This window comes from Panicum virgatum, chromosome 3N (assembly GCF_016808335.1).
Source record: "Panicum virgatum strain AP13 chromosome 3N, P.virgatum_v5, whole genome shotgun sequence".
NCBI classification, from domain to species: Eukaryota; Viridiplantae; Streptophyta; class Magnoliopsida; order Poales; family Poaceae; genus Panicum; species Panicum virgatum.
This window is the reverse complement of record NC_053147.1, coordinates 49418367-49490455: the sequence shown is the minus strand read 5'-3', so window position 1 is coordinate 49490455 and position 72089 is coordinate 49418367. Positions and strand designations below refer to the sequence as shown.

At 45.8% G+C, this 72089-nt stretch overlaps 1 protein-coding gene and 1 long non-coding RNA gene across 2 annotated transcripts; both read left to right on the top strand.

The window, feature by feature from the left end:
* The first annotated feature begins 37762 nt into the window (after positions 1–37762).
* LOC120666087 lies at positions 37763–39024 on the top strand. The gene is made up of 2 exons (XR_005671547.1): positions 37763–38095; positions 38541–39024. It is a non-coding gene; the product is annotated as an uncharacterized LOC120666087 (long non-coding RNA).
* Positions 39025–42068: 3044 nt separating this feature from the next.
* LOC120666086 (beta-galactosidase 15-like) lies at positions 42069–60124 on the top strand. The gene is made up of 19 exons (XM_039945872.1): positions 42069–42494; positions 42913–43008; positions 43101–43213; positions 44238–44304; positions 44394–44486; positions 45404–45547; positions 45645–45733; positions 46476–46581; positions 47077–47164; positions 47245–47369; positions 49160–49357; positions 50290–50519; positions 52076–52191; positions 52430–52527; positions 53266–53376; positions 53831–53941; positions 54157–54365; positions 59217–59559; positions 59757–60124. Exons 1-19 carry the CDS (start codon positions 42210–42212, stop codon positions 59898–59900), a joined length of 2766 nt encoding a protein of 921 aa, XP_039801806.1. The 5' UTR covers positions 42069–42209; the 3' UTR covers positions 59901–60124.
* The last annotated feature ends 11965 nt before the right edge of the window (positions 60125–72089 follow it).

Below are 72089 nucleotides of genomic sequence, written 5' to 3'. Positions count from 1 at the left end.
TTAGTGTAGCGAAAATGGTCTCTCATGCCATATTTCAATATAATATTTTGGCGATTGATGACACACACAACACTTGCACTAATATGATTGTTAAGATGACTATTCTCAGGCTTTTAGGTTTAAGTGATGACAAAAGAGAAGAGAGGCGTAGCAAGGCCCGAAGGAGACTGTGGTTCCAAAGGACAAGAATCGAAGAGACTGTGAAGAAATTCAATACACCGGTTGAACTGATGTTAAGGAAAAGCCACATGCCGGTGTAATTGTCCAGAAGCTGGAAACTGAAGATACACTCACCGGTTGAACCGATGCTGAAGAATTGCATACGTCGGTGCATTGACTTGGAACACCGGTTGAACCGACGCTAAAGAAGTTGCATACGTCGGTGCATTGACAGATGAAGACAGAGGAAATTCTATACACCGGATGAACCGACGATTGGGTCTTGGTGAACGTCGGTACAGTTGTCCAGAGAGTTGTTTTTCAGAGTTCAAAAGGGCAACTACATTCACCGGTTAAACCGACGTAGCATCGGTTGATTGCCTCTACATGTAACGGCTAGTTTTTGAGGCAGGCAGTTTTAGTATCACCGGTTAAACCGACGATGGCTTTGGAGGTACGTCGGATTAACCGGCGTTAAGTGTTTTTCTGGCAGCTTTTCTCCAACGGCTATATTTGCTTGGGCTGCCTATATATACCCCCAAGGCCGGGTCATTTGAGAGTGCTGGAGACCATACAAGCATACAAGAGTCAAAGATCATCTCCAACCATCTTAGAGCTTCATTGTACATCATATAGGCTTAAGCACACTTGTGAGAGTGCTTAGTGCTTGTTTAGGCTTAGTTCTTGAGAGAACTAGCTTGAGAGAAAGTCTTGTTGCGGCAAGCAACTTGTGTACTCGTCGTGTGACCCTCCGACTTGGTGTGGAGCGGCAACGACACTTTGTGCGGGGAAGGAGACCCCTCTTGGTGAGAAGCTCCAATAGTGAAGACGGTGCCGTGGTGACACTTCGAGAGAGACGGTGGCGGTGGCCTTGTCTTAGTGACTTGGAGTCACTTAGCCTTTGCTTGCCGAGAGCCTTGGTGGCGAACGCAAGACGGTGATCAAGCGAAGAGACTTGGCATCACACTTGTTTGTGTTGGACAAGTGGCCGTGGACGTAGGGAGGGACTTGGTGTCCTAACCGAACCACGTTAAATCGTGTGTCTTGGTGTCTTCACGGGAGTTTGCATATCCTCCCCCTTACCTCTTTACTTACCGTATTACGTTTCCTCATTTACTCTATCTTTGCGTGCCTTTACTTTCCTAGTTTGTTTGATTAGGATTGGCTATAGGTTGCAAGTCTTTTAGGGGTAAGTAGAGAGTAGCATAGATAAACCTTAGTCATAACTAGCATGTATAGGACGTGTTAGGTTTATCTTATGCAAATAGATTGAGCCCTAGGTTAAAAAGCGATTAGCGACCCTATTCACCCCCTCCCCCCCTAGGGTCGGACACCCCGGTGATCCTTACACTTAGTTGTGCTTGTTTTGCTTGTTTCTTGTATGCGTGCCCGATGCTTGTCGTGGGTAGAAGGAACGCAGTTCGAGAGCTATGAAGATGAAGAGTTTCAGGAGCAAGTGTGGAAGACTCTGAGTAGTTCTTATATGGATTTAAGGCAAGTATATTCCTTGATCATGTTTTTGCCCCAACAACATTTATTATAATCTTGCATGCATTAACTTGAATGGGTATCTACTATCATTTTTGTTCATCCATGTCCTTGAACAGCCGGGTTATTTCAAATAAACTTTTGGGTAGTTTGCTTAGTCGCGGAACAATGGTTATGGGTGGTTTACAACAATGATACTTGAGACACGATTCTATACTTTATATCTTTTGGAACAATGAGATGAGTTTGTTAATGATAACTAAAATCAACCATGGAGAATCACCCGGAAAAACAGCACAACCACAAGGACTATATGGCTCTGGTCTTGGCTGATTAATTAGATTTCTCTAGCTTGTTAGTAGCTTACCGAAAGGCGCAAGAGGGGGGACTAGGTTCAAGAGGGGTACTCGGCCTGCCAGAGGGGTTTTGGTACGCCTACGGGGTACGCTCGCTCTGGGGGAGGGTGCACTCGCTTAGCGGCTGAAACCTTAGCGGGCTACTACTTGTTAGGGAGTCTTTGTAAAAGCCTCGTAGTGTGCCCATGCAGCCGTACCTAAGGAAGTGTGGTGAGTGTGCCTGATCAGCACCGCGTGACGGGTAACACGACTTTGTGGGTAAGGTGTGCAACCTCTGCAGAGTGAAAACTGGTATATCAGCCGTGCTCACGGTCAAGAGCGGCTCGGACCCTCACATGTCTACTTAATTGAAATCATTATTTAATTCAGATGCTTAAATGTTCCAAGGCTATTTATTTCAGTTATCAATATTTTTTTCATAAATGTTGGATGGTTTCATACATGATTAGTAAATAGAATATTAATGTTCAACTGTTATTAAAATGCTTACCCCTTATTCAGCCAGCCTTTATCCTTGATTAAGCCTTGCATGTCATTTATTTTCTAATATACTTGTTGAGTACGATATGTGCTCACCCTTGCTATAACCACATTGCTCAGAAAAGAGAAAACTGCTTGAAGTTTGCTGAAGATATTGCTGAGTTCTAGGCGCGTGCAACCCCCGGTCGATTGCCTGTGAAGTGTGGAGCCGTCGTTTCCAGTTGAAGCTGTGTATCTCTAATAGACCCTTTAATCGTTGTAAGTCTCTTTTACGTGACATTGTTGCTCATTATGCCATTATGACATCACTAAATGTATGAAACTTGATCCTGACATACATATAGTTATGCATTCGGTTTTCTTTTAAAAACCGGATGTGACATCATACAGAATGGTAGGATAATGAGACTGGTTTGTTAGGATGGTGAGTACATTGAAGGTAGACCCAATCGGAGGTGGTAGTTTAAATATTTCTTTGAATGAGATGCATTGTGTTTGCTTATTAGCTAGAACTACAACTGGAATCAATGCTAGCTTGAATCAATGAACCTGTCCAAACCTTGATTCAAATAGATTTGCTCTTCACCAGTGCAGCGAGGTGAGCACAAGAACCTCTCACAAGACAAATAGGAGCTCCTTTACAATCTTCTTGACGGGTCCAGGGACCCGGTGTCCCCGGCGGACACTCCTCTCGCTAGCATTTCCAACTAGCTCGAGGCAACATCTAGAGCAAAGGTCCATCATTGTGGGCCGCGACTTCGCCCAAGCCATTCTAGCCCATGACCCCAACCGTACGTCCAATCGGACGGGAAAAGCATGGCCCATGCTTCTAAACAAGGAGACGGTCGGAGATTGGGTTCATACCGTGACTCTGACTGGGCTCCCCGACCGGGCTCCACCTTGCATGTGTCATCAAACCCGACCAGTGAGGCTGGGTACGATCAGACCGTGGCACACTAGTAGGCCCCGGGAGTAGGTGCGGTTGATAAGGATGCATGACTTAGGGGCTATAGCATGCCTCACTACCAAGTAGGGGACCAGCATTGAGTTGAGTACTATACTAACGCGCCAGGAATTGGCGCGTGCTCATGCGTCGCGGTCCCACGTGGGCCCGGGGGTACTGTTCATCATTTAAAAAATAATAAAATGTACTGTTCATGTGGGGGCCGGGGTACTGTTCATAATAAAAAATAATAAAAAATACTGTTCATGTGTGCCCCACAGGGTACTGTTCATAATAAAAAAATATAATTCAAAATTAAAAATAAAAAAATTAAAAAGTGGCCCCATGTGTTTAAATGTTTAGTTTTTTATGAAAAAAAATTATATACTACATTTGCCTCTATTATATATTGGATTTTATTTTCACTTTGTGAACTCGCAAAATATAATTGAATCATACATTCATTTCTAACCCTATCATTTTTTCTACCAAAATTAATAATTCATTTCTAACCCTATCATTTTTTCTACCAAAATTAATAATTAGTGTAAGCTAATCCATCAATTATATCTACTAACATACACAAAATAAATTCTTCTATGTACTATTTATACAGGGATGGGCCCTGTGTGTTATTTAGGTGTTACCCACATAATATTCAATTGGAATCCACCCACAAAATATATTTAATTATTTATTTACATGAAAATAATAACCATATTTCATACACTACGTCTACACGTGCTAGCCCCTACTACTTATTGGATTTTAATTCCACTTCATAAACTCGCAAAATATAATTATATGACAATTTATCAACTATACCTATCACACTTCATTCAATACATCAACACGTTGCCAAAATATATCAGCACGATATTGCTTTAACTGTAATATACGATAATATATTTTTATTATTATTTTACATCAAATCTTTTGCTACAGGCGCGCAAAGCGCGCCAACCTGCCTAGTTTCACCTACCCATCCTTGCGAGTGGATGGGGCACGGTATCATCATCACAAACAGGCGGGCATGCCTTCATTATGATGGAAGGACAGGGCATCACATGGGGATGGGGCATGACTGCCATACCGTACTTATTAGCGCACGCCTACTCTGACTGACGAAGCACGATGTACCGGTGCAGGACAAGATGACCACTCTATGATGAAGTACATGGGAGGTGGCCACAGGGCTGACGACCCCGACTGGCGAAGTTAGCAGCCCCGATCGAAGAGGCAAGGAACTCTCTCTCTCTCTCTCCCTCTCCCTCTCTCTCTCAATCACACACACACTCACTCACTCACTCTCACTCATTAGCTTCCCTACAACTGAAGCCCCCTTGGACTACAAAAGGGAAGGTCCTCCCACTACTAGATTTTCCCCCTAATACAACGCACGAAATGTGTTGCAATATGCCATATTTGGTTGCAATAGATGCAATTGTAACCAATTTGTGTCGTAAGAAAACGCAGCTAAATGTCTCGCAGCATTAGCCTGTAGCGATGCATGTCTTTTTTTTTTATGTTGCATTAGTTTTTCTATTGCAACACAATGAGGCGTTGCAACTTGCATCTACGGGCTCGCTCGTGTTGGTTGCAAATTATCATATTGCGACGCATCTGTTGTTGCCATAGGTGCAATTGCATCATACCCAACGCGTTGCAATTTGTAAAATCTTGCATTGCAAAGTATTGTATTGCTACACTCTAGTTGTGGTTGCTATAGGGGGAAGCACTTCTATTGCCACACAAGTGTTTTGGGTGCTATATGTGGTTCCCTCTATTACCACGAAGTTGATTTCGGTGCTATAGGTGGTGTTATCTATTGCCACGAAAATTGTTTGGTTGCTATATGTGGTTCCCTCTATTACCACGAAGTTGATTACGGTGCTATAGGTGGTGTCCTCTATTGCCACGCAGCAGGGATGGTTGTTATAGGTGGAACATTCTATTACCACCAAAATATATAGTTTCGAGGCAATAGGTGGAGCACGCTAATGCCACCTAGTTTGATTGGTTGTAAGATGTTTCCTACATTGTTGCTTCGAAAATATTTTGGTTGCCAAAAGTTCATGTCTCTATTACCACCATAATACAGGGTTACTACAAGTGGAAATTACTATTGCCACGAGCCTTTGTCACACCAAAAAATATGGGTTGCGATAGGATGAATTCTCTTTTGCAACAAAAGGTGTTGCTGCCATAGATTTGTAGGTCACCATATGTCTATTCTGCCACGCTCATTTTTGTAGCAGCAATAATTTAAAATATTAAAATACAGGATCAATAATAATTATGCATTTATAATTCATGAAACAACATTCAACCATTCACTGATAAATTCCGTTCAACAACAGCATGTAGCAACACATAGCAACATTCAAACATTCAACCATTCACTGATAATACTAATAAGTTTTCAACAGAACATTGTTTCAACACATTATTGGCATGACTTCAAGACGACCCCATCACTTGATCAGCAAAGAGTGACTTCAAGAAGGTCCCATCACCTGTTTGCTCCATTTGAAATGGCTTAGTTTCCTAAAAAGAATTAATAGCATTTGTAAGCATCAAATAATCTGTAATAATGGAAAGGGTGCAACAATAGCATGTATCAAACCAAAGTTTCATTGCGAATCATAAAATTATCAGAATGACAGCAAATAATTAACACAACTATAAACACTGTGACAGCTGAAACAGAAACATTCACAGCATGTAGAGTACAAAAATTTCACCTCCTGTCTTCTAGGCATTTTGTCGTCTCCTATTTGCAGCTTTTTCCTGTAGCTGTTGTAATGAAATGTATGACGTGGACGGGACGGAATGTGCTTCACCAGCTTTACTACTTCTTGTAGTGTGAATGCTAGCTGCCTTTGGTTTACCACCGAATATTGCTCTGGGTGGCTTTGAGGCTTCTCCTGGAACAAAAAAATTGGAAGGAAAAAATTAGGTTCGATTTTGTTCTGTATCTGATGATAGAAGTAAAAAGTTGTCAATTCACGAACAACCTAACTAGAAGAGAGCACATTCGGTGAGTTTGTCTGTACTTCTTCAGTACTCATGTTTGATGCAGCCGCCGCCACCTTGCAGATGCAGCGACATTGTTGTTTGGCTGGACAGCTGTTGGCAGGACAATCAATGAAAGGATACAGACATTTAGATATAGAACTTATGGAAAGAAAGTCATTCAATAACTAGCTTGACTAGTACCTCCTGAGATGGTGCCTGTCCATTTGCTGCTTGCATCATTGATAGGAACTCTCGCCTAAGCTCTTCTTTATCAGCCTCCCTTGCCTTATTAATTTCTTCAATTTGTCGTGCATGTTCTCTCCTTTCGGCTTCCCTGTCAGCTTCCCATGTTGACATTTGTTGTTGTAGCTGCCCAAATGATTCCATGAGCTCGACATTTTCCTCATGCTGTTGCTCCTCCCTACGAATTTGTTCCTGGCGATCCGCATTCAGCAGCTGCCTTCTAGTTGGGTTTTTTGACCCATTACCATGCAACTTGGTTGATTTGCACTCTGTGACTTCATTGTATGCCTTCTGGAAAATCTCGTTCTTTTCCTTTTGGATAATGAAGTTTTCCTCTGCATTTGATTCCGCCTCAGTAATAAGGCTGCTTGCTTTGTCCTAACATTTACAAGGCACAGATGGAGGCGTTAGTTGAACAAAAAAATTCATGCATTCTATATTTGCATGGACTATATATAGTAATGTATGTACAAATTCAGTGAGAACTCATGTAGACATCCCTAGATTCTTGGTCTTTCCAGTGCCCATCCTTTGTGTGAGTTATAAACCAAAGTTCCATATCATTGGGCTCATCACCAGTTTCTAGGTCTCTCTGATATGCCAAGAACATAATAAATTAGTAATTCATCCTGCAAGAAAGCTTGTAGATGTGCTTCTCCAGTTATTACCTTCTCATAGCTGCGCTGAGCATAAGGCTTAGAGCCTGACAAATGTCTGGTCCTTTGTTGGGATCGAATCCCAGAATTTTGTATGCTCTTTGCCTACAGAATGTCAAGATTTCAACAATAATCTTAATGACTCAGACATAGCTATTTGTATGAAATTGGTATTGTTCAGTAATAGTAACAATGTGGAACAGACATGGTATTTTGCAGTCCTAAAATACTTCAACAGATAGTGCGATTCAACAATATCTAATTATTTAGGCTTATGTAGCATTCTCTGGTGGTATAGCTGTTGTATGCCTTGGCCGTAACACTGAAAGTTGAACGCCATCCTTTGTAACGCTCCTTAGCAATGTCCCATATGATTCTCCTTGAATGATCATTATCCTCAATGTCCTACCTAGCCTGTTATATAATTACAAGAACATGCAAATACTATGTGAGTTGTTACGTTAGTTTAAAATTGAAATGTATACAGAAGCAAAGATTTTGATTACCAATATATCAAATGCTATTGACTCTTTTACATCTTCATGGACATGTTTCCACATTTTCACTCCAATGAGTGGCGCTGAATTCCTTGTAAACATTCATATTTCATCAACAAATGAGCGGTAGTTATCACCTACTGGTCCTCCAAGTCTGGAGAAGTCAACTTTCATCTTCTGATTGCCCGCCTTGATTCTCTTGGAGATTGCCTTCAAGCCTTTTAGGGGACCATGTCCCCTTTTCTGTCCATTTTCTGAGCCTATTCCATGGGAACAAAATGTAATAATAGACACTAAACGACATAATATGCATACACAATTAATTCCTAATAAACACAAGTTACCATTTCCTTGCCCCTGTGTCCAACGCCGAGCATGAGATGGTGGCAGCACTGGAGGTGTTGGGTTGCTGTCTTGACTGGAATGTATATGAATGGTAGGATTCAAATACGCATCTGCAGACAATATTGTCACATGATGAGCTAGTATAATTTGAAGTCTGACAAAGAATGGTAATTTGTTTGTCAATTAGGAGAGGGATATTACTGATGTCATCAAGTTTTCCTTCAACCCGAACCATTCTTGGTATGTCTTGACTGTGTCCTCCCTGTATATGTCTTGAAACTCTGAAAAAGGATCCATAATATCAGTCATGAGTGAATTGCAAAATCCATGTGTGTGTGTGTGTCTATATATATAAGCTTGGTTCCTTGTATGCATATAAGCTAGCCAATCTTTGTATGCATCTAATTCAGATTCTTGCACTTCTTCTTCTTCATCATAATCTGAGGAAACTCTATTGGATTTTATTGGTGTTATGGCCACAGACGGGTCTGCTATTTGATTCTTTGACGAAACTATTCTGACCTCCCTCTCTTCCTTGTTACTCTTTATCATTATTTCTACACCATAATCAAACTCGATCTCATTAAGTGTTGCTTGCGCAGGAGCTTCAGCACTTCTCCTCTTGTAGTATATGTACTCCCTGGACCGATGCCCCAATTTTGATTTCATTGTTGTTAAGTTACCAATCGTGATTTGACCCAAGTAAGCTCTATAGGTCTTAACACGTTCTTCTCCCTCCTCACTCCCCTTGCAAACGACAAGCATGATCCATCTTTCATCTGTTCTGCGTATTCATCGGTGGCATTTCAATTATTTGCAGCAAATCGTGTGCACAAATAATGCATGAAATCTATGTTAGCAGTGCCTGCACAAATGCATGAAATCTAGGGTGGCAGTAGCAGGGTATGATCGAAAGGGGAAACAGCATACCTGGTCTCGGTCTCGTCCTGAGACGAAGGTAGCAAATATTCTGGATCTTGGCCATCGTCGCGTGCATCTTCATCGGCCGAACGTTGTGATGCTCTTTGGTACGAAGCTGACCCAAAGAGCGAAGTCGTCGCACTAGGCCTGCTAGAGTTGTTGGCCAGAGGTCCTTGACAGATCAGGGTCAAACCAGTGCCAAAGTAAACAAGTAGTAGATAAGTTTATCTTTCGTTGATCCTTTACCTTAAATAAACCACTCTACCTAAGCCATTCCATCTTGGAATCAAGGGTCTGTCACTCTTTTCCTCTAAAGAATTCACCGAGGATGAAGCTCTGCATAGGGTTCAACGAGTAATCGAAGGAGTATTCGGTGTCCCAAGAATCCCGGATGCTTTTACTATGGAGACTATATTGTTTGTATTTCGTACTGTCAACTTTAGAAACTGGGTTATTCAGCATGATCCCGGCAACAGCACCAGAAATGTCTTGAAATTTCATAGAGCAATTACTGGAAACAAAGCTATCATGAACCATGGATTATTCCTCAAGCAGACGGAATTACCGATGTAGCATTCGACCCAGAGAGTATTACGGGGTGCCATTTATATTTCCGCAGGGAAGGCGGCGACTAAGTTGTATAGGTAGGCAAATGAACGTATCTCAATGGAATATTCGAGTGCATAAACATGGGTAAGATAAATATTGGAAAAAATGTAGTGTGACACAAAAGTGAACTCAGCTCAGGTAAAGATGACAGAGGCAGGGAGCTAGGAAGAAGTTAGCAGATCAGGTCTCAAATGTACTTACAATAATTATACACCTTTACTAAGCTTTCTATACTTTGCATGTGGTTATCCTAACTTTAGTTATTCTAGTACAGAGGGAGAACTGTGCAAAATGGCAAACAGATATGACTGCCTAACCATCACATCATTTTATGAACCTCCTACCCCCTAACCAAACGTGGATGATTACGAAGGCACTAAATAGGGTTGTCACCACCTGCAGGCTACCCTACAAACCGTGGGAAAGGGCGACATCCAGCAACACCTAACTAACCCAGACACCATGTCTACACTAGTAAGCGATACTCTAGTATCCCGGCAGAGCCACCACCCTTCGGATGGACAGACATCATACTAGAGCAAACCATGCAAAGGATATAATAACAATGCAAATTAATCATGAAATCTATATCTCAAACCGCAGGACATAGATCATGCTAATATAAATAACTATAAGTTAAGTCTATTACAAATGACTGAGTAGTACAAATGAGATCTAGTATCAAACTCATACCTATTCTCCAAAGCACACCCGGGGACTCGACAACTACTTCGCTAAATTCCACTAGCCTAGAACTACACAAGAGAGGAATGAGCTTGAGCTTGCACTTAGATGCGTGTCTCTATTCTTACCCCCCCCCTCCTCTCATGTTTATAGAGGGTGCAAGAGGGGTGTCTTCAGCCGAGTTGCAGCAACCCGGGCACCCCAAACCGCCTTAAGGAAGGAGGGAGGAAGCTTCCTGTTGAAGGGGGAAGGTCGGTGGCGCCAGTGGGTAGTCGGCTGACCAGGGTGGTCGGCCGCTTGCCCACTGGGCCCCAGCACCCCCAACTTTTTCAAGTGGGCTGCCACATGTCTTGTTATCCTTGATCCATGTGCCTAAGCCTCTGGTATTTCGGTTTGGTACTGAATGTGGGCTCTTTGATCCATGTGAGCCTGATTTCTACGCTTTGATTTGTTGACGGTTTTCTCCTTGGATCCTAAGGTGCTTATAACCTGCATTTTAGCTCTATTTCTAACATTGCATAATTTGTAAGAGCAAAGTGGGTTTAGGCATTATTTTGGATAAACATGAATGTAAAATATTTAAACTCTTGAGATTTTGTGATCAAATTGATGCTTGAAATTGGTTTCTAACCAGCATCAACAAGATCCCCCAAGCTGTCCTTTGCTCGTCCCGAGCAAAGTAGGACAAATCAGGTTGTTGATCAGAAAATCACTCTAAGTCATACTTACTTGTGATGTTAGAATTTATAACACAGGAGCTCGTCTATAAATTTGAATAAGTTGGTTTACATACCTCTGCCTTATTCCACACTCATCCATGGGGCTTTTGGCCTTCTCCTTGTCTTGAGCTGTTGAGAGTCAGAATAGTGCATAGAGCAACATTCACTTATTCCTAGGTCAACAATCCATCTGGAGGTATTTTTAAAGGTTTTCAAAAACAAGGCTAAGTTCCTCGAATGATTCTCTCAAATCACATAATGTATATATCCTCACTAGGGCAATGTTTGCCTCTTCTCTTTTCCTATCGAAGGGCTTTTGTGGAACTCAAGGTAGGGTAAAAGACTAGGCATACTTGCATTCCATATATTGTAAAGTAAAAGAGTGAATCCATGAACAAACCAAATCAAACAGTTGTGATCAAGATGTGCATGTGTATGAAGCGAATGGATGGTAGTTTGACTAACTCTATAAGCATTGACTTACTCTCTCCTATTATTTCGCCCCCTTTTTTTTAGACATGGCAGTCCCCTTTTATCTCTTTTTTTTTGGACATGCTTCTTTGGCACGCCATCTTTTCTCCCTCACTCACTGTGGGTCATGCTTCTTTGGCATGCCATCTTTTTTGTCTCTTTTTTTCTAGGGACCAACCATGACATGAATATTCTGGGGTACTAACTTGGAGAGAGATAGATCACCAAAACACAGAGTATTTAGTGGGTGGATGATGGATGATGCTAATTCCCAGTGTAGGAATTTTGCAAGTGGAAGTGGACGTGTACGTGGTCTTGATCAAAAAAGTATGAAAAGATTCTTACTAGGGTCACACAATTTGACAAAACTCAATGAAATAACAAGAAGCATATGGATAATGCTTTGCAACAAATATTCATATGGCTCTGGTAGGTAATTATCATCGTCGAGGAACTTGCCTTTCTTAATAGTTTTTTCTTTTTTGTAAAATCAAAACTCCAAACTTGAAGCATGTAACACCCGGTTTATAAAAGGACATAAACCGAGCAATCATATACGTGCCAGGATCAAGTCACACGTATATACAACAGAATGAACAGTATATCACAGCACATATCACATAAAAAGATATAATAAAGCGAATACGAATGTTATTTATTACATTAATGACAAAATGTCTGATACAGAGTATGCGGAAGCGTAAAAACATATACGTAGACTCTCGACGAAGCTGGGCGCCACAGGGACGTCGACTGGGAGACGAATGCCTAGAAGTCCTCGTACTCCTGGTAGCTCCGGGTGAACTCCCTCGCGTCGGCAGGAACTGAGCAGCAGTAGAGTGTCCCAAGAGGGAAAAGAGTAGAGTAGGCAAGAGTGAGTACACAACTTGTACTCAATAAGTATAACACAAACTATGAGGCTTTAAGGTTGGCTGACTCAATTGCATTAGCTTTTAAGTCTTGGAAAAATTTTATTAAAGCTATTTACTACAAGCTGATGAATTACCATAAACCCAGTTACATAGTAATTACTCAAAATTAATCATGTTACTACTGAGAACCAAACCAAACCAAACCAAGCCACCCGGGGAAACCTGCCTCGTCAAAGGAAGATAACCCCACTAATCAAAAGGAGGATCTGGGCCGCTCATGACCGTGAGCACGGTTAGTATACCGGTTTTACACTCTGCAGAGGTTGCACATCTTTACCCACAAGTTGTGAGCTACGCTAGTTGTTCATCACACTTCCTTAGGTGAGATGACTAGCAAACTCACTACGAGGCTGTTACAAAGGATCACGTTGGTAAGGTGTAACCGCTAAGGATTCAGGCAATGCAACGATGGTGCCCACCTCGAGGGGGTACACAGACCAAGCCTCGTAGCCTGGGGACCATTGAAGCTCGACCCCCCTCGTGCACCGTCGGTAAGTTACTCCCGAACCAAAATGACCTAATTAGTAAGCCAAGACTGTCCCATTCCAGTCTTGTGGTAGCGCTGTTGTCCCAGGTTGTCGCTCTATGAACCGGTCCTTATGGAGAGTGGCCAACCCAGCAGTAAGCACTGTGCTGGCCCCCTAAACCATGTTTCTAACAAAACCATTTTATAACGAGACGTGAGCCACTCAAACGGGCCACTCCCAGAATTAAGTTGCATATACCATTAATCAAATTAATTAAAAAGGACCATAATGTGTGAGAGCGCAGCAACCTAGTATAACTAACCAAAATGCAACCCAAGGGATATATATATAAAGGATATAAAGTGGCTAGGAAATCCTTATAGGCATACAGTATTAAAATGCAGTATGAAAATGTATTTAAAGTGATAGGTGTTGTTCATGTTATACTTGCCTTCCTCAAACTGCTCCTGCTGCTGCTCAAACTGGTATGAAGATGGCTGCTCTGGGTACTGGTACTGGGGCTCCTCAGATGGATCAACGTCTTCTCACGTTCACATGGCCAAAAACAATACACAACATAAACATACATGCAAACAAGAGCAAAAACTAAGAAACAGTACAACAATACATGAAAACAGCAAACAAATCTGTGCTAGAACTATTCTACGCGTTACAACGATCGCGTGGACATAAAGAACGCCTAAAACGGAGCTGAAACGCAAAATCTAGGCCAAAAACAATTTCCAGGGACCTATTTGTAAGAAAACTGGAGTTCCAGGGGGGTTCTAGGCAAAACTGAGGACTAAAACATAATTAAACCTTAGATCCCGAGGCTAACAAGCAAAACTGACTGCTCAGGACTGTGGTTTCTATTTCTATAGAGCTCAGGGGGCTACGCGCTAAATTCTGGAGTAAACTGCGAATACTTTTGACTAGAGGTGGACTGCGGGTTGAATAAAGAAAAATTGAGGGCCTTTTAACAAAAGTAACACGCGAAGGGGTATCCTCTAATCTGGGCCTCCGATTTTGGATCTGACGGCCCGGATCAGGTCTGGATCTGTTCTAATCCGTCTGTTGGGTTCTAATCGGGCGGCTCAGGGGATTTGGGTGCTCGGGCAGCGGCAGAGCTCGCCGAAGCAGAGCTCCCGCGGCGGCACTCGACTGGAGCAGGTGACCTAGGGGCTACAAGGCTCGGTTTGGGGCCGGGGTTTGGTCGTGGAGGATCAGCGTTGAATGCGTGATCCACTTGAGACGACAGCAAGGGCCGGCGAGGCTCAGGGCGGCGAGCACCATGGCGCAGGCGGGTCTACACGGCGAGAGTCGCCGGCGTGGGCATTCGTGCTTGGCTCTAAGCACAGGAGCGGTGGAAAACGGTCGTGCGCGCATGCGCGGTGCACAGGCAAGGTGGAACGGGGCTCGGGAGGGGTCGTGCTGCGCTACAGGGGTGCTGCTATGGCGGAGCGGCGGCGGCGGGACGCTGGCGCTGGTGTTCCGACCTAGGAACGGCCCTATATGCTATGGTAGCTAGCGCAAAAAGGAGGGACTATGCTGATGCTCATCGAGGGGTTGTGGTGGCCGGAGTTGCGGCGTAGGGAGGTCGTCGGCGAAGTTCCGCTTCGGGAACGGCCCTATATGCTATGGTACCTGCGGCGGCGATTGTTCTGCTTTGAGTGCCGGGGTAGCAGGTGGCTGCGGCTAGGGTTTGGGCTGCGGGATGGGAGGAGCGCAGAGGTTCCGCGGGCAGTTTGAAGGAGAATGCCGGAGATCTCGGGGTGGGAGCAGGGAAGGAAGGTTGCGGGAGTTTTGGCCGGAGATCTCGGCCTGGCCGTTCCGTGGGGAAGACGACCCTGCCAAGTGGGCCCGGCTGGTCAGCGGGGAACCGCGCGCAGGCTGGCAGGTGGGGTCAGGCGTGCAGTGGGGGCGCGGGCGATGCACTCGCGGCCGGAGTGAGGGAGAGGGGGCGCTGGAATGCTGCTTCGCGCGGAAGGAGAGCTGGGCTGGCGCTGGCCGAGCGGCATGCGGAGGGACGGGCCACGTGCGGGGGCAGGCCCGGGAAGAGAGGGAGAGGAGGAGGAGGCGGACTGGGCTGCTGGGCCGCGGGAAAGGAAATGGGCCGCGGGGAAAGAATCGGTTGGGTTGGTTTGGGCTGGTGGACTGAGTTGGATCTTCTATTTCCTTTCCTCTTCTCTTTTCTATTTCCTTATTTCCAACACTACTCAAATCTAATTGAATTCAAATACCAATTTGAATTCAACCCTAGCACTCAAACCAATAAAAGAGATGCTCCAGCATGAATGCAACAAATATTTTTAACCCTATGATAAATTTTAATTACTTATGGAACAAAAATTAGATTAAATGCAAGCCTAAACACACTAGACCTTAGAAAATTAAATAAAACCAATTAAATTTATCAAAAAATGCTGGAATTTAAATTAGGGTGTTACAGACCCTACCCCCTTATAGGAATCTCGTCCCCGAGATTCAGCTGGGCTAGCTAGCAAAGAGATCTGGATATGTCTTCCTCAGCTCGTCTTCTCGCTCCCATGTAGCCTCAGCTTCACTGTGATGGCTCCACTGAACTCTGCACATCTTGATGCGCTTGTTCCGTGTAACCCTCTCTGATGTCTCTAGAATCTTCACCGGATGCTCAGTATAAGTCAGATCCTCCTGCACATCTAACCCATCCAGTGGTGCCTGTTCCTCAGGTACTCGCAGACACTTCTTCAACTGTGAAATGTGGAAGACATCATGAACTCCAGAGAGACTGGTGGGCAACTCCAGGCGATAAGCAACTTCGCCTTTCCTCTCTAGCACCTTGAATGGACCAATGTACCGAGGTGCTAGCTTCCCCTTCACATTAAACCTGCGGATTCCTCTCATCGGAGACACCTTCAGGTATACATGATCACCAACACTAAAAGTCAGGTCCCTCCATTTGCCATCTGCATAGCTCTTTTGCCTGCTCTGTGCAATCCTCAGATTCTCTCGCACAGCTTGTACCATCTGCTCTGCGTCTTCTATAATATCAGGGCCAAAGAGCTGCTTCTCACCAATCTGATCCCAATAGAGAGGAGTCCTGCACTTTCTGCCATACAATGCGTCAAAGGGAGACTTCTTCAGACTGGCCTGGTAGCTGTTGTTATAGGAGAACTCAGCGTACGATAGGCACTTATCCCAACTAGTACCATACTGAATAGCATAGGCTCTCAGCATATCCTCCAACACTTGGTTGGTTCTCTGTCTGCCCATCTGTCTGAGGATGATAGGCGGTACTGAAGCGCAGCTTCGTATCCAACGAATCATGGAGCTGCTCCCAGAACCGTGAAGTGAATTGAGATCCTCTGTCAGATATGATCTTCTTGGGCACACCATGCAAACAGACAATCCGGGAGATGTACAACTCTGCAAGCCTAGCACCGGAGTAAGTAGTGTTCACTGGAATGAAGTGAGCAACCTTCGTCAGACGATCCACTACTACCCATATAGAGTTGTACCCTTTCTGAGTACGAGGCAATCCAACGATGAAATCCATAGTGATTTCCTCCCATTTCCACTCTGGAATCTTCAAAGGCTGTAACAGACCTGCTGGCCTCTGATGCTCAGCCTTGACACGCTGACAGGTGTCACAAATGGCCACGTACTCTGCCACTGAACGCTTCATCCCGTACCACCAGAAGCATTCCTTGATATCATAGTACATCTTGGTACTGCCCGGATGAATAGAGTAAGCTGTATCATGAGCCTCACTCAAAATCAACTTCCTGAGATCCTTCACATCTAGCACACAGATCCGGTTCTTGTACCACAAGGTACCCTGATCATCCTCTCTGAAATGAGAAGCCTTGCCCTTCTTGAGCAACTCACGGATCTCCTGCAGCTTCTCATCTTCCTTCTGATGCTGCCGGATCTCTGCCTCTAGAGTGGGTACTGCCTCGAATGTCGCACTCGAAGTATGATGCAAGAAACCCAAAATCAACTGCTCAAACTCCTCACATAACTCTGGAGGCATTTGGAAAGCAACGGCCATGTTGACATAGCTTCTTCTGCTCAGAGCATCTGCCACAACATTGGCCTTACCCGGGTATGGTGCGCGAAGTACTCGTGCTCCATATGGAGTAGCCCCGAGCATTAGGTTGAATCGCCGAATCAGGCTGAGGGTCACTTCAGTCTTTTTTCCTTCTTTATTTTCCAAAAAAATTGAAAAATAAATCTCTGATGCACATATCCCGCAGCCCTCGAGTCTTGAATTTAAATCTTTCCGTTTAGATTTAAGAATCAATGTAAACTCGTGACAAAAATGAAATCTTCCCTAAAAAGGAAAGAATCCTTTGGCATCCCAAATATTTACAAAATTGCCCCTAGAGACTATATAAAGCCAGTTGAAAACTTTCCGAGGGTTTTACCCCTTGAACTCCTGGCCGCCGTCATCCTCAGATTCACCTTTGCCTCTTGTTAGTCAGATTCCAAAAGCCCCTCTCGTAGCCCCAGAGCCAAAACTCGTGACTTTGAGATGGCTCCCAAGAAGAACAAATCCAAGGTTGAAGAGGAAACTGTTGCCAATATGTCCACGGGCTGGCGTAAAAGCAAGATGTCTGAATCATTGGTGCAAGAATTGGAGAAAATGGGTCTCCTCCAAGAGCAGGGCGTGAGCCAATGACGAGCTGGTGAAGGAAAAGATTACCCTATGGAAGGTACCCTTGAGACCGTTATGTTCCGTGATTTTGTGGAACGTGGTCTCACTCTTCCTGTGTCAGAATTTTTCTATAGACTTCTTCAATTTTGGGGAATCCAATTACACCATCTCACTCCCCAATCCATCTTGCATCTTTCTATTTTTACTCATTTCTGAGAGGCATTCCTTGGAATTCTTCCCCATTTCCACCTTTTTCGGCATTTCTTCTTCCTTGCTTCGATCCCTAATGCCACCAATCCTACCGTCGTCGGGGGATGTGAATTGGTACTCCGTCCTGAGACTCAAGGCGAGTACTTGGCTTATAATCCAGCGGGTAAAGGAGCCGAATGGAAGAAGTTTTGGCTCCATGTTGGGAATTTTGAATCCCCGCTTCCAGAAAGAGTTGCTGGCGCCCCCCAGGTCCAGGAAAGTTGGTCGAGTAAAGGACCTTGTGGCAGGCAAGTTGAAATCATTCTGCGTGTTATTACCACTATCAAGAGCAAAGGAGTCACTGGAGATCATGTGTTCTACTCCTTTGTTAGTCGTCGAGTCCAACCTCTCTAGCTCCGAAAGCATCCTGCATTTAGATATGAAGGCACACAGGACCCCACTAGGATATCTCCAGAACTAATGGCTCAATCTGAAGTAATCAAGAGATGCTGCAAAGTACTCGACAACTTCGACAAGTCTTTGGCACTTCCTTCGCTCTTCTGTGCACAAAATCCACCCGAGAATGCATGGGTATGTGTTTTGTAAACCATGTCGAGTACTTGTAGTTAACATTTCTGATCTGCTGACGATTTCTTTTGCTTAATTCTGCAGAAAAATTATAAATCATGGTATTGTATGCCTCCGACTTTTGTAGATGCTGACTCTGATGACAGCAAGAAACGGAAGGCGACTCCCGGATCCATATTGCAAAGAAAAGTTCCTCGTCTTGATGCCGGCCAGTAAGTATATAGTATTCTATTGATTTTATCTTGTTTGTCTCAGCTTTCTTATTCAGAATCTTGCTTGGCTAGGATCCAACATCTTCCGGCGCATGAGAAAGGCCAAGTTCAAGACTTCCGCAACTGGGTGTCGAGTGGTTCAGAAGGAACTAGTCGATCAGCCCCCGAGTCACCTGTAATTGGGTTGATCGAGACCCCAGCTGCCATTTTGCCAAATGTAAACACAACTGAAAAATCAAGCGAGCCAAATCCTGAACCACCTGAACATACTCATGTGGCTGCTGAAGGAGCCTCCAAAGCTGGTGGGTCTGGAAGTAGTGGAGCTGAAGGGTCGAAAGGTCCTACCGTTCGACTAGTACCTTTCTAGTATATGCCTCAGTCAACCCAGGAGGAGTTGGGAAAAGAACTATTTGATGATCCACTGTTGTCTCTAGACAACATGAAGAAATTGGCAGACTGTATGCAATGGAGCTTTAACTTTACCAAGGTGAGCCCTGTGCCACTATTTGTCTTCGTCGAGTTGTTGTTGAGGTCTAACCAGTCTTGCCTTGTATGTTCCAGGATGTAGCCAATCGCTCCTTCCTGAAGTCTCATGCTCTGTATAATACTGTAGACAATCGGAAAACCTTAGAGGAGCAAAAAGCCATGATTGCCAAACGACTGGATGAATCCCTCGCTGCTCGTAATAAGCTCTATGAAGCAAATCGACAGCATCATCTACAGATTTGTGATATGAAGCGCCAGATCACGAATCTTAAAGAAGAAAGATCAAGGCTTCAGGAAGAAAATTCCAGACTTCAAAAGCAATTGCAAACTGCAAAAAGCTCGACTAGTAGCAGCAGCTCAAGCTCTTGTGGATGTGGTTGGTTCTAAAGAGGAGTCGTCGAATAACAAGTCCTTGGTGGAGTGATTAGAGGAAGCTCCCCAGAGGATTTTTGATGTCATGACAGCTACCTCCAAGAATTAACTGACCCACATGAAAGGAGTTGTCAAATCTTACTTACCTCACTTCAACTTAGCTCCCATAGCTAAGGGAATATCCCCCACTTGTTCCGATGACAAATTTCGGGACTATTGTAAGGAGTCAGAAGTGATTGCTGAGGAGATTCTGAAGAACATGGCAGAGTAGAATGCTTGTAACAACTCTTGTAATCTTCATTGGGTTCTTGTCATTGTTCATAATTTGTATCCTGTTGGTGTGTCTTCAGAAGCATGATCTGAAACCGTAGGATAAGAATGAACTAATTGATCAAGCAAGTAGAATACTCGAAAGGAGTAACCTTTTAAAGTTAATCATTTAGGGTGAGTCCCGTCAGACTACCCAAGTAGAGAAACTTGCGGAGGTGTCCATAAACTACTCGAGCAAGCAAATAGTGTGTCCCAACCAAGAACTGGAGTAATCTGTAAGACAAAATTGTTAGGTACAAACCCCGTCGGGTTGTCCAAGATATAAATGTCAAAGGGATATCCAAAAATTACTCGAGTAAGGCGAGTAATGTGTCCTTTATTCAAGGATTGGAATAATCCTTAAGGCAAAACAGTTAGGTATGAACCCTGTCGGGCTATCCAAGACGTAAATGCCAGAAAGATATCCAAAACTTACTCGAGTGAGGCGAGTAAGGTGTCTTACTTGTAGACTGGAGTAACTACTAAGATTGACCTATTAGAACGAACCCCGTCGGGTTGCCCGAGATGGACAAAATGTAGTAGTATCTATAACATACTCGAGCGAGCGAGTAGTTTTGCCTTTACAGCAAGGCTGGAGTTCCTTATAGTTGACCTGTTAGGATGAACTCTGTCGAGTTACCCAAGATGGACAACTAGTAAAGGTATCAATACACCTTCTCGAGCTAGGCGAGTAGGTTGCGCCCTTATATTAAGGACAAGGATGCGGCATGTGTAGTAATCCTGATGGAGAACTGTGTAAGCTATCCTGGACTGGTGATGCCGTCAGATAGAGAAATTATCTTTAATGTAGTCGATATACCGGAAAAGACCCTTACTTTATTAAAGAAATCAGCTGACATCACCATATTGCTTGTATCAAGGATAGAACTTGTGCAAGTGCTCAATATTCCAGGAATTCGGTACTTCATTGCCATCTGCATCAGTGATTCTGTATGATCCTGGTCTTGTAACCTTGGTTACGATGAAAGGACCTTCCCATCTGGAATTTAACTTGTGTAGTCCTGTCTAGTCTTGGATCCTTCGTAATACTAGATCTCTGATATTGAAAGATCTTTGCTGGACATTACGGTCATGGTAGCGTCTGACTCCTTGAAGATATCTAGTCGATTGAGTTAGAGCGTTGACTCTGGCCTCTTCGACTGAATCTAGTTCGAGTTGTCGAGCTTCATCTGCTTCTCCTTCTTGATAAGCTTCCACTCTTGGAGATCTCCACATGATGTCTGCCGGTAGTATGGCCTCTAACCCGTAGGTGAGAAAGAAAGGAGATTGTCCAGTTGCTTTGCTAGGCTGGGTTCGCAGCCCCCAGACTACATGAGGAAGTTCTTGAATCCACTTGCCACCTTTCTTGGTGTTGGCATCATAGAGTCTTTTCTTCAAGCCATCGAGTACTAAACCATTGATTCTCTCAACTTGTCTGTTTGCCCGTGGATGAGCTACTGAGGCATATTTGACCTCAATGCAGGAGTTGTCACGGAAATCCCAAAAAGATTGGGACGTGAAGTTAGAACCAAGATCTGTAATGATGGTGTGAGGAAAGCCGAATTGGTAGATAATGTCAGAGATGAAATCCACTGCTCTATCGGATGAGATCTTGACAATGGGCCTGTACTCGATCCACTTGGTGAACTTGTCGACTGCTACCAACACATGATTGAATCCTCCTGGAGCTACGGTTAATGGTCCGATCATGTCCAAACTCCAACAGGCGAATGGCCATGATGGAGGGATTGTTATCAAGTTATGTGCTGGGACATGAGTCTTCTTGCCGAAGAATTGGCAGCCAGGGCACCGTCTGACAAGGTCTTCTGCGTCCGAAACAGCTGTTGGCCAGAAGAATCCTGACCTATACGCTTTGCCGACTAGTGTCCTTGATGCAACGTGATTGCCGCAAACTCCTTCGTGTATTTCTCGCAGGATGTCTTTGCCTTCTTCAAGGGTAACACACTTCATGAGGATGCCTGAAGTAGAGCACTTGTATAGGTTGTCGCCAACGAGGACTAAACCCTTGGTGAACTCCTTGGTGAAGTCGATAAATTGAGTCCACCAATCTTCTTCAATCATCAGCACTTCTCTGACTGTGGCCGGGGCCTCCGTGTCAGTGGCTTGTTGGCTTTGTTCCTTGACTGATGGGTGGTGAAGTTCATGGACAAAAACTCCCGGTGGAACAGTTGCTCGAGTGGACCCAAGTTTGGAGAGGACATCGGCTCCCACGTTGTTGTTGCGATCGACGTGGATTTCCAATCTTGAGAACTTGTTTTCGAGCTTTCTGATTTCTTCAATGTATGCGTCCATTGTATCCTTGTTGATATCCCATTCTTTATTGACTTGTTGAACGACGAGTAGAGAGTCGCCGTAGACAAGTAGTCGCTTGATGCCGAGAGATACTGCTAGTCGGAGGCCGTGTAGCAATGCCTCGTATTCAGCTTCATTGTTGGAGACCTTGAACAAAATTTGGAACACATACTTCAATTGTTCTCCCTTGGGGGAGATGAACAAAACTCCCGTGCCGCCTCTGTCGATCTTGAGTGAGCCATCAAAGTACATCACCCAATGCTCTGGAATGTTCTGGGGTGCTGGAATTTGATTTTCCCGCCATTCACCCAAGAAGTCGACTAGTGCCTGTAACTTGATTGCTGTTCTTGGCTTGAAGTTGATTTCCAAGGCTCCTAGTTCAACTGCCCACTTTGAGATTAGTCCAGTGGCATCCCGATTGTGGAGTATATCCCCCAATGGGAAGTCAGTTATGACTGAGATCGTGTATTCATCGAAGTAATACCGGAGCTTCCTGGAGGTGATTAGAATTCCATACAGAAGTTTCTGAATTGATGGATATCTAACCTTTGATTCAGAGAGTACTTCACTGATGAAGTAGACTAGTCTCTGAACATCATAGGCATGGCCTTCCTCCGGGCGTTCGACTACTATCGCCGTACTGACTACATGGGTAGTCGCGGCGATGTAGAGGACTAGTTCCTCACCGAGTAGTGGAGCTGTTAGAATCGGCGGTGACTGGAGATGATGCTTGAGATTCTCGAGTGCTTCCACAGCTTCTGTAGTCCACTCGAATTTATCTTGTTGCTTTAGGAGTTTGAAGAAGGGTAATCCCCTTTCGCCAAGCCTGGACAAGAATCGATTCAAGGCTGCCATGCAGCCTGTAAGCTTCTGGACGTCCTTGATGGTAGCTGGAGCATCCATGGCCATGATGGCATTGATCTTCTCTGGATTAGTCTCAATTCCTCGGTTACTGATGATGAATTCGAGTAGTTTTCCAGAGGGTACACCAAAGATGCACTTGGTTGGGTTGAGCTTCCAGTGGAATTTTCGGAGGCTGTTGAAGGACTCTTCCAGGTCAGTAATGAATTGATCCTAGGTCTTGGTTTTGACAACGACATCATCAACATAGGCTTCAACATTGCGATGTAGCTGATCGGAGAAGCACAGCTGTATCGCATGATAGTAGGTAGCGCCAGCGTTCTTCAACCCGAAGGACATGGTCTTGTAGGCGTATGCCCCGTAAGGGGTGATGAAGGCCATCTTGATTTGGTCTTCGTCTTTCAGGGCGATCTGATGATACCCTGAGTAGCAATCAAGGAAAGATAACAGGACACATCCTGCTGTCGAGTCGATTACTTGATCAATACGTGGTAGCCCGAAAGGATCCTTTGGGCAGTGCTTGTTTAGATCAGTGTAGTCAACGCACATCCTCCACTCGTTGTTGTTCTTCTTCTGGACGAGCACAGGGTTAGCCAACCAATCAGGATGGTAGACTTCCTTGATGAACCCTGCTGCGAGTAGTTTTGCCAGCTCTTTCTTGATGGCTTCTCGCTTGTCCGGTGAGAACCATCGTAACCGTTGCTTTTTTGTGTGGCTTTAGGATCGACCTTCAAGGCATGCTCGATCAACTCCTTGTGCACCCCTGGCATATCCGCTAGTTTCCACGTGAATACGTCTCGGTTGGCCCTAAGGACTGGGCAACAGCCCAGTCCTGCTCCGATGATGGCTGTTTTGGAGTCGTCTCCTTCTTGTACATGGATAGTCTTGTTGCCCACATCACTGGTTGGTTTAGCCGATGATTGGCTTGGCTTCTTGGAGGGCATCGACTCCTTGAGTGAGAGTTCCTTAGCAGCAGCAAGTATTTCGCTGACAGAGCTAGGGACCCGGATTGTGGCAGCATGATCAATTGCTTCCTTATCGCACTCGAAAGACTTAAGGAGGTCTCCACGTAGTGAAAGGACTCCTGTGTTGCCTGGAATCTTGAGGAGTAGGTAGACATAGTGCGGTACTGCCATGAATTTGGCTAGTGCAGGTCTTCCCAAGATAGCATGGTAGGAAGATTCGAAGTCGGCTACTTCGAATTTGATGTATTCTGTCCGGAAGTTTTATTCTATACCAAATGTGACTGGGAGAGTGACCGAGCCAATTAGAGTAGAGGAATTTCCGGGGACGATGCCGTAGAACGGAGCCTTGCTTGGAGTAAGCAGACTCATGTAGTTGAGGCCCATCTTTAGCAATGTGCTTGCAAAGATCAAGTTGAGCCCACTTCCACCGTCGATGAGTACTCGAGTAAGCTTGGAGCCCTGGACGACTGAATTGAGTACTAGCGGGAACTTTCCAGGTTCAGAAAAGCTGGTCCATTGATCTTCCCTGCTGAAGGTAATAGGGACCTCACTGTATTTGAGTGGCCTCTGAATTGCTGGCTCGACTGAGAGAATCTCTCTGAGTAGAAGCTTCTGAGCTCTTTTGGAGAAGCTAGGGTCTCCTCCAAATATGATGTTGATGACGTTTTGTTGCTATTGGAAACCATCATGGTCTTTCTTGTCGTCTTCGTCATATTTATCTTGTTTTTTCTTAGGAGCGTCTGCAGGTGCCGATTGGAAGGATTTGCGCAGGATCGTGCACTCCCACATTGAGTGGTTGCTCTTGGGGTGGATTGGGCATCTCTTGTTGTGGAGAATCTTGTCGAACTGATCCTGCGGCTTGTCGCCCTTCTTACCACACGGGGTGCGATCCATGGTGCCGACTGTATCGTCAGGCTTGCGCTTGCGCGCAGGATCCCGCTGGTTGCTAGGGCCTCCACGGCCGTTGAAGTGCTTCCCATTGTTGTCGTTGTTGCAGCGGGGGAAGCGACTGCGTTCTTGCTCCTCTTCGTCAGCCCAATGCTGCATCATATCCCGTAAATCTACCACTGTTTTGGGGCAATTTCGCCCGAAGTCGCGGTACAGGGATTGGACGGTGATGCCGCTCTGGAAGTAGTCGATGACGTCATCGTCGGCGACGTTGGGGATGGTGGATCTTGTGTCGAACAAGCGCTTGACGTAGGATCTGATCGACTCGTCTTGCTCCTGTTTGCACATGGACAAGGCGTGTCGAGTAGCTACTCGGTGTAGTGACCCTTGGAAGTTGTTGATGAAGGCCTTCTTGAGGTCATCCCATGAGTATATGGACTCGCGCGCCAAGCTTTCAAGCCACATGAGGGGTGCGGGCTCCAGGGCCATTGGGAAGTAGAGGACCTTGGTGTTGGTGTCTCCCCCTGCAACACTAATAGCAGTCGAATATAAACGTAACCATTGAGCAGGATCTTGCTTACCGTCATACTTCTGGATGTTTGTCGGCTTGAAATCCTTTGGGTACTCGATGTTGTCGAAGACTCTGCTGAGGGCGGGGAAGCGATCGGAGTTGTCCACAAGCTATGCTCTGCGTCTTGCGTTGATAATATCCCGTGCATCCACGATGGAGTCGGCTACCTCTTCCCTGTTATGCCCACGGTTGTTGTTGCGGTTTGGCTGAGGCCCAGGAGCTTGGTTTGCTTGCGGTTGGCCACCCCTAGGGCAATGACTGCTCGCAGCTTCCTGATCCTCTTGATTCCTTTGGTTTTGTTGCTCCTGTTGTTTTTGCCGTTGGTGGCCTCTGGGGGTATGGCTTGCCTGAGGTATGACTGTTGCAGTAGCCCTTGATCGCGTACCGTGGAGTGAGGACAGCGGGTTCTGTCTCTCGAGTTGTTCAACGGCGTTCTTGGCGAGATTTATGACTCGTTCTATCTCTGGATTCTGGGGAATCGTCATGAGTTGCAGGGTTGCTTCTGTCATCGCAGCAATTGGTGTTCTGAAGACCGGGTCTACGACGTTGTTGAGTTTGCGCGGAGGAAGTCGAGCACCTTCAGCTGCATGAACCCTGCGCTCCTCTTTACATCAATTTCTTGCCCTGCGAGCTGTGCGAGTGGCTTCATCTTCATCTGGTGGAGCATCTTGGGTCAGATTATCTGTTGAAATCTGATTCAAGGCTTCGTTTGGATCATGCTGACTAGCTTTAGGTTGTTGGATGATGACTGGAACCAAACATTTAGGCGAGAAGCTTTCCAAATCTGAGTCGTAGTCGGCTAGAACAGTTTCTTCGGAACCAGTTTCCCTCTCGGTTACGAGAGGAGTACTGTGTTGAAACAGAAGATCATCAATGCTTGCGACTTCCCGAAGGTTGTCGAGTAGTTCCGCGAGGGTATGACTTCGGCAAGATTTGAGTTGCATCTTTGCCAGCACATTGGTGATGTGATCTAGGCTGTCTTGAGGTGACTTGACTGGATCTGGGTATACGTCGAAAACGGGTGCCTCCCAGCTAGCGGTGACCAAGTGGTTTTTGACACGGAGTAGATGATCCAAGCTATTTTCATAGATGGATTTAATCATCTGTTTATAAGCAGATGATGAATTGTGCAAGCCGAAAATGGGTTGAGCAAAAGGAGTCCCAATCCGAGTAGATTTCGGTTTGAGATTGATCTGAGTCCTAGTGGAACTCGAGTTGTCTTCGAGTTTCGCCTCGATCTCCTTGGCGAGGTCGGGAAGCAACATGATGCCGTGATCATTTGAACCGACGAGTTTGTTGGAATCTTCCGACGTGGTGATCTTCGGTGCGGGAGAGTTGGTTAGGTGGCTGTCGAAGCCACCCAAACCATTGGCGACGCAGACCCACGAGCCGAAGATGAAGGTGGCGCCTTGAGGAGGCGCCATGGTGCTGAAAACGAAGGTGGCCATCGAACTCATCGATGAACTCGCCGAGTCCCCTACCTGGCGCGCCAGTTGTCGGTGTTTACCGCCAAGCCTGCTCAGGGATACCCTTAGCAGTAAGATTTGTAGGTAGGGATCGACTGCTCTGGAACTCGATGGTACAAGAAACACAAAGATTTAGACAGGTTCGGGCTACGAGTTGCGTAATACCCTACGTCCTGTGTGGTGGTTTGTAGTGCCTTAGGTGTTTATGTCTATCGAGGGGGACCCTATCCGCCCTTATATATCCGGGGTGACAAGATTACATGGAATGTCCTAGCCGAGTACAGTTGGAGGCCTACTACAACACGATCGGGTAGTTTCCTTTGTATTGCAGCTAGTTCTACGCCAATTCGGGTAGTTTACAAGAGAGGTAAGGTACATCCATGAGCTATCCCTTACTCTGGAACATTCTATGCCTATAAGCAGTCCCGCTACCCCGGGTCTGACACCTTCTGTAAACGTTAAGACATACCAACACGGCATTTCTGTGGCACCGTTGCTAGAAACTAACCCCTCCTAGTGATGATGCTAAGAAATGCCAACAAGGGCCAAAAGAAGAATTCATTCTTTGTTGAAGCTTCTCTAAAGGAGTAGATGGTGAAGCTGCTTCCTTTGGAATTGTTGCCTTTTCTTTGCCTTTTTCTTTCTCCACAAAAGCAACCTTTGAAGGTGACGTATTAGAGGTGTCATTCTCATGAATCTTGATGAGGCTTTCAGGTTCTGGAAGATTCTTGAGGCAAGGGAGGGGGAGGGCTGTAGGACACTTATTCGGTAGTGCAAAAGGGATTTTATCTTTGCCATGTTTTGAAATAATTGCCCAGGCAGAAGAAGACAGGAGCTGCTTTGCCCAATGGAAGCTAGAAGGAATAACCAGCAAAGGAGTGAAGAAATCTGCCCAAATGCTAGGGATAGAAGCTAAGGATTGTGAAGTTCTAGGGGCCAAGTAATTTGCCTACAGTCTGACTACATCATCGTTATTCCTGAAAGGAGAAAGCCTTGAGACAAGATCTGGATCCATACTGGGTTCTATGAGTTGCACAAAACCAAGCTGTAGTTCTTCATGAACCTCAGCATCAACCTCCGTGTGAACATTATTGTCATTGTCTATATCAAGAAGCTGGTCCTTTATGAGGTCATTTTCCTGTATTTCATCTGGCATGATCTGAATGTTGGGTATGAAAATGTTAACCTCAACATCTTGTTTAGCAGCTTGAATTGGATTCATCTGTTCATCAGCCTTAGGAGATCCATCTCCCTCATCAATGATAAATTCAGGCAAAACTTCATCTTCTACCTGGTTGCCTTGTTCTTCTATAACTTCCACACCATGAACCAAATCCTCTATATCCCCCCGGTCCTGTTCCACAGGCTGATTCAGGTTCAAGCCATTGGGGTGTTTTGCAGAAGATCATTTAACTCAAAGAAGGGTTCTCCTGGCAGAGCAGCAGGGATACCAGCAACAATAGGAACATTATCCAAGTTGAATCCTTCATTTACAGGAGCATTATTAACATCAGCTTGTTCTTGATTGGGATAGGGCTCCCAACCCTTCATGCTTGTGGATTCTGCTGGGCTTGTGCAGGATCATTGTTATCAGGTGGACCATTTTGTCCAATGGGCTATCCAAAGCCAAAAAACTCAAAAAAAAAGGGTTGTAAACCATCTGGTCCATTGGGTGGAGGTGGGGATTCATCAGGTGGTCCTCCTCCCAAAAGATTTGCCTGGAGGATTTCACATTGGCAGGTCCAAGACTCACCTTCAAAGTTCTCCCCTTTTGAACAAATAATAAACCAAGGAATTTCTGTCAAATCCACCACTCTTGCCTTAATATGACTCTTGCTAAGTGATTTGGGTCCTCCTGCCATGCTAGCAGCTTTCCAAATTCAGTATTTGCCTTCGCTATGTCATGATGTTCCCAAAAATCCAAATTGAAGCCTAACAGCATTAACCAAACCTCATAATTCATAGTTGTGGTCCTATTATTCCACCCTTCGTTGTGAGGCTTGAAAGAAATGTTGTAATTGCCATAAGCATGAGGACCATTCTGGATCAAAAAATCTCGGTCATGGAACAGATTCAGTCTGACATAGGCCTGGCCATAAGGACAAGGCTGAATAGTTCTAAAACCAACCCTCCTATGATTAACCAAAAGTCTTCTATCATATCACGAATTGAAGTAAAACAAACTTCCTCTGCTGGTAAAGGCTCAATTGAGACAATTGCAACATCACTATTTCGTCCACGCAGGCCCCCAATCACCGCACAGGACATGGCTTTCTACTGGGAACCTCCACTCTAGTGCTACCTCGAGGCATAAAGGGACGAGGATCAACAAAGTGAAAGACCATGGTCTCACCTGAAAGAGCCGATGAGCTTGGATTGGAGGGAGGGACTGTAGCACCTTCCACCGATGAGGATTTTCTTAACTCTGGCGGCACCCTACTCTTCCACCAAACCGATTGACAAGTAGTTCCAGCCTCCAAAGGTGCCTCTGATCGATCAATGCGGATCGTAGAAGGAGTTTGATTGGGAGGGATGACCGGTTCGGCCGCGCAGCGGAGCAAGGGACCAAAGTATGGAAGACGAAGCGGCAGGGGAGGAGTCACCATGAAATTTCTGGCAAAACTGGCCAAATGAATTGAACACCGGGGCGAGGGGCAAAGAGGCCCACCTACCAGAGACTGAGGTCTAGCAAACCATGAAGTGAAGGAAGGAAAAACTCATGTATCAGGCGAAGGGAAGGAAGGTAACTTCTCTGACATGTACAATCCCGGGAACCGAGGCGGGAACCGACAGTGAAGTGCAACATGGCCGAGCCTGAAACAAGCCAAGCAACACACTCAGGAAAAACACGTGGGCCTTGCATGCTTATGCGAGAGGCAGCGAGAACACTGATGGGGGCCCAGGAAGGGCTGCAATAAAGAGGGTTGCGCTGATTTCACCAAATTATGGGAAGGAAGCTGTCGGTCCTGATGGCCGCAAAATGGGAGCCCAGATTAAGAGAAACATTCAAATTTAAACCTTCCGGAGATTTAGGGCGAGATTATGTGTTCATCTCTATGCCCGTGTTCTTCGCCCCAACCTGGGAGCTAACTGGTCACCAAACTTTAGGCTTGTTCGTTTGAGTCATCAAATTCCTCAGAAGATCCATGGAATTTAGACGTCCAAAGACAAAAGGACGACTCAGAGCATGTGATCGGCCAAGAGGTTATGCATTGGAGCCAGAAAGAGGCAGCCTCGAAGAAGCAGGTGGAGGAAAGGATGAAGAGAGAGCAACTTCAGCAAAATTACGCTTATCTTTCTTAGATAAAACCAGTACCCACGGTTGGGATGTGGCGCCAAGTGAAGACAAGATGAAGGAATTTGCAAGAGACATACCATGCTCATTCCACATATTGAAAGAAATCTTGAAGATAGAATTGGTGACAACACCAAGTTTATAATTGAAAAGGCCAACTTCTCGGGAGAAAGCTGTGAACTTAAACATCCAATCCTGAATTTCAGCGAATTCGGAAGCAACTCCAAAACAGATTGGAGAATGAGACCCACATTTTCTTCATTGATTTTCAATTTGGAATGAGCGAAAAAGACATGTTGGGGGAGTAGCCCAGCCTATAAGATTAATGGGCCTCATATAGCGGCCCAGGGACCTCTTTGTAAATATTGTACCCACTAGGGGGCCGGGGCTAAATTGCCGGGCCGGGGCTAAATTGCCGCCCCCTCACCTCCTATATATAGCTGGCCCAAGGGGTCAAATGGGGACTTTCTCTCGTGGTCAAATGGGGACTCTCTCTCCCTTTTCGAGCTAGGCATTCTCCTTTTCGAGCTAGGCATTCTTTCTCACTACTGCTTCGCGGAGTCTTCTCCCCGAATAGTTTGGCGCTCACCGCGTGTTTGGCTCGAAAACGAAGCCCACAAGTACCACACAACGTAGCCTTCGGCGCTAGCGACTTCGGCTCTGACTTTTCGACTTCGCGCGACTCATCTTTGGCTCTGCATGGCTTCGGCTTCGCGTGGCTTCGGCTTCGCACGGCTCACTTCGCATGGCTTCGGCTTTGCCGGGCCGGGGCTAAATTGCCGCCCCCCTCACCTCCTATATATAGCTGGCCCAAGGGGTCAAATGGGGACTTTCTCTCGTGGTCAAATGGAGACTCTCTCTCCCTTTTCGAGCTAGGCATTCTTTCTCACTACTGCTTCGCGGAGTCTTCTCCCCCAATAGTTTGGCGCTCACCGCGTGTTTGGCTCGAAAACGAAGCCCACAAGTACCACACAACGTAGCCTTCGGCGCTAGCGGCTTCGGCTCTGACTTTTCGACTTCGCGCGACTCATCTTTGGCTCTGCATGGCTTCGGCTTCACGTGGCTTCGGCTTCGCACGGCTCGCTTCGCATGGCTTCGGCTTTGCGCGGATCATCTTTGTCTTCGCGTGGCTACAGCTTCGCCCGGCTGCAGCTCGGCTTTGTGTGGCTACGGCTTTGCCCGGCTGCGGCTCGGCTTCGCGTGGCTCGCCTGGCTGCAGCTCTTCGGCTCACAAGGCCACGGCTTCGCCCGCTCCAGCTCTTCGGCTCACAAGGCCACGGCTTCGCGTGGCTAAGGCTCCACAGGCGTCGCCTTGCTGCCGAGTGCCGAGCTCCCCGCTTCCTGCAGCGGCCCACAAGGCTTCCTTCTTCTGAAATCCCAAAAAAGCTGCAGGAAGGGCCATATCAGGAATCGATCCTGCGACCAGCCCCTTGGGAGGTAAACATGCTAACCAACTGAGCTACTGTTTACTGATGCTTGTTTTGCTTTGGTAATTAAATAATATAACAATTATTACCTTCGTCTTGCCACCATACTTTTTGTTGGCATTACTAATCATTGGGTCACATCTCAGTCATACTCCCTCTATTCACTTTTCATAGCTATATTTCAAAAACTTAAATGTTCAAAAATGATAGCTATATTTACTATTAGCATGGGTATTGACAATAAATAGCACTAGTTACAAGGAGTTAAAACATTGGAGGACCAACAAAAAAGTCTGTGACATTTATTAGATTGATAAGCACACTTGTGGTGCCCTTGGTCATTGTGTCATATGGAAATATATCTATCAAAACTGAATGGAGGGAGTATATCTCGAGCTGACAATGGATTAAATCTTTTGTCCCTTCGGTTTTAACTTTTGGATGGTTCATATCTTTTGTCCCTTCGGCAATTATTGGGCTTCGGAATTTGGATGGTTCACATCATCAAGAACCCTTCGATTTCAACTAGGCAGGTTGGCGCGCTTTGCGCGCCTGTAGCAAAAGATTTGATGTAAAATAATAATAAAAATATATTATCGTATATTACAGTTAAAGCAATATCGTGTTGATATATTTTGGCAACGTATTGATGTATTGAATGAAGTGTGATAGGTATAGTTGATAGATTGTCATATAATTATATTTTGCGAGTTTATGAAGTGGAATTAAAATCCAATAAGTAGTAGGGGCTAGCACGTGTAGACGTAGTGTATGAAATATGGTTATTGTTTTCATGTAAATAAATAATTAAATATATTTTGTGGGTGGATTCCAATTGAATATTATGTGGGTAACACCTAAATAACACACAGGGCCCACATGGACCCTGTATAAATAGTACATAGAAGAATTTATTTTGTGTATGTTAGTAGATATAATTGATGGATTAGCTTACACTAATTATTAATTTTGGTAGAAAAAATGATAGGGTTAGAAATGAATGTATGATTCAATTATATTTTGCGAGTTCACAAAGTGAAAATAAAATCCAATATATAATAGAGGTAAATGTAGTATATAATTTTTTTTCATAAAAAACTAAATATTTAAACACATGGGGCCACTTTTTAATTTTTTTTATTTTTAATTTCGAATTATATTTTTTTATTATGAACAGTACCCGGTGGGGCCCACATGAATAGTACTTTTTATTATTTTTATTATGAACAGTACCCCGGCCCGCATGAACAGTACATTTTACTATTTTTTAAATGATGAACAGTACCCCCGGGCCCACGTGGGGCCGCGACGCATGAGCGCGCGCCAATTCCTGGCGCGTTAGTATAGTACTCAATTGTAAATATATAAAAGCGGCAGCAGGTGGGCTTCGTCACATGATACGATGATATCATTATTAAATTCATATTTGAGCTTCAGCTCCTTCGATAATTGGGCTCCGGGTATGTATAAGCATCTGCCTCCTCGCAATAAAATGCATAACTATATAAAGAATTAATTTCGTGCGCCCAAGGGGATCAGACCATCGTGCAGGAAGATTTATTTTGCAGTATGTACAGTAAATTTGTTATTAACGGATTAGAGCAAGTATTACGGGTGGCGGCGGAATGTGATGTGGAAGAGAGAGAAATTAGGAGAGAGAAGGAAGTGGACGTTTTGCGAGACGCCGGCGCGCAGCGGGCGGATGATCACGCGCAGGGCTTCTATTTGCTGTGCTACTGTCCTGCGCAGCGCTTATTGGCTGCTGCCGCTTGCCCAGGCTGCTGCTGCTGCAGCAGCTACAGCATTAAATTTCCGCCACGCAAACTTGTTTTGCGCCCGCTGCTGCCGCAACCATAAAACTTGCTCTTAGGCTCTAGAAATGACAAGCCACCCTGGAACCTTCTGATCTTTATTATTATTGAATTTCGGTTGCCACCTTTCGGAATAGGCCTCGGCATCCTATATTTTTTGAGCTTCAAATAACTTGTAGCACAAATAATGTTGATCAATACTCAATATCCATTTTTGGAAGAAAAAAAAAAGATTGCTACCTTTCAGTTCTTAGCGATGAAGCATCCTACCCCTCCGATTCAAAGGGCTGTTGTCATCAGCGGAAGGGCTGAAATGCCCGAAATAAGCGGACACGGTCCGACCTCACTTTTATGGCAATGGCATTCAATGTCCTGCTTAATATCTTACGATTTACCCTTCGTAACACCTTACTTCATTATATGCTTGTGCTAACTCCTTGTTTAATTACATGCTTATCCTGACTCCTTTCATTTGAAAGGATACTATCTATCTGTTGTGCGGGATTTTTATCAAGGTAAGAAACTCTATTTTGCCCTTGTGCTTGCTTACTTTGTTCGTGTTCTTCACACTGTCCACTTCACTTAAATTATCATGCACTTCGGGGTATGGGATTTCACCCCGAAGCCAGAAACAGTCTTATATGGACCTTCGGTTATCTAATGTCTAATAAAAGATACTCATTGGTTTTCACCACAAAGAGAATTATAAATGATATTTCGGTTATCCGAGGTTGATGCAAGATTCTCCTTCGGGCTATTGGTTTTCACCCCGAAGACAATTATATACGGTTTTCGGTATTCGAGGTTGATACAAGGTTCTCCTTCAGGCTATTGGCTTTCACCACGAAGAAACTTTATATGAGGCTTCGGTTATTCGGATGTCTAAGTCTTATGCAAGATTCACCTTCGGGCCATTGGTTTTCACCCTGCAAATAATTATATATGGGGCATCGGTTATTTGAGTTTGATGCAAGATCCCCTATTCGGATTGTTAGCTTTCACCCCAAAGCGACACTCCATATGGGCTTCGGCAAACTATGTTTTATGCAGGATCCTCCTTCGGGTTTTTGGTCTTCACCCTGAAGCACAAAACATGGTTATATATGGAAATGATCATACTTTGGTCTTATGGAATTTTATTTGGCCTTCAGTATTGATTGGCCTCCGGTTATTGGTGTACTTGACAAGGGTGCACCGAAGCGTATATTCCTCTTCGTTAAGCGAAGAGGGGAGTCATCGGCGCATTGCAAGTGAATGCCACTTGGAGAAATGAGCCCAGGGCTCGCGAAGCTGAGCGGCCCGCAGCACCCTTTGGTCTCAGTTCTTAATTTTTTCCCAGTCGAAAAAGACCTTCCGCGCAGAGCGCCGAAGGCATTCAAAGACCTTCCGCGCAGAGCGCCAAAGGCATTCAAAGTCCTATCGTGCGGAATGCCGAAGGCATGGAAAGTCCTTTCGTGCGAAAGGCTAGGGCTTACCTATGCGAGCTAAAGAGCCGAAGGTCCCCTAAGAGAAGTCCTTTTGTGCGAAAAGCCGAAGGCATGGAAAGTCATTCGGCAATTATGCCGAAGGCATCCTAATATATTTGAAAAATATTGCTCTCTTAAATAAAAATGATGCAGGTATTGCAGGTATATAAATTGGCATCTTCGGAATGGCAAAATTCTCTCTTAGGTCTTCGAATTATTGTTGAAAAAACAAGTTATCAACACCAATGACTTTCGTCGCAAGTCGACTTCGGAGGGGTCTTCGGCATGCATCAGCCTACCCCTCTGACTACGGCCTTCGCCCTCGCCGAAACAGCTCGGATCGAGGGGCTCGCCTTCTACTTCGACGACGACAGCTACGGCCCTCGCCCTCGCCGACATAGCTCGATTCGAGGGGCTCGCCTTCTACTTCGGCGACGACTGCTCCGGCCTTCGCCCTCGCCGACACAGCTCGGCTCGAGGGGCTCGCCTTCTACTTCGGCGATGACTGCTCCGGCCTTCGCCCTCGCCGACACAGCTCGGCTCGAGGGGCTCGCCTTCTACTTCGGCGATGACTGCTCCGGCCTTCGCCCTCGCCGACACAGCTCGGCTCGAGGGGGCTCACCTTCTACTTCAGCGACGACTGCTCCGGCCTTTGCCCCCGCCAACACAGCTCGGCTCAAGGGGGTTCGCCTTCTACTTCGGTGACGACTATTCCGGCCTTCGCCCCCGCCGACACAGCTCTGCTCGAGGGGCTCGCCTTCTACTTAGGCGACGAATGCTCCGGCCTTCGCCCCCGCCAACACAGCTCGGCTCGAGGGGGCTCGCCTTCTACTTCGGCGACGACTGCTCCGGCCTTCGCCCTCACCGACACAGCTCGGCTCGAGGGGCTCGCCGTCTACTTCGGCGACGACTGCTAGGGCCTTCGCCCTCGCAGACACAGCTCGGCTCAAGGGGCTCGCCCCTCCACTTCGGCGGCGACTACTTCGACCATCACCCTCACCGATACATCTCGGCTAGAGGGGTCCGCCCTCCACTTCGGCGGCGACTACAACGGCTTTCGCCCTCGCCGATACAGCTTGGCTAGAGGGGCTCGCCCTCCACTTCGGTGACGACTACTTCGACCCTCGACATCGGCTGTTTTGGATTCGCCTCCTGAAGAACCTTCACTCCCCCCACTATGAACTCCGACCAAGCGGGGCTGGGGACAGGGCAGACTAGCATCACTTTACACGTCTAGTTCTGACCGGCGCTCGAAAGCGGAGAGCCGAAGACACCGCATCCTCTACTTCGACTACATCAACTGCGATGAAGAGTGATTCATGGAGACAACGAGATTCAACCAAAGTCAAGCGACGAAGATTCCGCTTTCCCCACCGCCGAAGACCTTCATCACCGCAGAAGACATTCTTCACCGCCGAAGACCTTCATCATCCTTAAGACCGAAAACAATCAACAACTAGACTGTATCTCCATGTATATGTGGGATTCCGCTTTCCCCACCGCCGAAGACCTTCATCACCGCAGAAGACATTCGTCACCACCGAAGACCTTCATCATCCTTAAGACCGAAAACAATCAATAACTAGACTGTATCGCCATGTATATGTGGGCCCGCTAGGTGTGCGTGCTCTTTTCCCCATCTGTTTTGTCCCATTGGGTTTTTGGATGGAGTTTTTAGTGAGGCGTACGAGCGGGCGGTCATGAGGACAGTCCTCGTGGCCAAGGTCATAGATAGTGCTAGGCCATTTCCTATGTATTCAGCTACTATGTTTTGTCGTATCGATCAAAACAAAGTAACTGAGTGGCTACTGTTGGGGGAGTAGCCCAGCCCATAAGATTAATGGGCCTCATGTAGCGGCCCAGGGACCTTTTTATAAATATTGTACTCACCAGGGGGCCGGGGCTAAATTGCCGCCCCCCTCCCTTCCTATATATAGCTGGCCCAAGGGGTCAAATGGGGACTCTCTCCCTTTTTGAGGTGGGCATTCTTGCTTTTGTTCTGTGAGACTCGTGCGTGCTCCTCCCTCTCACTACTGCTTCGTGGAGTCTTCTCCCCAACAAGACAATAAGCCAAAAACTTTTTTCATCATCAGAGAAAGGGGAGATCACGGGAGAGCCAAAGACTGATTGTCCCTTGTTTGAGAAAGCAATCCCAGGGGTGAAATCGAGGAGTGAAGAGTCCATGGAGAGGATGTTGGAGAGGAGTAGATGAGGAAGCCATCATTCAGGAGAGGGGGGGAGCGAGGCGCCGAGAGCCATGTGGTATCAGTATTCAGTACTCGTAGGGATCGAGGGTGAAAAAAAATTCTTTTGGGGACATTCTTTAACATGTATTTTTTTTGAATCTATTCCCTCCATTTTGAAATGTAGGTCATTCTATTTTTCCAACAGATTATGAAGGTGGAGAAAAGACTCTCCTACCCCTAATTATTAAGCATTGGGACTCTATTTGAGTAATTAAATATGTTCTAATTAAAGTATCATCCTCTTTCCCATGCACCTTCCCCATATGCACCTCACCCTACATGACTTCAATTAAGATGGTTTGATCCACTCTCAACCTAGAATGTCTTATATTTGAGTACAAAATTTAAGATGTTTTGATCCACTCTCAACCTGAAATGTCTTACATTTGAGTACAAAATTTGAACTTTAAAATGCCCTATATTTCAGGACGGAGGGAGTACACCTCATCACACCTTACTCAGATCCGACAGGTAGATCCAGCATAATGGTTATGGTGGGTCTAATCTGAATGAGAAATATTTTCAATTATTTTCGATCTTTATTATAGTATAGAAGATAGATATAGAGGTTTAGAAATTGATTTTGTGCAAACTATGAAAACTCCAATGGAGACGAGGATGCACATATGAGGGCTAAGGGAAGAGGTGGGGAATTTTTGCATTTTGACGCCCGCCTCCCCCCAGTTGCCTGGCACTCCTGCACATCGCCCCCTGCCTCCGTTCCGTCTGCCCGTCTCCCGTCTGGTACCGATTAAACGCTCGCCGCCGGCCTCGTACGAGCTCCTCCAGCGCAGCCGCCCTCCGCCGCCCACGAGTCGCCTTCGTACGAGCCCACCCATCGTAGCGCTTGCGGATCTCCCGCAGCTCGAGCTCGCGGCTGCAGGCGCCCGGCCGGAGGGGCTCCTCGGAGTCTGCCATGGAGTCCGGCCGAGGTGCACCGCCCGTCCGCGATTCGCCGCCGCCCGTCCGAGATTCGCCACCGCCCAGCCTCACCACCCTCATCCCGGTGAGATATGTTTATCCGTGCTTCAATTCCGCGTCTCAAGCTATTTGTTCAATTTCGCTTCTCTATTTATCCGTGCTTCAGTTCATCTCTGGAACTACCTAGCTACGTAGCATCCTATCTCCAAATTGCCTGCTTGCATTTGAGAAAAATATGACGACCATCTCCATGATGTCTGAAGCATTCCATTCAGTACAAGAGCAATCGAGCTATACTACCCGTGTATGATGTGAAATATTGCATCTTTACTTTATTTCATGTTTCTACTCCGGTTGGAGAGATCAATGGCTATTTTCGGTAAAGCATGTTCTAACGAATCACTTTCATGAAACTACTGTTGCATGCCTAGCATTTTCTAAATTGTTTTGCATCTTTCTTCAAGTAAAAAAATCAGCTTAGCATTTAAAGCAGGATCAGCTGGTTTTCTAATCGCGCATCTGATTTGCAGGCCACCGACTTTCTCAAAATGGATGTGTTGCTTCAGCTGGCTTGTGAAAGTGCTGCTTAACTGGTGGGAAGAACACCAGAAGATGTCCAGTCTTTGTTCAACTTGAAATCTGTTGTGAGCCCATCGGAGGAAGCTGAGATCAGAAAGAAGAACCAATGGGTGTTCGAGTGATAACTAGGCAACCAAGATTTGTACACATTGCCTGGCCTGCAAATCAAGATTTGTAAACTAGTGATTCCAATTTAGTTACAGAGAATAGTATCAAGATTTAGCAGCTGAGATTGACACTGATGTACGGATTTGTAATCTGAAAATGAGATTGAATTGTGTTGACAGTTTGATACAGGTTCAGATTGAGTGAACTTAGATAATGAGATTGAGTCAATTTAATATTTCAAAAAAAAAAGAGTCAATTTAGGTTCAGTTTCATGTATTGTCAAATATTGATGGCAATTTCCTTAATGCAATTTCGATTTGCAGTGTATCCTCTTAATGCAATCAGTGTACTAAATTGTTGCTTTGCTGCCTAGCAATGCAGGAGGGAAGAATTGATGAAATTGAATTGTGTACTAAAATGATTAATGAGATTGACTAATACAGATTCTTGCTTGTTCTAACAGTGCAAACCAGTTTCTATTCTTGCTTGTTATGTTTTGTACAATATAACAGGATGCTAATTAGCTAACATAATTTAAATTTTGTCGCCGGCCTGGACGCGAGGGCATCTGCAGCGCGAGTTGTCAGGCGTTGTGCGGCAGCCAATTACTCTTGTAAACACATTTTTTCACTAGTGACATCATTCAGCTTGTTGCTGCTAATTTTCAGATCAATATTGCTGCATTTTGAGTTAATCACATTCCTTTTCGATTCATGTTTTGAGTTCTTTTTTTGATGTTGTATGCACATGCACTTTTTTTAAAGGTTAACTACCCTTGATGGTACATGGTTTGGCTCAAGAAGGCAAATTTCATTCATATTCACGTGATAGTACAACCTTCACTGTACAAATGGACTCCTAATAGCTCTGTTTTCTTTTTTGTACAAATGGACTGAATGTACAAACACCTGGCCAATCATTTTAGTTCACAAGACAACTGATTAAGCAAGATTCAATTTTTCTTCCCTCCTGCATTGCTGGACAGCAAAGCAACAATGCTGACCATCTTCTTCTGTTCATGGCCATGATCATGTGACAGTTCCAGCAGGCCGGTCACTGATTGAATGAGGCTGCTCAAGGTAGATACTATGATGGACTGAATGTTTCACGTGAAATTGTCATCTATTTTTTATCTTCCCACAATATCAGGCTTGTCGTGAAAATGTGATGAATTGAGAAGCCATGTTCAGTTGTTCAGTTCTTCAGTCGTTCAGTCTTCAGTTCTTCAATTCTTCAGTCGTTCTCACTAGTAAAATGAGATTGGCAGCCTGTCTCATCCTGCCTGATAGAAGAACTGGTAAACAGTTTGGAAAAACAAAGAATTCAGGGTAGTAAGACAATCTAGAGGACATGTATTTGAGATGATGTAAAGCTAAAACATGATCTGAAAAGGGAAGGAAATAGAGCAACTGAAGACTGACCCAAGTTACAGAGCCAATAATTAGTTCCATGTGGCGATGGGGGACTCGGCACAGCAATGGGGTGGTCAAATCAATAGCAGTGGCGGCGGCTTGGCGAAGGGGCAGCGGCGGCGAATCGTGACGAGGGCGCCCCATCGCGACATAGGGCAGGCAGTCGCACCGGAACGGAGGCGAGGCCTGGGGGAGACGCGACTATGCTAGAGCTCGTACCCGAGGGAGGCGGCGCTGGAGGAGCCGGGGCCGTGCGGGAGGTCGTACGTGACGGCGGCGCGGCTGGAGCTCGAGGCCGGCGGTGCCTAGGGCAGGCACTCGCACAGGGGACGGAGCGTTGAATTGGTACCAGACGGAACGGAGGCAGGGGCGATGTGCAAGAGTGCCAGGCAACTGTGGGGGAGAGGCGGGCGTTAAAATGCAAAAATTCCCCACCTCTTCCCCTAGCCCTCAGATGGGGATCCTGTGGCCTCCGTTGGAATTTCATAGTTTGCGCAAGAATCTTGGTTTTCATAGGATATGGTGCCTTCTTATGTCACCCTATCCCTTCAGCTGTACCCTCGTTCCTCTAGCTCCCAAATTAGCAGATGGTGGCGTTCGCGTCGATAGCGCTCAACGGTAGATTGAAGCAGACGACGACACTCAAGCCTAGAACCCCCTACGAGCAGCGACTAGCCGGCTAGCAGGAGGCCCCGAGATTCGATTCTTGTAGGAGGGTGGAGCGGTTCGACGTCTAAATGGGACACGAAAGCCAGTCGGCGGCCAGCGACAGACCAAGACCTACTGCTTGCCCAGGCACCCAGCCGTAGATGCTGGTACGCCGCCCCTTCTCTCATTCCTTTGATTCGGTTCATTTTAGCACGCCGTCCCCATTTACGACCCCAGCACGTTCCTATGATCGAACCCGCCGTTCTCGTTCCATGATCCGAAATGAATGTTACGCGAATGGGGAACGCGGCACCGTACCGCGATCCTTGGGGCCGGGTCCGACGAAGGTAGGGTTGGGGAAGGAGGGGGAAAGAAGCGCGTTTGTCGGCGGCGGGCATGGAAATGGCACAATTACGATATGTAATAAGTATGCACAATTGTAATAGTATATATATTTAAATATTTTTAATAGCCGACCAGATAAGGATAACAAACGGATCATGTGTCACTAACTCGCTCTGGGCTCTCCGGCTTCCGCCTAGATGTCAAGATGGGAACGGGCCGACTCGGTCCTGGCCTTGGACCCGGCCCTATGGCCTCGAGGTCAATTTTACGGGTCATGGATCGACCCATTTCTTCTTGATGTTATGGCCTTAATGGCCCATTGGGTATTATGGACCGATCCAAATATTTTTCTATAATCCTAAACTATGAATACTATGAACATTTTTAAAAAAGATAAGATTCAAGATTAACATATATCACAATAATATGTTAAGATTGTTAGCAATGCATCAAATTAAATATATTTACTAGCGGTCCATGATTTTAATTTTATCCATTTTCACTTTTAATTTTATTCATTTTCACTTCCAACGTATGAAATTCTTCACAATATTTTGAAATATATAGAATCTAACAACTTATGACCTTTTGTATTTATTCAAAAGAATGAAGAAAACCAATAAATTAAATAAAAAAATATTAATATGACAAGTGGATCAACCTATACTACTCATCGGGTCAATAGGTACCGACCCTATTGACCCATTTTAGAATTTAGAGTCGGCCCCTATAATTGATTAGCCCTATTTTTTGTGGGTCGAGTCACCTACCCAATGGGTCGACCCGACCCATTTCCATCCATACCTAGATGACGCGAGTTAGTTTAAACTTGACGAAGAAGCGGGCCCCCCTATCCGTGATGGTGGGCGCTTGCTGTTCCGTGTGGTTAATCCCCAATCATAAAGCGTTGCGTGAGGTATCAACCACGCCTCTAGTCCGTTCCGTCGTACGCAATTCCATCGAAAAAAAAACAAAACAAAAAGAGAAGGATAAAGAAGCAGAGCGGGCCCACCTCGAAAACTCCACCGCTCCTGGTAATTTCCCTTCCCCGTGCGCGCTCCCACTCTCTCATGTCCAGTCTCTGCTCGCCCCCTCTCCGCCTCCGCCATGGCCACCGCCTCGCTCTCCCCGCCGCCGCGATGGCCGCCGCCGCCTCTGGGATTACTCCCTCTCCTAGTCCTCATCCTCGCCTGCCTCGCCGCGCAGGCCCCACCGCGGGCGGCGGAGGCGGCGGGGGTGCTGAGGCAGGTGGTGGCCGGTGGTGGGGACGGCGACGGCGGGACCTTCTTCGAGCCGTTCAACGTCACCTACGACCACCGCGCGGTGATCCTCGGTGGGAAGCGAAGGATGCTCGTCTCCGCGGGGCTCCACTACCCGCGCGCCACGCCCGAGGTCAGCACTGACACACTGAGGTTTTGTTGTGTTGCGCTTGGCGGGCCCAACCGCCGCCGCGGTCGTTCGGGGTTCGGGAACTCCGGCGGGGTGTGGTTGACTGGTTTGGCGGCTGCCGCCGCGATAGGTGGAATTGGATCATCTTGAAATGTTTTATTCGCGCGGTGGTTGGGCTCGGCTGCTGCCGCGGTTAACAGGAGCAGAGTCGTTGGTGATGCGCGGTGGGTTTCCAATTAGGCGAGTCTATTTCCTTCTAATTTCTGTATAGTCGTGGGATCATGTTTCAAGTCCTTCGTGCGTTCGTTTAGTTTAGTATCGCTCTTTGTTGGCCATGGGGCTCAGTTAGCGGCATCTACATTCACGTCATTTGTAATTAATTAACACGCGATGAACGGGCACGCGATTTTTTTTTCTCCAGATGTGGCCGAGCCTGATTGCAAAGTGCAAGGAGGGCGGTGCGGATGTGATCGAGACATATATCTTTTGGAATGGGCATGAGCCAGCCAAAGGCCAGGTACAGTAGTGACTCCTTTATTCACATCAAATGGCATAGTACTATGTACAGGTCGTGAGTTATGCTTCCTCTGAAACATTGTTTTTGCCCAGTATTACTTTGAAGGAAGGTTTGATATTGTCAAGTTTGCGAAGCTGGTTGCTGCTGAAGGTCTATTTCTTTTTCTGCGTATCGGCCCATATGCTTGTGCTGAATGGAATTTCGGGTCTGTTTATATCTTCACATCCAACTGCTTGAATGTATTGTACTCACTATATCACATCAAACCACAATAAGATTCTGTTCTATCATAGGTGAGAATTGGCCTGTTTTGATTTAATGGCACTCACGTGTACACAGGCACATAATTGCAAAGTCCTTGCAAGAGTTTCAGAAAAAAGTTCGTGCAGTCCTTTATAGCTTACACAGAAGGGCTCAAGTTAATTGCTATTGACAGTCTTCATCATATCTACTTTGGTAGAACTTCAATGTAATTACGGCTGGGACCATAGTAAGCATTATTTAACTGGGTAGCTTGGGATTTACGTTTAAGATTCTCCACAACGATAGGATGATATATTCTATTTGCTAAGAGGGAGAATGCAATACATGTAGTTTTCATCTAACATACCTTATTGGCCATTTTGGTGTTTGTGCACTTTGTGTCATTAAATGGTTAGTTTTTTTTTTTAAAAAAATGTCTAAACTGCCAAGTCTAACTCTAGAACCCACCTCTGAAATTCTAGGATTATTTGTTTCTTTCAATTATCATTAGTAGACAATTATCAATTCAGTTTTTTATGCTCATGACACTTACATTGGACTCCTTTCAGTTTTTTATGCTCATGACACTTACATTGGACTCCTTTTATGTGCAGTTTAACTCTGTCATGTGAATTGTCCTAAAAATCTTTCCTTTGATGTTCTTCCCTACAAACTCAAACAACTTCTTGTAATTAACCTTACAAGGTCTTATATGATCAAACGATTATCCTATTCAGAAACACTCAGTGAAAAATGTTCTTTTTATTTATTTTATTTTTGTCATGTAATTCTGTAGTGTGGATATTTATCCTATATTATTCCCTTTTCATGTTTCCCACACCCAACCCTACCGAATTGAACATCTTCTTTCTTCATTTAAGTGTACATGGTTTTATTTTATTATACATCTTCAATTGAGAAATATTTGAGTAGAATTGTTCTCTTTGTTCATTTAGTTTATGTTGTTTTGTCATACATTTCTGCAGTGGTTTCCCAGTTTGGCTGCGTGACATCCCTGGGATAGAATTCCGTACTGACAATGAACCCTACAAGGTAGAGCAACTAGCATTTGTAAATTTAGGCTTAGAGTACATTCTTTATTCCTTTATATAGATCCACTAATCCAAAGAATGTTCTTGCAGGCTGAAATGCAGAGTTTTGTGACAAAAATCGTAAATATCATGAAAGAGGAGAAACTTTATTCATGGCAAGGTGGTCCCATTATACTACAGCAGGTCTGAAAGCTGTTCTCAGAGCTCACTGATTGGGTCTATTATTTTTCCTCATTTTTGTTGAGAGTAGCTTGATTGGTACGTCTCATTAATCTATGCATGTTACATTACATTCTTTTCATTTTACAAAGAATATTACAAAGTATTAACAATTCTTAAATGTTCCAATGGAGCTAACCTTCTCCTTGAATATGAAAATTATCCGAATCTGACATTTTCTTGTAGGTTCCTTGTCTAGTTACTGTCTTAACTTTTTTTTTAAAGAAAAACATTATGCAGATAACAGTATTAGTTGCGACGATGGTATTAATAACTTAATTGTAATGGTTTGTATGGAAAGTAAATTGTTAGGTTGAGTTCTGTTTATCACTCATTAGTTGGTATACCTAGAGATGATGTGAAAGATGTTGATGGCAGGTGGATATTATGTTATTTGTGAATTAAATAATGTTTGGTTGGTACTATTTGACGGCTTCATTGTTAAATATCTTTGCTAGTCCCGTTCAGTATATTGTTATTGTTAAACCTTGCAATGGCTACTCCATTGTTTTTTCAATAATGTTGGATGGCATTCTTGAAATGGATGGTGCTCACGGTAGACTTAAATGTCGAACCAGAATGTGGTAAAGGATACCATGCTTAAGTATGTTATGTAACCAAAAGCTCTGTTGGCAGTGCTAGAAACAGAAGTAGCAGGATTTATAGTGTTGGTTCTGTGATTCATGTATCACAAACACCTGAACATAGGTGGAAACAGGCTAAGAGGATTTGAACTGTTGGAGTTGGGGGCGGGGGGGGGGGGGGGGGGTGGTGATGATTCAACCCTCAACCAAGATAGGCTTATATTCATGCTTAATGTGTCTGTTGAATTACATACATAGCATGTGTATAAATTTTTCCTTCTGGATAATGTTTAACAGATTGAAAATGAATACGGTAACATTCAAGACCGCTATGGTCAAGCAGGAAAGAGATACATGCTATGGGCAGCTCAGATGGCACTTGCACTTGATACTGGTGTTCCTTGGGTAATGTGTAGGCAAACAGATGCTCCCGAACAAATTGTAGGTGACCCCAAACTCTAGTGAGATTAACTTTCTGGTTAAATTATGTCAGGTTTTTCTGGTTATAAAGTAATTTATTACTGTTTTGTTCTGGCAGCTTGATACTTGCAATGCCTTTTACTGCGATGGATTTAAACCAAACTCCTACAACAAGCCGACAATATGGACTGAGGATTGGGACGGATGGTACGTGGTTCCTTGATTCATCAGCTCTGGCTAAAAGCTTTGCACCAATGGTCCATACCCACTTATGTCCATGGGTGCATCTGTGGTGTGCCCCTGTGGCACATGTACAGGTTTTAAGGGCCGGTGATATGGTACATTTAACAAGTTTAATGGCCCCAATCTACAATTTTGTGAGTTTATATACCTACCGCAGAATCTGAGACAAGTTTAGTGACCAACAAAGGATTTCACTCCTTTTATTTTTTTTGAATTGAGGAATGCTGTATCTTTAAACTTTAGATCGCATGCTGTAAATCAATCCTTCACTTAGAGACCAATGAATAAATGACAAAGAAATTTAGAACTCTGCACAAAGCAAAATCATCCTTGTCCTTGGACAATGAAATCAAGGGGAGTGCTGCAGAGGGGCATGGTAGAGTGGCGAAAGGGATAGCACTAAGGAGTGGGTGTAGTTTTGGATTTGGTGCCCTAGGTCAAATGAGCTTGCTCCTGGACATGGTTTGGTACAAATATTTAGCAAAGGGTCATTTATGGGCCACATGAAAACACAACTTGACTTCTGGCCTTTTTATTCTTTGAAACTAGGGTTATCTTGACCATAAAAGGCTGCAATTTCTGAGAGTACGTTATGTTTGTATTGCCCATTCCCGAAGCTGATCTGAACAAATGCCATCTTCTTTTACCATCATATTCAGTACTGCTATTGCATGCAAAATATGACCATACTGTGTATCATGTAAAGGTATGCCGATTGGGGTGAACCATTGCCTCATAGGCCTGCTCAAGACAGTGCTTTTGCTGTAGCTCGATTTTATCAACGTGGTGGAAGCTTGCAAAATTATTACATGGTAAGAACTAAGATTTCTCCGAGACTTAAATTTAGAGTTTTCTTTTCCATTCCCTTTTTTGCATTTTCCAAAATCAGACTTGAGACTAAAGATTGTTACAGCTATTAACTGAAGATCAAAACTAAGCTATTTATTCTGCACATGCATTAGCATTGTTCCAAAATGGTCACACCTAGTGTGCTGATTTCAATCTTGCTACTTCTAGTATCTGTTAGAGTATATTGGGATATCTCCAGATATGGTAGATTAGGATTGTATAATCCCAGCTTGCCTTATCTCTAAGGAGGCTACTTGCCCCCTAAGCAATGTACTCCTATATATTCCGCCCATGAGGCTCAGCAATACAATCATCCATACACCAATTCCATCCTTCTACAGTATCCATATTTAATCCCATTAATTTATTTCCATTTTTAAATTTGAATATACTTATTCTTAGGCCTGATTTTGATGGTTCCTAATGTTTAGATATGAGTGTACTTCATTCATTTGCAGTATTTTGGTGGAACAAATTTTGAACGAACAGCTGGTGGTCCACGTCAAATAACAAGCTATGATTATGATGCACCAATTGATGAATATGGTATGTACAATTCTCGAAAATTTCTGTAGTTCAGATCAAATGAGAGGTACCAAGTAGAATCCATAATTTCCTACTTTCAGGTATCTTAAGGCAACCTAAGTGGGGGCATTTGAAAGATCTACATGCAGCTATTAAACTCTGTGAACCAGCTCTTATTGCTGTAGATGGATCACCTCAATATGTAAAACTGGGGCCCATGCAGGAGGTTTGTGCCAATTTCTAGTTCAAAAATCTACATTTTTGTCCATCTACTTCAACCATGGGTTCCTTTTAGACCATCTAAGTAAATTACTATGGTTCAGTCATTCACTCCGTCCCCTCCCATCTCAGGTGTTTTTTTTAATTAAAAAAAACCTGGCCTGTGGGAGGAAGAAACCCCCGAGCATTGAATCCCTACCCCACCCATACATAGGGGCACCGTTACCCAAGTGAGTGTGGGCCGGGACCTTCCTTTATGCTTTGGCGTCATGGCGTGGTGGCAGGCGAGGTTTTTTTTTAACCCCAGGCTGAAATTCGCTCCCGTCTCAGGTGTTTTTTACAAGACAGGAAACTGATTTGGCTAATCTACTAAGTTGGTAGTATGGCTCTGATAGAGGTTATTGATCTAAACATATCTGAATACTTACAACAACAACAACAACATAGCCTTTTTTCCCAAGCAAGTTGGGGTAGGCTAGAGATGAAACCCGAAAGAAATAAGTTCAAGGTTCAGGCACATTGATAGCTAGTCTCCAAGCGCTCCTATCCAAAGCTATCTCTTTAGAGATATTCGAATCATTAAGGTCTCTCTTAACCGACTCATCTCAAGTCAGTTTAGGTCTACCTCTACCCCTCTTTACATTATCGACCCGCTCAAAAATCCCACTACGCACCGGCGCCTCAGGAGGTCTTCGTTGGACATGTCCAAACCATCTCAGCCGATGTTGGGTAAGTTTCTCCTCAATTGGTGCCACCCCGACCCTATCCCGAATAACTTCGTTCCGGACTCTATCCCTCCTTGTGCGCCCGCAAAACCACCGCAACATCTGCATCTCTGCTACACTCAGTTGCTGGACATGTCGTCTTTTTGTAGGCCAACATTCAGCACCGTATAACATCGCCGGACGAATTGCTGTCCTATAGAACTTGCCTTTTAGCTTTTGTGGCACCTTCTTGTCACAAAGGATGCCAGAAGCTTGCCGCCATTTCAACCAGCCAGCTGAAATTCTATGCCTAACATCTTCATCAATATCGCCATCTTTTTGTAGCACCGATCCTAAATACCGAAAAGTATCCTTCTGGACCACCACTTGCCCATCTAGACTAACGTCTCCCCCCTCATGCCTAGTCGCGCTGAAATCGCACATCATGTACTCGGTCTTGGTCCTACTAAGTCTGAACCCTTTCGATTCTAACGTGCGTCTCCACAGCTCTAACTTCCTATTAACCCCTGCCATACTCTCGTCAACTAGCACCACATCATCAGCAAAGAGCATACACCAAGGGACCTCACCTTATATATCCCTTGTGACCTCATCCATCACTAAAGCAAATAAATAAGGGCTCAATGCTGACCACATATCTGAATACTTATAGGAAAATATTTATTCCACTCCAAGCTTTCCATTTTTGAAATGTCACCCAGTTCTGTTATGTTTGGTTGGTTAGTCTGCCAATGAACGATGTGCATATTCAGAATCGGGCTTGGTTTGGTTCGACCCGAATGCATATATGATATGTCCATGTTTTTTTTGTAATATAAACTTGGATCATGCATATAGGATGTGTTTATGAGAATGCTTCCAATGAACAAGGTAATGTTAACAATTATTTGGTGTACCATTGGATTCCAAAGACTTATTTATTGCCCAGGTTTAAGTTGCTAAAATGTATCGTCAACATGGCAATTACACAGCTTTGATTATTTCAGTTAAGCTCAGTAGAGTCTGCCTTCAGATGTGTTCCTTCCTTGTACTTTGAAAATGCTGATGCTTTGCTTACTCTTGTTTGATTCAGGCTCATGTATATTCCAGTGGGAAAATCCACACAAATGGAAGCATTTCAGAAAATGGACAGATTTGCTCAGCTTTTCTGGCCAACATCGATGAACACAAATATGTTTCAGTCTGGATTTTTGGAAAATCTTATAGTCTACCACCATGGTCTGTGAGCATACTACCAGACTGTGAAAATGTGGCTTTTAATACAGCTAGGGTGAGTGGTCTCTTAACTGAACATAATGTTTCTTGTGAGGCTATAACCTGTGAGCACATGTCTTTACATGCTGATTTAAACATGGACTGCTGCACAAAGAAGTGAAAACTGGAAAGTGTTCCTGTAGCTGTGTCCAATCTCAGAAACAGAATTTGAAAAAAAAATTGTAAAAAATAATCGGAAAAAAATTATGCATACATAAAAGTTCATTCTATGTTTGCTCATAATTGATGAGCAATACTGATGAAATTAATTCTATAAAAGTTTTGAAGTTCGTTTCTCCCATGATCCCATTTATCCTTGAGACTAATATACCCTTCAATGCTGAACTACAACTAAAGATACTAAATTGTAAAGCAAAACATAAAGCAACAAGTTATATTTACATTTGGTGGCTGCTGCAAAGTTTCTGTTTTTGCCAATCTGATATTTCCTCTGTTCTAAAGTATCTGTCTTTTCAGCATGCTTACGATTAAATATTAGAATTTCCATTGTTAATATACTGAATATTTACGAAAAGTAATAGTTGAAGGTGCATTTCGTAGTATTATGTTGTAAAGAATCAATCTGACATGACTTGTAGAATTGAGTCCTGGTTTTGTTGTTGAATATTTTCAATTCCATAAGCACCCAAATGTGTCAACCACGTGAATTCACCTACAATCTTATGTTCTGGAATGGTTGTAGTAGCCACAATTCATTTATGGAACCTGTTCTGGTAGTGAACTCTTGAAGGTTGTCTGGAATTGTTAGCTTCTTATTTTCATGTGTTTTCAAGTTCGTCATGAGAAGTATTAAAGAAACAAAAATGAATAGGTTTTACTTTTTTTAATGTCCGACTTGAAGATGATAAAAATAAGTATACATAACTTACAAGAAACTGAACATTTCATATGAGATCATTTTTTAATTGTTAGCTCATCTCTTTTCAGGTTGGTACACAGACTTCGGTTTTTACTGTTGAATCAGGGTCCCCCAGTTATTCAAGTAGACATAAGCCTGGGACTCTATCCCTTATTGGTGGTCCATATCTCTCAAGTACTTGGTGGACATCTAAAGAGCCTATTGGCAAATGGGGTGAAGGCAGCTTTGTTGCTCAGGGGATATTAGAGCACTTAAATGTGACCAAAGACATCTCTGACTACCTTTCATATACTATGAGGTGAATATTGACCTTGAATCTGTTGGAGCACATGATTTTGTTACCTCAGACCTTATTGGGAATCTGCACATAGTTCTACTTCAACTAGATGATGCTTGGTTGATTTGACGCTCAAAACTTGGCTGAGTGTTGCCATTATTTGATTCATTCTTGCACTCTGTTTACGTCTTCTATTTTTGCAAGAGTGCAGAACATGCAAAAGGTGTCATGATCTTGCACATTTCCAACATAGCAAACATAGCAGAGGAATTATAGTATGTCCTACATGTGTCCAAGATATATATTACCTAGTAGCAGCAAAAGGTCATACTTAAATACTATAAGAACCCAGACATCCTTTGTCTTATCACTAAACCTGCATGTGCAGTGACCAAGCTTCACATGATACTTCTACACATTTTAAAGAATGAAATGTGCATATTTGCTGCCATGTGGTAAAAATGTGTTACCACAAACTCAGTTCACCACTTCCCATAGAGTAGCGATGGAATTGTAACCAAGAAAGAAAGAAGTGAAATGACACAATTGAGCAAGCTTTGTTGGCGAATGTTCAATTGTTGTTTCCTAGGGGTAAAGTGGTAAACAATAATCATATATAGATTCATGGGTTGTTGACATCAGAGAACTGTCCCATGACATCAAGGATTAAGTATCATGTGGAAACCAATATAAAAAAAACTTGACCTGCGGGGGGGAAGACCACCCCCACGGCATTGTATTAAGAAGAAGACATTCTCACACAGGTCAAGAAAACCCCCGAACCCCTGCCCCCACCCATACACAGTGGCCCGTCGCCTTGTGAGTTAGGCCGGACCCAGACTATGCTTTGGACATGGGGACAGACGAGGGGATTTTTTTACCCCTGCACTACCAACCGGAAAATCCGTCCCCGAAGGGGATCGAACCCCGGCCGGCAGGCAGGGGGCGCTACTGAGCCCGCTAGCCAGTCCGGCCTCGCAGCCGTTCGCACGTGGAAACCAATATGGATGCAGCATTTTGATCCATTCATTTTTTTTTGTACACACCAAGTGATCTTTAAAAGTCCCAATAATATTGAGTGGTTGCTTGTGAAGTATTTTTCCTCTCTATGAAACTTAATATTAAAACCAGATCCAAACTCCTAGGAGAAGTTTGCCATGCGAAGTAACTTTCTCCTTTTTCAATCTTCTTTTTACTGTTAGTTAATTCCTCCTATTTTTTTTAAAATTCTGACATTGATTTTTTAAGTAGATATTCATAGAGGCAGGCTAAATTGAGAAATACCTCTCTAAATTTCTACTAACAAAAAATAGATCAGTAGGGGGTTTTCCCCTCCTGTTTCATGGAAAAAAAGAGGAGTACCTATCCAAATTCTTTTGAAAAAGATTCATGTTGATTTGCTACATGACCAAAGTCTGTCTAATTGCATAAGCTATGGCTTTGCACCAGTGTTCATTTGTTTTCTTTTTGTTGTTGGCTATACTGTCCTGCAGTTTGTGTATGTCACTTTCTGTTGTGTTGACAGTTCATGTGTTATTTTTTGGTATGTAATTACTGTACACATATTGATTCAACAGTGTGAACATTTCTGACGAGGATGTTGCATATTGGAATTCCAAAGGCGTTCTTCCATCACTAACCATAGACCAAATTCGTGATGTAGCACGTGTATTTGTAAATGGGAAGCTTGCAGGTATTTATTTGCAATTCATAGTCCTTTGAATTATTTGTTTAATATCAATTTGAAAAAACATACTACACCCACAGCAAGGTGTAATTTCCTCCATATATTATTTTTGGGTTTTCAGCAGAGAATTACTTGTCTAATATAGTTTTTGGAAACACAGTCTTGTGGGCTCTTGTAATACATTTACTTGTGATCAATATCTAATTCAGCTATTCATTAATCCATATCATATTTCAATGTGAAGGTAGTATGGTTGGTCACTGGGTCTCGCTGAATCAACCTGTTCATTTGGTTCAAGGACCTAATGAGTTGATGTTGTTGTCAGAGATTGTTGGCTTGCAGGTATTCCAAATTCTTTTGTATTTTGAGCTTAATATAGAGTTTCTGGCATGTGAAAGGCCATGCGGACATGATTAATTACTACCTCAGGCATCGAGGCATTCACTCTTTAACTTCAATAGATCAGCAATAGTTATGAACTTATGATGTTTATGCATAGGCAGTGGTAATTAAGCTTTTTCCTTAATTAGGTTAGGTCAGCACAAGTTTTTTTTGGTAATTAGGCCCCTTTTCTGTTTGTGGGGTGTGAGTGTGTGTCGCTGTGTGTTTTTTTTTTGGGAACGCTGTGTTTGTTTGTGTGTGTTTTTGAGTCTCCATATGACTCCTATCAATACAATGATACGCAGCTCCCCTGCGTGTTCGAGAAAAAGAAAAAGAAAAAATATTAAGCTTTTTCCTTAACTTCATCAGGTGCTGAAAGTTATTGTTTATTATTGGTACATGGGATGTTGCAATTTATATTAGAATCTCTCTATTCGGAACTATGCAGTGGATGCACCATGGTCATATTACACCATGTTTGGACCTATGGATTTGAACATAACATTTTTAAGAAAAGAAAAATGTTATCTTCTCTTAATTACGTTAGATTCTTTTAGTGGAATCTTTACTGTTACTCTGTTAATACATATTTTCATTTTTTTTTGTCCACATTTCCTTTTTGTTATATTTGTATCCGTGATCATCAGGGATGAAATGTGAAATGTTTTTCTTGTTTCATAATGATTGGACATTGGCAAGAACTATGGTGCTTTCTTGGAGAAGGATGGAGCTGGATTTAGAGGTCAAGTAAAACTTACTGGCTTATCTAATGGGGATATCGACCTCACTAATTCCCTTTGGACATATCAGGTAAAAGTGATTAGTTTTAGCTTTTTTTATTGATTTTTCTTTTACTCTGATGACATGAAGCATGCATCTCAACCTCTTCTACATTTTCTTTTTGTGATTCAGATGCTATTCCTTCATTTCTGTTTACTCATGTACATTCATACTGTTATGCAGCTATAAATATTTTTACATTAGAAGGATAAATATTACGATAATATTGTACTTATGAGTTACGATATGGATATAAGAAGGCTACAACCTTGGTTGGCCATTATATGAAAACTTTCTTAACTTCCTGTACTCTGTTCTTCATCTATAACAAAGGTTTCATCCAGCATCTCTTTATCATGTTGTCCACTAGTGTGATAGTGTCTTGTACATAGGCATTTAGAGTTATGTGCTTGAATCACGAAATCCGAATTTTAGTGCAGCATTACCTGGACAATTTTCTTAATATTATCTTTCCAAATTGCAGATTGGTTTGAAAGGTGAGTTTTTGAGGATCTATGCTCCTGAGAACCAAGGATATGCTAAGTGGAGTAGCATGCAGAATGATGACACACAGACACCCTTCACATGGTTCAAGGTGAGTTATTTTTTTAACCACATGAAGTACTAATTTGATGGTATTATACTTTCTGTTGTAGGATGATAAATTATTTTGTAAATAGCTTTGAACTATTCATTCAGAAAAATTGGGGTTCACTTTTAATCTATTTGAACCTTGATTTCAGCTGTACTTCAAGAAAATTAAATCTGCATCTTTTATTTCATGTCCTGACAACTGCTTTGCATATGCAGACAATGTTTGATGCACCAGAAGGTAATGACCCGGTGGCCATTGGTCTTGGGAGCATGGGAAAGGGCCAGGCTTGGGTGAATGGGCATCTCATTGGACGCTACTGGTCAATAGTAGCGCCAGAGTCTGGGTGCCCATCCTCGTGCAACTATGCAGGAGCGTATGGTGATAGCAAGTGCCGATCGAACTGTGGGATGGCTACGCAAAGCTGGTATTAAGAAAAATAAGTTTATATCGTACCTGTTTCATTAGTAGGCGTTTTTCATGTCATGCTTTGCTGCCCTTAGTATTTAATACATGGCAACATATTTATATAGACAAGTCACAAGTTGGAATCTTTTTTGTTCTTATATGCGAAGTCACCCTGAATGTGGACAGACAGAATATTGCAGTAGCCAACCATAGGATAACAGAATCCTGATATCCGCAGAATTCAAAAATTGGAGGAAGCAAGTCAGGAAATTTTGTTGTAGCATGTGTAGCTCCTACGAAATTTGAGTGAGGGTCATTATGAATGAGAATAGTCAATTTCCATAGTTTCTTTCTGTAGAATTACTGAGATGTTTAGCACCTTGTCATTAAGTTTGTTGGAGTATATTGAGCCCGTGTGTATAGAGGCCCATCTAGAGGCCCATGTATAGGCTTTATATATACCCACCCATCTAGGGTTGGAGGAATACAACAATTATTGCCTCCATTATAGTATCATTAGCTTAGGTTTTCATCTCTCCTCTCTCCTCTGTTACCAGCCGCCGCCGGCACTCCTGCTGCCCGCCGCCGCCGGCTCATGGCCGGCCGGCCGCCGGCGCCGCCGGCCTCCTCCTCCCTTTCCCTCTCCTCTTTCCCACCCCTCCCTTTCTCTGCTCCGAGCCCCGCCTGGACCGTCGCCCCGTCCGCCGCCGCCTGGCACGCCTGGAGTCCCTGCCTGCTCCTGTTGCCGCCGCCGCCGCCGCTGCTAGTGCGCGCGGGCGCGGCGGGCGGATCTGGCGCCGTCGACCCTGCTGGACGCGCGGCCGTCGCCCTGGCGGCGCTGCCCGGCGCGGATCCGCCTGCTGGGGGCACGGCGGGCGCCGCTCTGGCACCTCCCCTGCCTCACGCGGGTGAGGAACCGGCTCCTGCTGGGCCGCCCACTGCTGGGCCACCCACTACTGGGCCGCCCCCTGGGTTTCTTCCCCGTGGGCCGGTGCCCCCTGGGCCGCCGACGCCCCATCCTGTGGCTGCCGAGTGCGCCGCTGTTGCTGCCGCTGGGGGAGGCGCCGAGGCTGCGCAGGCCGCCGCCGCCCACCACGCCGCCGTCGATCCGGCTGTCCTGCGGGCCGCGGCACAACTGCTGCAGGCCGTGGGCGCCGATCCGGCCGCCCTGCAGGCCGCACTGCCGTTGCTGTAGGATCCCGCCGCCGCCGCCGCTGCGGCCCACCGCGCCGCTGTCGCCGCGGGCAAGCAGCCCGCCGCCGACGCCGCTAGCAAGCAGCCCGCCGCCGACGCCGCGCCTGATGCTGCGTGGCCTGGCCTCGGGATGTCGCCCGCGGATGCGCCACTCTCCGCCGCCGCACTCCGCGGGCAGCAGGCCGACGCCGCTCTCGCCACGGCCCTCCTCGCCGCCAAGTCGGAGGCTTCGGCGGCCCAGGAGCGGGTCCGCGTGGCTGCCCTCGCCTGGGAGCGCGAGCGCGCCGCGGCCGACACCTCCGCTCTCCGGGTCGCCGAGGCGGAGCGCTTCCTCCGCGCCTCCTCCGGCCAGCTGCCCATCGACCCCGAGCCTGGCACCTCTTCCTCACGCCAGGTGCCGCCCGCTGGATCTGGAGCCCGGTACGACCCGACCGACCCCATGGTCGCCCAGCTCCACCTCCAGGCCGCCGGAGTCCAGAACATCAGGGCTCTGGTCTCCGTCCTCCTCGACCCCTCGTCCTCCTCCTACGGCCGCTGGCGGGACCATGTTCTGCTCGCCCTCCGCCGCTACGCCCTCGACGACCACGTCCTCGTCGACTTGCCGATCGAGGCGCGGGACGTGGCGTGGCTGCGCCTCGACAGCGTCGCCATGTCCTGGATCTTCCCCACCCTCCTCCACTTCTTTGCCTGGGTGTCCACTCAGTTCGGCCTCACCGTCAAGGCCGTCCAGTGTGACAACGGGCGGGAGTTCGATAACTCCACCTCCCGGTCTTTCTTACTGTCTCGGGGTGTTCAGCTGCGTATGTCTTGTCCGTATACCTCTCCTCAGAACGGCAAGGCTGAGCGGATGATTCGCACGACGAACGACGTCGTGCGCACCCTTCTGATCCAGGCTTCTCTCCCCCCGCGCTTCTGGGCTGAGAGCCTCCACACCGCCACCTACCTGCTCAACCGTCTTCCGTCCACTGCTTCTCCTACTCCCACTCCACACCACGCTCTTTTCGGTACCCCTCCTCGCTACGACCACCTTCGAGTCTTCGGGTGTGCGTGTTACCCTAACACGTCCGCCACCGCTTGTCACAAGCTGGCGCCCCGCTCGACTCGTTGTGTGTTCCTCGGGTACTCCCCTGACCACAAGGGGTATCGATGCTTTGACCTCACCTCTCGCCGCGTTCTGATCTCCCGACACGTTGTCTTCGATGAGTCGGATTGCCCCTACTCCACCTCTTCCACACTTTCTCCTGATCCCGAGCTGGCGTCTCTGTTTCCGACTGACCCGGTGGTTCAGCCACCGTTACCTGTCTGTCCTTTTCCTGCAGGTTTTCCCGACGCACCGGCACCACTTCCGGTGATCCCTGCTGCGCCGAGAGCGGCCCCGGCGCCACGCCCAGCCCCCGGACCTCCGGTCGTGTCGCGCGCGGCCCCGGTGTCTCCCGCTGCGCCACGCGCGGCCCCGGTGCCTTCCCCTGCCCCTGCGCGGTACGCTCAGCCGGTGCAGGTGTACCGGCGTCGCTCGGTGCCGACCCCGGCGCCGCGGCGATACGCTGAGCCGGTGCAGGTGTACCGGCGCCGTTCGGCGACAACACCGGCACTGCCTCCTGCTCCGGAGGCTTCTGCGACGCCGACACCGGAGCCGTCGCCGCCGCCGCCTCCTCCGCCTCCGGCTCCCTCTCGAGCCGCGCCGGAGGTGTACCACCCGCCAGTCGTCCATCGGGATCCTCGGCATATCCATCCCATGGTGACTCGGCGGATGGCGTCTCAGGCCGCGACTCTCTCCGCCACCGAGGGAGAGCCGCGGGTCTCTCCGGTACGCTCCTCTGTCCGCGACGACTTGGCGGATCCTCACTTGCGTCATGCGATGGAAGAGGAGTACGCGGCTCTTCTTGCCAACCAGACGTGGAACCTCGTGCCGCGTCCGTCTGGTGGCAATGTGGTGACTGGCAAATGGATCTGGACGCATAAGCGTCGAGCTGATGGCACACTGGAGCGCTACAAGGCTCGCTGGGTTCTCCGGGGGTTCACTCAGCGACCTGGCGTGGACTATGATGAGACCTTCAGCCCAGTGGTGAAGCCCGCTACTGTGCGCACAGTCCTCTCGCTTGCGCTCTCGCGCTCGTGGCCTATGCACCAGCTGGACATGAAGAATGCGTTTCTTCACGGCACTCTGTCAGAGACTGCCTACTGCTCTCAGCCGGCGGGATTTGTGGACTCGAGTCGTCCGGATATGGTCTGCCGGCTCAACAAGTCTCTCTATGGTCTGAAGCATGCTCCTCGGGCTTGGTACTCTCGGTTCGCCACGTTCTTGATGACACTGAGATTCACCGAGGCCAAGTCCGACACGTATCTCTTCATCTACCACCGTGGGGATGCGACTGCATATCTGCTGCTATACGTCGATGACATTGTGCTCACAGCTTCTAGTCAGCAGTTGCTTCAGAGTGTCATCTCCTCTCTGCAGCAGGAGTTTGCTATGAAGGATCTCGGTCAGCTACACCACTTCTTGGGCGTCACTGTTGAGCCTCGCCCGTCTGGTCTTCTCCTTCACCAGCGGCAGTACGCACTCGATATTCTGGAGCAGGCTGGGATGACTGATTGCAAGCCCTGCTCCACTCCTGTCGACACTCAGGCGAAGCTGTCTGCTGATATGGGTGATCCGGTGGCTGATCCTACTGCCTACCAGAGTCTGGCCGGTGCTTTACAGTACCTCACCTTCACCAGGCCGGACCTCACCTACGCTGTTCAGCAGGTCTGTCTCCATATGCATGATCCCCCCGGGAGTCACACCTTGCTGCGTTGAAGCGACTCCTCCGGTACGTCCGTGGCACTGTGGACCTCGGCCTGGTGCTTCACCGCTCGTCCTCTGCTGAGCTAGTGGTCTACACCGACGCTGACTGGGCTGGCTGCCCGGACACTCGTCGCTCCACTTCCGGCTACGCCGTCTTCCTGGGCGGCAACCTGGTCTCCTGGTCGTCCAAGCGGCAGCCGGTTGTCTCCCGCTCCAGTGCCGAGGCGGAATACCGAGCTGTCGCTAACGGCGTGGCGGAGGTGTCCTGTCTACGACAGCTCTTGGCGGAGCTCCACAGCCCGCTCGCCAAGAGCACGCTCGTCTACTGCGACAACGTCAGCGCCGTGTATCTCTCCACCAACCGCGTCCAGCATCAGCGGACGAAGCACGTGGAGATCGACCTACACTTCGTGCGCGACAGAGTCGCCATCGGCGATGTTCGGGTCCTCCATGTCCCGACTACCTCCCAGTTTGCTGACATCTTCACCAAGGGGCTGCCCTCCTCGACTTTCTCGGAGTTTCGATCCAGCCTCAACGTAGCCGGTGGCTAGTTGTGGCTGCGGGGGGGTATTTGCCCTTTGTACTCTTTTTGTACTCTCACCTTATCCAGTCTTGAACACCGCTGCGTCGATAGTTCAGACTGCGGGGGGTGTTAGCTTTCTTGTTGTCCAGTCTTAAACACCGCTGCGCCGGTAGTTCAGACTGCGGGGGGTGTTGGAGTATATTGAGCCCGTGTATATAGAGGCCCATCTAGAGGCTCATGTATAGGCTTTATATATACCCACCCATCTAGAGTCGGAGGAATACAACAATTATTGCCTCCATTAAAGCTAAATGATATTCAATCTATTTGCGCAAATATAACCTAGTAAGCGCTTTGTTTCCTTTCAGGTACCACATACCACGCGAATGGTTACAAGAATCAGACAATCTATTGGTACTCTTAGAGGAAACAGGGGGAGACCCTTCTCAGATATCGCTGCAGGTTCATTACACCAAAACAATCTGCTCAAAAATATCCGAGACTTATTATCCTCCCCTTTCTTCCTGGTCTCGTGATGCCAACGGTCGTGCCACCCTGAATACGGTAGCTCCGGAGCTTCACTTACAGTGTGATGAGGGGCATGTGATCTCGAAGATTACATTTGCGAGCTATGGAACCCCTTCAGGTGGTTGCCAGAACTTCTCTGTCGGGAATTGCCATGCATCAACTACTCTGGACTTGGTTACAGAGGTAAGCTAACAAGACCACCCGGCCAGTATCTTGTACGTGTACATGTTCTCATCAACTCAGCCCATATTATCAATTGCACATATTCATTATTCAGGCTGTTAGATCAGGGATACCACGGAACTCAATAATGCACTTGATATCATTGCAAATATCCACCATGCACTGGTGTCATAATACTCTGTTTACCATATCTCCAGGCCTGTGTCGGCAATAACAAATGTTCCATCAGTGTCACCAACGATGTATTTGGCGATCCATGCCGAAAGGTCGTAAAGGATTTGGCAGTTGAGGCTGAGTGCTCCCCGCCCTTGGCTACAGAAGAACCTCGAGATGATATGTGATCAAGATACTGTAATTTGGCCCTGAAAGAGCCGTGGTGGAAGGGAGCGTTTCTACAGCCTTGCAGGAACATCTGAGCTGCGTGCTAGTGCTAGGGGTTCCTGCATCGTTGTACCTAACCTGTTCCTTTTCGCCCATGTATGTAAAGACAATCACGTACTCGGGGGACCAGAAAGAAAGAAAGGGAAAGAACAAGTTGTTTCCTGTTCTACGAATTGCTTGACCATTTTTTTGTCTTTTCGTATCTCCGACAAGAGATGATTTCACCAGAAAGCACAAAAAAAATGGACCAATGTCTAGAAGAAACGTTCTCTTCGAATCAATGTCCTCCAAAACTTTTTGGGGGCATCAAGTGCTGTCAGGAGATAAATGGATTGGTCATTGGGATGTGAGCACCGATTTAACTAGTGTCATGCGGTCCGCCGGTGCAATGTTCTTTGCATTCCAAGCAGTTTTTTTTTTTTTTGGTCAGTGCATTCCAAGCAGTTAGCTTGCCAATGGCCTTGTCGATCATAGGTTGGAAGCAATGTACAAAATAGCCCACTATTAACTTTTTACGAGATCTACCATTACATTATACAATATTTGTCTACTATGTCCGCTAAAGAGGTTTTTACAGGAGTTAGTGGTAACAAATGTCCGCTATGTCCGCTAAAGATATAATCAAAAAAAATAAAGAATCAATATAACTGGGGTGGATCATAGACAAAGCAGCACGGGCATAGTTGGGCAGTTAAGAGACGTGTTGAGTCTATTTTAGAGTGTTAGACTAATGATGGTTCTTATTTTGTATGTAATTATTGACTATTTTATTATTCCGCTAATGATTTAGCTTTTGCTATAACTTTCGCTATAGCTATTTAAGCTTTTTTAAAAAGTTTTCGCTAAATATCTTAGCCCGCTATTTTTTAAGTTGGTTGGAAGTCAAACACACTTCAGTCTGCCCGTGGTCAAAGGTGACCCCAAGTACTTGATCGAAAAGGGGTGCGAATTGCTGGTAGATCACTGTTGGGGAATGGCTCAACCCATATTGTAATGGGCCTCATGTGGCGATCCAAGAATCTATTTGTAAATCTTGTACTTATCTAAGGATCGGAGGTAAATTATCAACCCCTCCCCTCCTATATATATAGCTGAGCCAAGTGGTCAAGGTGGGGTCTCTCTCTTGAGCGGTGCACAATTGCTCTCCTTTTGTGCATCTCTGGTGTCTCTCCCTCTCTCTACTGCTTGGGGGACTAATCCCAACAATCTGGCGCCCACTGCGTGTCTGGCACGAAATCATACTCACGAGTACCACACTTCACCATTCGGCGACGAAGCCCACACTCGCCAAGATTCAGTCCAGCTCCGCGCCTTTAGCCTCGGGCCAATCCGAAGCGCCCCCGGCTTTGGCCATAATACAAAGCGCATCATCTTCGGCCCGACGACCCCTTCGGCCAGCGCCCCCATCGGCACATGAAGGTAGGGATGAAAACGGTTGGAAACGATCAAGAAAACACTTTAACCATTACCGCAACCATATATTTTGGCGGGGAATGGGAGCGGGAACGGAAAAGTTGGATGGGAATACGAAACCGATATTACGGGATATCGGGAACGGAATAGTTCGATCGGTAACAAGCCGGTTACGATTGGGAAACGGGAACTCAAAACGGGAACACCGTTGTGTGTTACCACTTCAAACATTTATCTCAACAAAATAGTTACAACTATGTATAACTTATACATGAAAAATGAAAAGAATGAATTGTAAAAAGATAATAAAAGGAAAATAAAGGGAAGAAAAATTATCAAATCTGCTGCTCTGTGCTCCTTCGTGAATGCTTGGGCCATTGTGGGCCGCGTCCTTAGCCCTTGCGTGGTGGGTGGCACAAGGCAGGCAGCTAGCAACGCTGCCACGCAGTAGTTGAGGAGCATCAGTGCACTTTAGTACCACCTGTCCACCTAGCCAAACTGTAGGAGAAGGGTTACCGCTGGTGCACTACAAAATAGGACCGAGGGGCGTACCAGCAATCTGTGTACCAGGCACCTCAGTTGATGGGCCGGATAATAGCTAGTACTAGCTGTTTAGTTTGTTGATGTGGAAGTGAGAGAGAAAAAAGAAAATTATTTTATACTATAGGATTTTCATGCTCCTCTCACATGTTCTTGGATTGCGTGAAATAAATTAGCTATTTGTTCATCACTAGTGACTATTCTCTCCTACTTTTTTTATTGTCACATCGGATCTAGTTAGCTAAATAGCTAATCATTGCGGACGCCCTTAATATTTTGTTACTTGTGTGTTGCGCATGAGACAAAAAAAGGGGGGATTTCTGACATGAACTTCCCGTATTAAACAGGACATGACCGTGCTGTTCAAGAAGTGCGACGTCACCACGCGTCCACGCCCGAGGACCTCGGCGCTCGGCGTGCTTGTAGCCAAGTCGGCACCGGAGGGCGGAGCGCCGGGGGGACCCTCGGCAGCATGCAGGTGCGTCGGGGACTCGGCCCAAGGAGCCCTCCGATGCTCCGACGCGCTCCGGTTGCGTCCCTGCTGACATACCTCGGCAAGTGCTGCGTGGTTCCGCAGCACGCATCACAAGGGACCGATCGACCACGACGATCCACCCTCCGGCCAGTATCGGATGACGGCAATGCCGCAGCCGCCGGGACGGACCACCATCGGAAGCTGCACAACGACGACGATGCCCTCGCCGGGCACGGGAGCCGCCGCCGCCGCCGCCGCAGTCTGCTCCCGCGAAGCAGGGCGCTAGCTGCCGCTGACAAGGCTTCGATCGAGATAACGCCTAGCTACGACCCGAAGCCGCGCGACAACATTCTCTTCCGCACGCCGAGCGGGAGGGACCAACGAGACGAGCGCCGCCAAGGCCGGGTGCTTCGCTTCGGCCTGATTGGACCCGACGCGAGGTCCTCACCAGTTTGTCAGGGCCTTCACGCGACGACCTCTTCAGGTATTTGAAATCCATGAGGCGCAACAGTTCAGGAAACTAGGCCAAGCCCCTTTTTTGGTGCATATAGCCGCAATATCCATCTGAACAAAACATTTTTTTATATTTAAATATTCGGTTCTCACTACCGTTCAATGCGAAGCTACCTCTCAAACGGGCTCCAAGGGGTTCAGGTATTGGGCCAAGTCTTCCATTTTGTTTCATTTCCCAGGTGGTTCAGCTTTCATCATCACCCCCTCGGTGCAACTTTCGGGCCCCTCGTCAGCCCATGTCAGCCACCTCTTCGGAGTACTTACGACCTTCGTCAGCTAGAGAGAAGCACCTTCTTATTCATCTCGGTTGGACTTTACGAGATTGGGCTTTCACCCTTGGGTGCCCTTCGGAGTTAGTTTTATCTCGGCCTTCTCGTCAAGATGTGAACCCAAACGGCTACGGTCGTTGGGCAGGAAAGGTTTCCCTTCGGTGGAATTTTACCGTGGGCTCAACCAACTCTTTTGCTTTAGCTATATTGCTTCCTCAATTTTTATTCTATAATATATCATCATGCAAAGCCAGTAACAGCTTCGTCCTATATATCGCCAGTACCAGCTTCGTTTTAATAACACCACCCGGAGACAGTTCCTATCGCTTCGGCTATATTGCTTCCTCACATATTTAACTCGTTTGCTTGTTCCTTATGCCCTCACGTGCTAAGTGATGAAATATTTTAGTCTTGACTAATCTCGTGTATTTTATACAATATTATATTTTGCTGACCCGTTGTAAGTACGCCCCTTCGGTCCAGAACAAAGATCTAGCTCAGTAATGTCATCGGCGGGCTAACCTGATATACAGAAAAAGCCCCACAAAACCTCAACTGTGAACCCATACTCGAAGGCTAAGGATGTTTCTCCCTTCGGAAATCTTATCCTCTCTACCATCAGTGAGGGGCATCGGTCGCTCCATCAAACCCTCGTCCGGACAGTCTTTCCAAGGGTCGGCAGCTTCGGTCCAGCATGAATACGCCTCGGCATTTCCCAGGAGGCATCAACGAAGCCCAGGAAAAATCCAACCAAGAACTAAGTGTTGTGTCCCGAACGACGCAACAAAAATCATCTGGCCAGTTCCCTTGGCTCATTATTGGGCTTTTGGCCCATCATCAGATACAGGCTTTTGGCCCATCATCAGATATTGTATTGGGCTTTACGTTTGGTGTTTGAACCCAACACTAATGCTTGGGCTTCAGAGGGGTCTTCGGCCTATATTATCGGCCTTCGGTATATACATGTGTATGGGCTCCATCAACGGATTTAATTTTTCTGGCCGCCTCGGTTATCAGGCTTCGGGAGTCCATCTCCAAACCTTTCAGTTTTAGTTCTATATGTAAGAACCAACAACCTCGAGTGTGAATTGCTCACGAAGAGCTGTTGTTCATTTACCTTCGGATACTGCCTTCGGGGTATCAGTTTTTACCCCGAAGCAAAACAAGTTTTATATGGAGCTTCAGTCATCTACGTCTTATGAAAGATGCTTCTTCAAGGTTATTGGTTTTCACCCCGAAACAATTAAATTCTATATAGAGCCACGGTTATCAAAATCTTATGAAAAAATCTCCTTCGGGCTGTTGGTCCTCACCCCGAAGCAACCACGGTTATATATGGAAATGACTATGTCTTGGTCTTATGGAATTCTATTTGGCTTTCGGTACTGATTGGCTGGTTGCCGATCCATCATTCTATTTGGCCTTTGCATAACCACACTGGTTGCGGAAGAATGAGCATCCAAATGGACAACGGTGCACCGAAGTGTCTATCCCTCTTCGTCAAGCGAAGAGGGGATTCATCGATGTGTAGCAAGCAAGAATGCTTGAAAGAAGTAAGCAAAAGCCGCAGAAGCTGAGTGGTCCTGCACCCCTTGGCTTCACTTCACAGACACCAAAGTCCTTTCACGCGAAAGCCGAAGGGGACGAAAGTCTTGTCTTGCGCAACCAGGTTGGCCCTTGATTGTTAGGTCAACCCTTCGTTCTTTACTCATTGCAATAGCATTAATTCATACATTCATCTCATACTGCAATCTTTGCATCAAGTTGCATTGCGCTGCACTGGAGCAAGGAGATAAAAATGCTCATGCTAAAACCGAAAGTGCTATCGAATATCAAAGGCAAGGAAAGTCCCGTCGTTCGAAATACTGAATGTAAGGAAAGTCCTGTCGTGCGAAATGCCGAAGGCAAGGAAAGTCCTGTCGTGCGTAATGCCGAAGACTAGGATGAGACCTCTTCGAGCTAAAGAGCCCGAGGCATCCTAAAAAATGAAAGACCTATCGTGCGAAATGCCAAAAGCGAGAACAGAACCATTCTAAGATAGAAAGCCGAAGGCATCCTAATAAATTTGAAAAATAAATCTCTCTCGAGCGAACTGATGTAGGTCTTGCGGGTGCATCAAATATCAGCTATGGAATGGCGAAATTCTATCTCTGGTGTTCATATTATTGATGAAAAAACAAGTCGTTCAATATCAACATGCTTCGTTGTAAATTGACTTCGGAGGAGCCTCCGTCATGCATCAGCATGCTCCCTGACTTCGGCCTTCTCCCTCGTCGATAGAGATCGACTCAAGGGGTTTGCCGTCTACTTCGGCGACGACTACTTCGGCCTTCGCCCTCGTCGACAGAGCTTGACTTGAGGGGCTCGCCTTCTACTTCGGTGACGATGACTTCAGCCTTTGCCCTCGTCGATGCAGTTCGACTCGAGGAGCTGACCTCTACTTCGGCAATGACTACTTCGGCCTTCACCCTCGTCGACAGAGCTCATCTTGAGGGGTTTGCCGTCTACTTCGGCGACAGCTACTTCGTCCTTCGCCCTCGTCGACAGAGCTCAACTCGAGGGGCTCCCCTTCTACTCCGGTGACAACGACTTCGGCATTCGCCCTCGTCGACAGGGGTCGACTTGAGGGGCTCACCTTTCTACTTCGGCGATGACTACTTTGTTCGCCCTTGTCGACACAGTTCCACTCGAGGGGTGAAAGCATCTAGGCCCCTAATTCAAGTTTTGATAATTAATGACAACATTTAGGAACTAACAATTTTCTTGAGAGGAAAATGAGTATAGGTTGGTCCATGGATGAATGAGAGTTTATTGATGTCGTGAAACATTTTGGAGATGATGCTCAAGGCATAGGCTCAAGGCAAAGGTATACAATAGGGTGTTTCTAGTTTTGCCGGTCATTAGGTGATTAGAGGATGAAAAATAATCGGATTAATAGGATAATAGGCATACTATCAAGAGGGGTTGTTGTGCCTTTGCTGGACTTTTTTTAGTGCCATTTTTCTCAAATAATTGCATTGTATGCATGAGGGCTAACACCATTTGAAAAATGGCAAAGATTTCAAAATGAGAGCTGACTGCCAAGAGCGGACGGTCCAGTGCCAGAGGGCAGACGTTCCGCTCCTCCTTGAAAAACTTAGCCAGAGGCACTAAAAGTGTAGGGCGGATAGTCCGACCCAAATGGATGGATGGTCCGCCCATTAACTTCGAGTTTGGACAGAACCATGAGTGGCTTTGTGTGTGCTGAAAGGTTGAATGGCAGACGGTCCGCCCTTGGGGTGCGGACGGTCCACCGATCACTTGTAAGTTATGTCTACAGACATTTTTCATCTCTGGTGCTCAGAGTTGTTGTACTGTGAACGAGCCCCTAGGGCGCGAACAGTCCGCCATGTCTGTAATGGTCATCTCTGACACGTAATAATTGCACTTTGACTCATGAGTTTTTGAATTGCGGACGATTCGGTTTCTCTGAGGCGAACAGTCCGCGAAAGCTCTATTTTAACGGGTTTTGAGTGTAACGGCTAGATTTTAAGAGGGAGCCTATATATCACTTGCATGGCCGTGAGATGGCTCTCTTGGCCACTTTGAAAGCTTCCTTGACATATATTTGAGCTGGTTTCCTCCTCTTTCTCTCTCTCTCTCTCACTCTCACTCTTTATTTAGAGATTGCATCCTTGTGAGTGTGAGAGCATCATAGTGCATTGCATCAAAAGTTTGAGCTTTGTGGCACTAGAAAATATTGAAGCAAGCATCATCGGCTTGTTACCCTTGGGAGTTGCCGCTCCCTAGACGGCTTAGAGAAGGGGATTTCATGGAGCCCTTCATTAAGATTGTGGAGGTGCCCCGAAATTGATTGTGAGAGGTTCTTGTGCTAGCCTCGCCGGAGTGGTGAAGAGCAACTCTAGTAGAATCAAGGTTTGGAGAGATTCATTGATTCAAGCCGGCTCAAGATCAAGAGGTTTTTTTGATAGAGGAGCGGTTGACTCTTTGAATCCACCTCAACGTGGATTAGGGGTGACCGGCAAGTCATCGACACCACGGGAAAAAAATTCTTCTGTTAAGCTCGGTTATTTCTCTTGCTCATTTCAATTCTGTCGCCCGTTGGGGGGGCGACAGGGGCCTTTCATTCTATTTAAGCCCTGGCCGCCATTCCCTTTGTCATTTGAGCCTAAAAATTCAGGAAAAAAGAGAGGGTGAGGAGAAGAAAAGCGGCGAAGCTCTGCCGAATTGCGTACTCCTGATGTACAGGTAACTTCCATATGAATCCATTGATATTGTATAACAATTTAATTTAATTAGTGGATTAGCTGAATTAGATTTGGTGCTTTAGAACACTAGTTTAGTATTACAATTTGATTACTATTACAGACTTTTTCAAATAAAATAATTATACATTAGAATAGAATTATGACAGTACCTTATTGATATTGCAGCATAAGGCAATGGTTGCCTCAAATTGTGGAGGATTTTCATGGACCGAAGAAAAATCTAGTATAATACTTGATATCATGACCCATCTTGTTATCAGTAAGAAGTTGGATCCGTTAGTGGATGGTACGATAGAGATGGTGTTGTCCAAAGTAGTAGAGTTTAAAGATTTCACATTATTTCGAGGTATTACGACGCAAGATGTAATGTGACACCTGCTAGAACGTCGGAAGATATACATGAGAGTATGTGAACTAGCAAATCATCCTAATATCATTGGATTCTTACAAAGTTCTTGTAAGATATGGATGCGGCCAGAGGTGTATGAGATGCACATTAAGGTAACTCTCATTCAGTTCTAATCCCGTCCGTCATTTCGAATCCATATTTATGAAACAGTAACATTGTTTTTTAATTATATGCTAGGATTACCCCGAGGACACGGAGTTGATTAACAAAACGATACCAAATTTCCGTAAATTGTTATGTATCTTCGGTGGTGGACTTATGCCGCAAACTAGACGAAGGAGGCGGATAAGATCTTCGGGTGATAGTACTTGGCCTGCGCAAGAACAGATGCCCGGAGGTTCGTCGAGTCATGCTTCAGCACCTCAACCACCAACTTGTGTTAACTGGGATGACGACATGGATGACTTCATGCCCCCCCAAACCATAGCCTCCAACACATGATGTTCCTCCCCCTGTACATGAACGTAGAATCAGAAAGGAGACAAAGGGAAAGACAAGAGGTTCGTCAAGTCATGTTGCACCACCTGCAGCACAAACTTGTGTTAACTGGGATGACGACATGGATGACTTCATGCCCCCCAAACCATGGCCTCCAACACATGATGTTCCTCCCCCTGTATATGAACCTAGAATCAGAAAGGAGACAAAGGGAAAGGCAAGAGGTTCGTCAAGTCATGTTGCACCACCTGCAGCACAAACTTGTGTTAACTGGGATGACGACATGAATGACTTCATGCCCCCCAAACCATGGCCTCCAACACATGATGTTCCTCCCCCTGTACATGAACGTAGATCCAGAAAAGAGAGAAAGGGAAAGCCAAGAGGTTCGTCGAGCCATACTACACCACCTGCAGCACCACCATCTGTCAACTGGGATGACGACCTAGATGATTTCATGCCATGATCTATAACATATGATGTTCATCGGTTTAAGATGTATTCGCATTTAGTATTGTTAATGTTGTATTATGCTTGTTTGTATGTCTCGTACCTAACTTGCATTCACTGGACATGTACATAATGTCGAGTTTGAATCGTACTTAGTCGTAATGGAGCATCGAAGTATAAACATACCATCTATTGTATGTAATGAAAAATACGAGAGTGATCAGTGATGAACGTTGAAGTGTATAAATAAGTGGTCCACAGCTATCTCATTACAAATAAACATCACACAAATAAGAAATAAGAACTAAGAAATGCATTACGTAATGTGAACCACCAAATTTTACATCATAATACAACGATAATGAAAAACACATCACACATGCAGTGGCATGTCAGAACCCGTTACAAACTACGGTAAACAGATTCTGGACTAACCTAACATGCCTTAGGTAATTTAAAAAAAACAGAACAAACACAGCGATGCAGCATGTCACTAGCACTAGGGAAGTCCTAGTAGCCGTACCCCCACGTAGCAAACTGCGTTGAGCCTTCTCCGCAGTATCCACCCATTGCAGGTGGTGCAGGCGGTGGTGCTGGAGGCGCAGGGCCCTTCTTCTTGTGACAAGGGCAGTTGCAGTAAGGAATAGTGCATGGTTCATCATGTGAACCGGCTACATTGCTGGTATCATCAACTTCGTCGTCTTTGTTACCCTCGCTCACTTCCTCATAATGGTTCACCTTGCATTCCAGATCAAAGATCTTTATCTGGAGGTACTCGATGAACTCCTGAACAGAATCAATTGGTGCAGGATCTACCCACCTAGTAAAACCACAGTTTTCTGGAGCATCGGAAGACTGCAAAACAAATTTCATGTAAGGTGTCTCATTGAAGATGAAGAAATGAAACAACCGAGTATTACCCATGCGTGTGGACATTTAAAGAAACGCCGACTGCCATCCATCCCGTCGGTGCACATCTGCACTAAGCAGTCCGCACCATGTCTACATTTTGGCCACGGTTCTCTACGATTATCGTATTGTCGAAGAGGAGTTTCATTGGTAAATTCACTCTTGTGCTGTGGCGGAAACTCAAACACTGGTTCCGGAAAGGAATCAGGTCCAAGAGGCCCCTCCCAAATTATGGGGTCTCCCTTTCTTCCCCCTTTTCCTTTCTCAAAACCATAGTAATTCTTCCCGCTAGACCCACCTCCAGACATTGGGTATACAATGAGGTTTGGTGTTTGAGTTGTGCTGGGAGTTCACAAACTTGGGAGTATTTATAGGCGCACAAAGGTCTGATACCCTGAGTGTGGAGTGTAAATGCACCTAAAAAACCTACATGACAACACAGTGAAGAGGCTAGCTGACCTAACACTGAAAAGGCTAGATTCGATGCTCGAAATGACTACTCGATGCATCTCTGTGCATGCAGACTCACAGCACTGCATTGCTGCCGCTCGGTCGATCGTGCCTAGATGCCGCCTTCCCCACTACACGCCACAGACCTTCGCTGTAGAATGACAGGTCCGTCGTCCTCGCCAGAGAGACTGCTTTGAAGGTGAGCTGGTGTGGTTGCCGTCTTGTCACATCTATTTGAAATGGTGGAAGAGCACTGCTATTTGAAACTCGTGATCGTCGTGCTGAGCAGTGGCAACCTGTGATCTCGTACTCGCAGCTAGATACACTATGGTTCCTATTTTGAGCTATTCGAGCGTGTAGTCGTCATCATCGTCGGCGGGTGAGGTCTCCGAATGGTTTTTAGTATTCTAGTGACATGAAAATGTGTGCTTTTTAGCAGCAAACCCCGATGTATTTCTTAGTTCTTAATTCTTATCGTTATATTAATAAAATGTGTGTTTTTTAGTATTCTAGTGACATGAAAAGCTCCTAAAATATTAAGGACAAGTGAAAAAGATTTCATAGACTCCTGGCTACAACTACAAATTAATGGTAAAGGCTACAACACACAAAGTTAAGCTCTCAACTTAAAACATAAACAACTAATTGCAGTGGCATGTGCACGCGATAAGATAATTTCTTGTTGCATCTAAACCTACCATGCCTTATGGAATGTAAAATGCCGGGATTACATGGTACTACTCTACTGAGTGCACCTAGGATATTTGCCCTTCCTAATTGCTTCGGCCCCGGCTTCCTTCGCACGGCGTGCCCTCTCTCGCTTTCTCTCCCTGTCAGCTTCACGTTCGGCCGCCGCCTTACGATCCACCTCCTCAATCCTCTTGCGGATCTCTTTTTGCTCTTTCTTGCGCTTCTCCTCTTGCTGTTCCTCGTGCTTCATTCGGCGCCAACGTTCTGCAGCCTACCTTGCTTTTTGTTCCACAATGTCCTTTGCCTGCTGCGACTGCACGGTGTCGAACCACTACATAAAATCACAAAGAGGCGGAGGAGACTTTGTCCAACACAAGTTAGAATCATAACTCAATGTTAGGTCACAGAGAAAAATAGCGTATGTTCTCCTGCTACCTTGGCCCGGTCTTTGCTGTATCGCTTAGGTGGATCATATTCGTAGTTCTCACACATAAAGAACCTCATGCCGTAGTCATCTCCTAAAACCTCAGATTGCATGAACTTGCATAACGAACCGCAGAAGCACATTGGCACATCAATTCCTTCGGGTACGGTGGCTTTACACTTGCTCCACGGAATGTAGGTTGATCCTGACGAAGACATTGGCGCTATTGTGTGGTGTGCCAGATAAAAAAACAATGATTTAAGCAATGCACATATCGTATACCAAATCGATGCGTGAAAATATAGGTACTGTTATAATTCTATTGTCTTATACTACAATATCAATAAGGTACTGTCATAATTCTATTCTAATGTATAATTATTTTATTTGAAAAAGTCTGTAATAGTACTCAAATTGTAATACTAAACCAGTGTTCTAAAGCACCAAATCTAATTCAGCCAATCCACTAATTAAATTAAATTGTTATACAATATCAACGAATTTATACGGAAGTTACCTGTAGATCACAAGTGCGGAATTCGGCAGAGCTTCGCCGCTTCCCTTCTCCTTACCCCTCTCTTTTTTTCTGGATTTTTGGTGGATTTTTTGAGGTCAAATGAGGGGGGAGGCCTTATATAGGGAGGGCTGACCCAGTCGCCCTCGGGGGGGGGGGGGGGGGTGATAGGCCCCCCCCAGTCGCCCGCGGGAGGGGCGACCGGCCCCTGGCGCCTGTAGGCTGGGCCCACTGGTCGGTCGCGCTGGGCCCACTGGTCGGTCGCCCCTGGTCGGTCGCCCCTGGGGTGGGCGATAGGGGCCTGTCGCCCGTTGGGGGGGCGACAGGCCCCCTCTTTTTTTCTCCAGGGACTTTGTTGCAAATTTGAAGAAGAAAAAAAATTACATT

Excerpts from the sequence above, each read along its gene's own strand:
- LOC120666086 (XM_039945872.1), top strand. The coding sequence starts at position 42,210 with ATGGCCACCGCCTCGCTCTCCCCGCCGCCGCGATGGCCGCCGCCGCCT. Across the intron at positions 47,165-47,244 it reads TGCACCAATTGATGAATATG|GTATCTTAAGGCAACCTAAG; the intron begins GTATGTACAATT and ends TCCTACTTTCAG. Across the intron at positions 59,560-59,756 it reads CTCTGGACTTGGTTACAGAG|GCCTGTGTCGGCAATAACAA; the intron begins GTAAGCTAACAA and ends CCATATCTCCAG.